Source organism: Gorilla gorilla, chromosome 16 (genome assembly GCF_029281585.2).
Source record: "Gorilla gorilla gorilla isolate KB3781 chromosome 16, NHGRI_mGorGor1-v2.1_pri, whole genome shotgun sequence".
NCBI classification, from domain to species: domain Eukaryota; kingdom Metazoa; phylum Chordata; class Mammalia; order Primates; family Hominidae; genus Gorilla; species Gorilla gorilla.
This window is the reverse complement of record NC_073240.2, coordinates 53,823,776-53,895,864: the sequence shown is the minus strand read 5'-3', so window position 1 is coordinate 53,895,864 and position 72,089 is coordinate 53,823,776. Positions and strand designations below refer to the sequence as shown.

The 72,089-nt window shown below is 39.0% G+C and overlaps 1 long non-coding RNA gene across 2 annotated transcripts; it reads right to left on the bottom strand.

The window, feature by feature from the left end:
* Positions 1 to 17,480: 17,480 nt before the first annotated feature.
* LOC129526971 (uncharacterized) lies at positions 17,481 to 38,170 on the bottom strand. 2 transcript variants are annotated; one of them, XR_008671802.2, is made up of 3 exons: positions 37,964 to 38,170; positions 20,296 to 20,409; positions 17,481 to 17,525 (listed from the first exon to the last, which is right to left on the bottom strand). It is a non-coding gene; the product is annotated as an uncharacterized lncRNA (long non-coding RNA). The 2 variants fall into 2 exon arrangements; XR_008671801.2 differs by lacking the exon at positions 17,481 to 17,525 and adding an exon at positions 19,443 to 19,620.
* Positions 38,171 to 72,089: the final 33,919 nt, after the last annotated feature.

Sequence of the window (72,089 nt, the reverse complement as noted above, 5' to 3'; positions counted from 1 at the left end):
GTTCATACAGAGAAATTCAGTCTGCCAAGAGGAGGTGACATCTAAGCCAGAATTTGAAGAATAAATGAGAATTCATCTAGGCAGAAAAGACAGAAGGCAATGGTGAGGAAAGCATTCCAAGAAGAATGAATGGCATGTGCAAGGCAGAGACGTGGGCCACTTCTTGGCCTATTCAAATCATCTCATCACACTGCTGGTGTAAAGAAGGGGATGTGCGAGCCTTAAAAATAGGAGTGGGCTCCCAAGTGTCAGGTACTGCACAGAAGCTGACATAAGACAAACAGACTATTCCCACAGTGATCTTAGTGAGAACGGTGTCAGTGGCTGAGGCTAGGTTGCAGTGGGGTTTAGTAAACAGGATGTTAAAAGAATGGGCTATGATAGGGAAAAGAGAGATTGTCTAAATACTTGAAAGCACTGTAGAATACAAGGAAGGTTATGTTCTGGTTTTGCTAGAATGGAGGAACTTGATCACATGTTAAGCTAAGGGAAGGAAGAGAGGAAGCTGAAAACACAATAGAAAAAGTAGATCGTTGATACAGCAAGGCTCCAGGTGACTCAGGAAGAACACAGCAGGGAGGGTAATGCCTCCTATGGGTCCAGAGAATGATACAGATGTAAATAAGTTTGTAGACAAGGAGACAAGAAATTAAGAAGTTCCTGATGAATAATCTCTAATTTCTCATAAGTAGAAACTAAGGATATTTATTTATAAGTAAACACCATTATGTTCTGTACATGCTTTAAGGTAGCTAAATGGGATGGTCCATCCACCAAGAGAAATTAGGATGGGCATCACAGAGAAGACAAAGCTGTTAAAGGAAATAGAAGCACTCACCAGAAAGGAAGGAAGATAAATGGAAAGGGATCTTGAGGCCCAAAGGATATTAGAAGTTATGAACTTGTACCGACACAAATATGCAGTTTGTGACTTTCTCCAACAGTATTCAACAGACTGACTGTGCCACTAGAAGTGTGTAGGAGATGCATGCCAAAAACATAAGCAGTAGAGAGATATGATGGTATTGGTGAGAGAGAAGTTATGACGAACAGTAGCAATTTTAGGCTGGTGCAGAAAGAAGTCAGAAAACTGAGTAATCGAGAAGCATGAGAGGCAGGCACTGTTGGGGTGACAGAGAAGGCAGTACACATGGGAGGCGCCATCCTAGAAAAGGGCTGCGGGGCTTGAGATTTCAGGTATGGAACAGTCCCATGATGGCAACATGTTGCTGTAGATAAGAATCGTTGATGTGGATTAGAGATGAAGGCCATTGACACTGGGATCAAGGAATTGGAAATAGGGTGCTAAATATATTGTCTACGTGATATAAGAAATCACTCAGGTGATGATAGAAGTTGGAGAGAAGAAAAGTCCCCATGTCACTCACATGGGACAGAGCAGAGGGGAAGGAGTTAATGGCAACAGGGCATGCAGAGGAATATAAAAAGCTTGGTGTGATCTTCAAAGCAGGGAGAATGTTTTGGGAATGAAGAGAAATGGTATCAAAGAAGCTGTAGAAAGTGAGAAAAGACACAGAGGGGGAGAAGTCTATACTTATTTATAGACTTTACTATTTAGATACTTTATTTTATTTATAAAATACTTTATTTATATACTTTATTTATCTACTTTACTATTTAGAGGGATGCAGATAAGTGACATCGATCATATCTTCTGACCTATGAAAGACAGGTGATGGTTAGGGCCAGAATGGGGAAGGAGTGCTGCAAGAAGAGGCTGAGGTGCCAGAAACACTGTGTAAAAAATAGACAGGAGGATCTCCATTTGGAAAATGGGTGGACACCCAGGAGAAATATAAAGGCAAAAAATTGAATGAAGATTGACAGAATCAGCACATCTATGGGGTCCAAGACCTTGGATTCAATTGAATTAACTGGACTTAATTTTCCATTGCCTGGGTAATGCTGTTAGGGTCTTGAAAAGGCCAAGGACCAGAGGAGTATGGGGCCCACTCCTGCAGCTACTCCCTACTTTAGCCCTGTGTGGAAACTGCGCAAGGGCTCATGGTAATATCTAGCCCAGTGGCCTGGGCATCTCAACTGCCACATCCAATTTTATTAAGGTTAGCTGTTGCTAGTAGGAATCATCCAAGTTCTTTTTCTTATTTAACTCTGGCATGTTGGTAAATTTTCTGCTGAGTTGTAGTGTCTTTCCCAGCTTTAGTGTAGACTCTATAAAACTGTGATTGGTTTTACTGACCAATTTAGTTAGGTTACATCCTGGCTAGTAGTTCCTCTGTTTTGTAACCCAGGAAGGAAATAAATTTTAGATGCCAATTTTCCCTCTTCCACTGTCTGCTCATGGTCAAGTGACCCAGATAAGTTGGGCCACTAATATTCACAGCTCATGTGTGATGGCATCTAGGTTTTTGGTTTACAATTAAACAGAGTTATTAGAACTGGCACTAAAAATATTTATCATCTTAAGTTCCTTGCCTGTACTGATGTAAGTTTTAACTATTCTTTCTACTTGTGAACTAAATGTTTTCTATGGGTTTCCCTTCATTGCTTTATGGTTAACCATCTCAATTACAATAAGACCAGATATTTATAGACTTCCTTGTTCTCTTCACTAATTTGATCTTTAATTCTTTAAACCTATCTGTCACAACTGTCACAGTAACCCAGAGAATATGTAAACTCACCCACTCTGTAAAATGCCTAGATGAAAATTTCCACCATAATTTTATTTATTCACATCTATTTTTCCTAGCACATAGTCTACCATTTATACATTTTGAAAAAATAAAAGAAAGCTTTGTCTTTCACACTTCCCACATATACAGCTTTAATGGGTTCTTCTGTCCGTTATTTGAAACTATAATCATTGCTGCCAAAAGAGGCAAGTCTATATACATAAAACTCGTACTTACTATGGTAGATGAAGAATTAAATCAAAGGGCCAGCTAGCGATCTAGTCCTGGATAGGAAGAGAGGAGAGAAGCAGGACATCATGAGGTCTCTCTACACTCCTAAGCTCTGCTCACTTTATGTTCACTTACAGTGCTAATACCTAGAAAGCCCCAGGGAAACCAGGAGGAATTGGTCACCCTACCACAAGAGACCCTCTCCACTGTTCTTAATCTCTGCCTCCTCTTGATTTTGTCTGGACAAGAAGCTACTAGGTGTGTTTACCCTCAACCTAATTTTCCAGCTTCCCAAATCTGAAATTTTAAGGAAAGAAATATATCTTAAACATATATAACACATCTCAGTTTCTTAGGAATTACTACTATGTTCTTCACAGAATAGAATCAGCTTCATTTAAAGAACGATTTCTCAACCCTGACACAAAATTTCTCATTTTGTGAGAAAACCCTGAACAAACCCTGAACAAAAATTTCTCATTTTTGTTGTGGGGAGGTGTCTTGTACACTGCAGAATGTTTATCACCATCACTGGCCTCAACCCAGTATCCTCTACAGGCGGAAGCCAGTAGCATCCCCCCTCCCCCATTGTAATAACCACAAATATCTCCAAATATTGCCAAATGTCCTCTGGGAGGCAAAATCATCCCAGTTGAAAGAATCGCTGATTTAAAGAACTATCCTCCCCACCGTACCTTCACCCCAAGAAGGACTGCTAGGAAAGAAGGAGAGAAAGAAAGAAAGAAAGAAAGAAAGAAAGAAAGAAAGAAAGAAAGAAAGAAAGAAAGAAAGAAAGAAAGAAAGAGAGAGAGAGAGAAAGAAAGAAGGAAAGGAAAGAAAAGAAAGAAAGAAAGAAAAGAAAAGAAAAGAAAAGAAAAGAAAAGAAAAGAAAGGAAGGAAGGAAGGAAGGAAGGAAGGAGGAAAGAAAGGAAGAAAGGAAGAAAGAAAGCAAGAAAGCAAGCAAGCAAGCAGGAAGGAAGGAAGGAAAGAAAGAAAGAGGAAGAAAGGAAGGAAGGAAGAGTGAAGGAGAGAAAGAAAGAGAGAAAGGTAGAAAGGGAGGAAGGGAGGGAAAGAAAGAAAGAAAGAGAAAGAAAGAAGGAAAGAAAGAAAGAAGAAGGAAGGAAGGAAGGGAGGGAGGGAGAGAAAAAGAAAAAGAAAGAAAGAAGAAAGAAAGAAAGAAAGAAAGAAAGAAAGAAAGAAAGAAAGAAAGAAAGAAAGAAAAAGAAAGAAAGGAGGGAGGGAGGGAGGGAGGGAAGGAAGGAAGAAGGGAAGGGAAGAAAGAAAGAGCAAGGAAATGGAGAGGACAAAAAGAAAGTGAGTAAGACAGGAAGGGAGAAAGAGAGGGTAAAAAAGAAAATATGGTAAAGATACTTATATTGTAAAAAAAAACATGAAAAAACAAAAGGGGAGATGGTTAGAAAGAAAATTAGATCTTGATTCCAAGAATAAAATGCATTAATCCACTTTCCTCTAGACCTAATCCTAATTTCAAAGATGAGAAATTTATGGCAAAATCTTTAATCCTGCTTCCTCTAAAAATAGACTTAAGTTGATTAATTTATGTAAATAGAGATTTTGACAGAGAAAATATGAATCAGACTCTGACAGGTGCATAGATCAAAAGTCAGCCAATCCCACTGAAAAATGTTTATTCTGAGCAGCTGACAGGCACACTGTTGGGAGAAGACTGGAGGCACAGAGGGCTTTGCTCATCTGAATCAACTGTTTACTATAAAGAAAATAAATTTATTTTCTCACAGCTCTGGGGGCTGGGAAGTCCAAGATCAAGGCACTGGCATCTGGTGAGGGTTTTCTTGCTGTATCCTCACAGGGCAGAAGAGCAGAAGAGAGCAAAGCCACTCCTGCAGGCTGTTTTTATAGCAGCGTTAATCCTTTCATGAGGGCAGAGGCCTCATGACCTAGGCATGTCCCATTCTGCCCCAGCCCCCAACACTGTTACATTCAGGATTATGTTTCCAACACATAAATTTAAGGGAACACATTCAGAACATTACACCTGGTAAAATGTTGAAATGGTATACTCTACCAGGCCCCTCTACGCATATCATTAAATGTTTTTTAAAACCTGTGCTCAAACTTTCTAAGGGCAAATAGTCTAAGTGATGATACAATAGATAAAATAGACCTGTCATTTGTGGCTCCCAATGATTCTGTTAACCTCATTTTGGTAGTTTTATGCATGATTCATTAAGCTTTTCCCAAGAAGAATCTGAAAACCTCCATTTCAAACATCCCTTGCACATGACTAGCTTCAACCAAGCAAATGCACCCTGTGAGTCTTTGGATTTAAAAAATTAAAATTGATAAGGCCACAGCCTTTTCTGGCAAGCACTGGTCATAAAAGTGTTGAGTTAATCTGCAGCAGCTGTAGCAGAGGTTCTGGTGTTCAGGTAGTAGTTTTATGAATGTAGAGTGACAGGTGGCAGCAGCTGTGGACTTTCCACTGGAACAGCCTCAGGGAGTAACTGAGCATTCTTCCTCGCTGCTCACTTCTGCTGTCTGGCATTCATGTTTGGTTCTCTCACCTGTCCCTAGAAATCTGTAAGTTCCTAATACCCTGTAATAAATCTCTTTCTGCTTAATCAAACTTGAATGGGCTCTGTGGACTGCAATTGAACCCTGGCTGATAGGAAGGGGTGAAAAAAAAGCCTCTTGCACAACAGCAAAGGAAGCTGCTCTAGCAGGGTTGAGCTGGACAAGAGATACAGAGAAAAAGAAAATGTATTGGTGATGGCCAACGGAGTCCCAAGCAGGTGGTTTATGAGTGAAAATAGAGAAAAACATTTCCAATGAAACGGATACAAGGGGAGCTGGCAGGATCTCATTCTTCCCTCGTCTCTTCCCAAAGCACTTATTTTGCCATTTTCATGTTCACTGGTTATTTGTGTCTGTCCCTCCCCTAGACTCTGAGCTCCTGAAGAGTAGAAACTAAGTTTTTCTTTTTGTCACCCATGTCAGTATCTGAATACAGGACTTTGGACTTAGTAGATGTTTAGCAGGTGCTCTAGCAATACTTACTGGGTGTGGTGTGATATGGTTGTTTGTTGCATGATGTTCCCAGCTCCTCCTGAAGAGGGATGGAAGTTTCCATCTATAAACAATGGAGTAGACAGAAAAAAGTTTCCCTTGATTCTTTTTACTTCAGAATATGGCCTCAGAAAGTCTGTGTATGGGGTGAGGCTGAGTGGATCCCGCCAGCCAGGAGTCTTATAGACAGCTAGCAGTGGCCCTGGTGGTTCTCCAATTTGTATTTATATCTCTACATGCCTCCTCCATCAAAATATGCCATATGCAACTAAAAGATATTGAATCAAATATTAATGCCCAAGGTGCCCACGCATTTTTGTAATGTCTTCAACCTTCTTTACAAAGGATTTTAATGCACTCTTGTAATTTTACTTCAGCACAATGCAGTCAGCAAATATCAATTTCTCTCTGGGACCATGAAGACTTGTTAACTGCAGTTCTGCTATTCATGCCCTAGTAAGGGAAAGAGCTGCTGTGTCAGACTCTTGGAAATTATCTCAACTCTGTAGACCTTAGCATGAGGAAACTATAGAGCATGAGAAGTAAGATCATTTACCAGGCTCCTGCTGGATTGTTTTTAAGAGGGGATTTCAAATCATTCTGTCTTAAGTTCCTATCCCTTTTTCTCTGCCTGTTAGATCCTTACCCATTCTGTGAAGCTAACTTAAATGCCACCTCCAAGAAGGCTTTCTCCACCCTACCAGAATGCCTCCAGGGTACTTTATTTCCCGTTCATGTATCAGCAACTGCCTTTTCTGGTAATTATTTGTTCAAATCTTATATAGTCTACCAGATAAGCAACTTGAGAGTTAGGACCAGGTATTTTCCGTATTTACACCTCAGGCCATTGCAAGCCATTAAATATTTGTTGACTAGATACATGGTGAAAATCATCACTTTTATTATCAGGGTTAGGATAGCAGGGTCCTGAAAGTTCAGGGAAAATTTAGTTGAAATACGTTTTTGTGGTCTAGCTTAGGCATGAACTACCTTTTAAAAGCCTATTTTCCTGGGAAAAAAATCTAATTTACAAGACACCTTGTGTATGAATTGGGTGAAGATAAAAGCACACTGAGTCAGAATTAGCTCAATATAGAGTCAATCCCTAAAATAAAAGTAAGGCCTTTTCTGCCTTTTTCAGTGACAAAATAATCATATTCCTTGTGCTTCATAAGCACTTCTTACATCCAGGCAGAGAGAAAACCTAGGAGGTTGGGTGGAGCTGTTTCTCTCTTCCTCTCACGGGAGTCCACTCTTCATTGCCTTTTAATTTTTACTTACAGAATCGTAATTAACTCTCAGCAAAATGAGTCACCAATATTTAGCAAGCAGTTTTATGGCACTGTCAAATTTGTTTTATGGCACTGTCAAATTTTGACTTTGTGTACCCTGAAGTGTTTGTCAAGCATGAACATTCAATAAATATGTAGGTACTCACTAAATGGTGCCTGATAGGCATTGCTCACTTTTGCCCAACGCAGACAACTGGCATGGCATTCCTTCAGGGTTATTAGCAAAGATTTCTATGGCAACTTAAGGTTGGGGCTTTTAGTTCCACATCTACAAAACTTAATATTTTCTCCTGGATTCTATCCCTACAATTCTTTTTGTTTTGTTTTGTTTTGTTTTTGAGGTAGGGTGCAGTGGTTTGGTTTTGTTTTGTTTTGTTTTTGTTTTTGAGGTATTTTTGTTTTGTTTTTGAGTGTTTTGTTTTGTTTTTGAGGTAGATCATGCAGTGGCACGATCACAGCTCACTGTAACCTCTACCTATCTAGGCTCAATGATCCTCCCTCCTCAGCCTCCAGAGTAGCTGGAACTACAGGAGCACACCACCACGTGTGGCTAATTTTTGTGTTTTTTGTAGTGATGGGGTTTTGCCATGCTTCTCAGGCTGGTCTCAAACTCCTGGGCTCAAGCAATTCGCTCACCTCAGCCTCCCAAAGTGCTGAAATTACAAGCATGAGCCACTGTGCCTGGCCCTATCTCTACAATTCTAGCAGATTATCTCCAGGAGAAAAGTGTTGCCTTAGATCAGCTTTCCTCAAAGTGTTTCAGTGATGTTAACAGTTAATATATAGACAATGAGCCAAATGAGTTTGAAAAATACAGTACTGAATTCAGCAAAATTAAGCAGATTAACTTACTTGGGGACATCACAGAGCCTTTAACACAATACTGTTCAGTGTGAACCTCACAAACATTTCTCAAGAAACTTTTGTTCTGAACGTATATTTTAGAAAATGCTGCCTTATAATATGGCTTGCCCTGGTCTTTCCTCCAACTGCCAAAGACTAGTGGAAAAAGCAAGGGTGAGTGATGCCAACGTCATTTTAATACTTTTTCTATAAATTATATCATAAAATGTGATGACTTTCTCATTACAAAAATTTGCAGAACACTCATCAATACTTTAAGAAGAATCAAACTCCTCGGCACCACAAATATTTTCTGACCACCATCAACTTTTCTTCATCATGCTTAACCTAACTTTCTCCCTAAATCTTTTCTTAAGAGTTTATTATTATTATTGTAACTGTCCTTTATGGAGTTTTTAATATGTTCTAGAGACTGGGCTAAATGCAGTTCTTAATCCTCAAACCCTATGAGGTGGAAACTTTTACTAAGAAAACTGAGACTCAGACAACTCACCCAAGTAAATGACAAGGCCAAGATTCCAGGCCAGGTCTCCAGAACTCTAGGGTCCATGCCATAGTCACTGGGATGCACAGCCTCATCACTATGACTCTGTAGATATATATGTGCTGTTCTCATGGGCTCCCATGCCCAGCTGCCCTTGTGTCCACGTAAACACATGCCAACCAAAGCCCTCCAGGAGGCTGGATGTCAGTTCCTTCTTTGAATATCTCCTTATAGCTAATCAAAGGGATAGGTGTTAGTTAACTAATTAATTTCCCACTTCGCTCTGAGTTGCTGTATTCTCATGGACTCCCTCTAGCACACTGGACTAAAAGAGAGGTGCCTTTCATGCTCTTGCCAAGAGAGGCAGAATAGAGTTTAGTCACCAAAGATTTAACTTCGCATCTACTGCATTCTCTCTCGTAGACAGAAAAAACATCACAGAGAAAAAGCAGTGCATTCCTGATGTCAGATTCCCCACGACATTTTCCCCATTTGGATTTCTCTCCCTCTCCGTCCCTACAGATAATCCTTGGTAACTAGGACAGGGTTCATGTTTAATAGTTGACCAAGTGCTGTGGCCTCAGCATTTTACCACCTGCTTTCACTAGCATCCTGATCGTCTTCTTCCCTGAACTTTTAAAATAACATTTGAACAAAAAGGACAATGTTTCTTTTTTCTTGCCAGACACGTGGGCATTTCCTCCTACTGCTTTGTTTGCATGTTATTCTTTAATCAACAGGTCATGCTACAATTGCATTATCCAATTTTACATGTGAAGAAATGAGGCACATGGGAACCCACAAGGATCGTAATAGTGATAACTTTTCAGGCTGTTCAAGCAGGAAAAGGAGGAAAGAAATATCCACAGTGATGTTAGGTCTGCCTTTTCTGTGTTCTCGTGTTAGATCCTCTTCCTCAGATCCTAGGAAGATCGTTGCAACTCCCTGCACCCAATTACAAAATTATAGTCAAGACTTAGACACAAACTCTTTGATGAAATATTCTCCAAAAACAAAGTAAATTTAACTTGCTGTCGAATAAGAGCTTTACTCCACGAGTTAATAGTACTAACTTTTAAAAGTGAGTTTGTTTACATGTCGTTGGGATTAAACCACTACCTTGACCTCTGTTTATTCATGTCTTCTGATTCCAGTATTACTCAGACATTGTGGCCCTTTATGTGCCAGAGAGTAATAACATTGGGCTTCAACTCACACATCCTCACGTCTCTATCTGGCCAATTCTCTTGGGGTCAAATATCTTGAGAGCTGAGTGTATGTGAGGCAGTGGGGAGACAAATACCTCTGAGAGATAAGACAAAGACCCTGCATGTGGAGGTTATTTGCTCTTTCCGAGAGGCGTTATTGTCAAGTGAAAACAGAATGCAATCCAGGGACAAAGCACACCTGGTTACTTGCAACCCAGCTCTACCACCTACCAGCTTCATGACCTCGGGCTAATTATTTAACCTTTCTGAGTCTCCGATTCCTCACCTGTGTAATTATAGTTCCTCTATATACCTTATTAAATAAAGGTTTTAAGAATAAAATTTAATAACACGTATGAAAATTTCTATCACACTGCCTGCCACGTAAGAGGTAGTTAATAAATATTACCTTCCTTCATGTCCCTCATCTTCTTGAGTGTAAAGTAACTAGGTAATAACAATATTTTGTCTCAAAAGAACTTGTGAGAAAATATTGTGAGAATACTTACAACATAGTAAATATTCAACAGTGATAAAAATAATAATAAGACCAGCAGCTACCATACCATCATTACCTACTGTGTTAGTCCGTTCTCACACTGCTGAAAAGAACTACCTGAGGCTGGGTAATTTACAAAGGAAAGAGGTTTAATTGACTCACAGTTCTGCATGGCTGGGGAGGCCTCAGGAAACTCACAACCATGGTGGAAGGCAAGGGGGAAGCAAAGCACCTTCTTCACAAGGCGGCAGGAGAAAGAGCAAAGGAAAGTGCCACACTTTTTAACCATCAGATCATATAGTGAGAACTCCCTCAATACCACGAGTACAGCATGGGGGAAATGACCCCCATGATCCAATCGCCTCCCATCAAGTGCCTCCCTTACCAAGTAGGGATTATAATTCGAGATGAGATTTGGGTGGGAACACAGAGCCAAACCATATCACTTACTATCATTTTTTAAATTGAAATGTTTTCAGGGCACACCAGCCTGATGGCCTGAGTGGATCATGCCTCATGTGTGTCCTCATATGCCTTTATTCCTGGTGGAGGGGATGGGCAGCAGGTGAAGGACACGTTTATTTTAATATCACTTAAGTCTCAGGAGACTTTCCTTCCTAGGGTCTCTTCTACTCCAACCTAGTTTTCAGTCAGGTTAACTAGAAAACCAGGATAAGGGATTTTAAAATCTGATATCTGAACACAAAAGCCTGGAGTGTTTTCTTTGCTTTCCTTCTAGAGTTCATTAAAAATGAGAATGTTTGATCCAGACATGGAGTCTGTGGCTCATGTCACCCACCCACATTTCCTTAGGATAGTTTGGCCTTCTGAGGTTTGCACAACCAAAGGCCCTGTGGTCACATGGCTTCTCTTCGGTCCCAAGTCACTGTGCTTGGTTTGAGTCATCTATTACAGACAAATAAGCTCATCTAGTCTCTGTCTCACTTCATGTTTACATGTAGTAATAGACAAAAATTCATGTACATTGTTAATTTTTAAATTAGTATAATCTTCCTGTGGTATTTCATTTGAAGCTAGCACAAAAATGCTTTCGTGTCGCCCAGTAGTACTATTTTTTATATACATTTAGGCTAAACTGTCACAAAAGAGTAAAATATTATTTGAAGGTAACTTCACTTGAAAAATGTACCATCTTATTCGTGAATTCTATCATCATTAGACCATTATTGTCCATGCTAATGTCATCCTGTGTCTTTCTATACCCTCTTTCTGAGACAGACTACATTCAGGACTCCTCTTCTGGAGCCGAGATGAAAACATAGCACTATTTTATCCAAGATTTTAAATGCCTGGAAGTATTGATCCAGCCTGCTAGCCTACTCAGAAGGATGCTGCACTTGCTGCCTTGTGCTTAGAGACAATCTAATAAAAGCTTGCTGAATAATAAACAATGGGAGCCCACCAATTCTAAAAATTTAGATTGACAGGAATAATCCCCTCCCTGGAAAAGACAGACCAGCGGGCGCTTCCCATAAACCCATTACTGCCCACTCACCCATAAGCCAATAGAAGATGTTGGGTTATTGGAACTCCTAGCTTTAAGAGAAATTGCTTTCCTAAATTTGACTTCCCACACTAAATATAAAATATGGACCATCTGTAATGAAGGGATTGCAGCCCAAACAGCCATCATCTCCTGAGGCAGAGGTTAGAAGGTTGATGCACATTGGTTCCAAAGGGATGGGGATGGGGATGACCTTTTACCTTGAAAATGGTCACTTGGAGCTGTAATGTGAGAGAGGGAGGTCAGGTATTAGCCAGTAAAGTGTCTCCAAAGCTTCTGCCTTGTTAGATTCTTACACGAGGTGGGGTGGGAGAAGCCACAAAAGCAATATGAGAAAACAGCATCAATTCTCATAAACATGAGAATGTAATACAGAGGAAATGGGAAACTGGATATACCTCAGACAAGGAATACATTTCAAAGCCTTTCAAAATAAACAAGTAACTGTAGGTAAAAAGACAAAGGATTTGGAAAGGAAACAATTTTATATTTACTTGTGACACACTTTTGACCATTTGATTGACGTGTCAGGGCTGTCACTTGTCTCCAACCTGCAGGCAAAGCATAATTTCTTCGAGGCTGATTCTTTTACAGAAAAACACTTTATAAAAACAATTTCTGGAGTTCAGCAAAATTCCCATTGTCCATGTCTGAGATTTGTTTAATTCTAACAAAAAAACTATGACAGCAATGGAAGAGTAGCTCCAAAATACTGAATGCTTTGTAAGCAGTAGCTTTTAGAACAAAAGGGAGGAGGCTGCAGATCAAAGATTTCCTTTGAGAACGGAGTGCCTCATTCAAGACAGGGTGACATTATACAGGAATCTGAACTGAATATGCAGGAGGGGGATACCACAGGCTGATGGGAAGTTCCAAGGTGGAGTGCATTAATGCATGATCAGATCAGGAGGATGGTTTTAATAAACACACAGGAACTTACACATCCGTCAGCCTCCTGGAGGCTAGCAGCAGAGTTCTGGAGTTCTCATTTCAAAATATAAGTGAGGAAAAATGGAGGCTGCCTGACTTTAGGTTTTGTCATAAATGACATTTTGGGAAGACAAGATTGACCTGATTAATCATGAATAAAAATTGAATGTGATACTTCTCTCTTTTATCTCAAAAAGAAGTCTTTCCCACTCAGCTCTCTTAGGCCGTCTCTCCTAGGCCACTCACAGGTTTTAGCAAAACGATTCTCAATGCACAGCATACATGGAAATTAAACTTCAAAGAAAGAAGAAACAATAGCTGTTCCAGTTAGTAGAACCTTCATCAGCTTCATATGAGAAAGAAAAATGACAGAGTAATATTGCCACTAGCAATTCCTAAGTCATGTGATTTTTTTTTTTTTTTGGAACAGATCAATGTTGGTTGCCAAGCAACACACACACAAAAAGAAAAAAGAAAAAGAGAAGGAAACATTGTTATGTTTTGATAAATTTCCTTTTTTAGAAAATTCACGGATTTCATACTGATATTATCATTATAATTCTTTTCAAGCTTTGTGTTACCTTAAAGGGGGATCAGCTTCATTAATTGAGAATGACTTTGGTGAACAATGGACATTGCGCAAAATATACTTGGCAAATAAATAGTGAACTTTAGAAACAAGAGCTGAAAATTCATAGTTGCCACCTTGGAGTGCTTTATTAATGATATATGTATGTTTATTAATGAGTTCATTGCCTTTGTGTCACACTTATGTCACCATCAAATATTAATGTTTTCTATATTATAATAATATCTATTGATATAACTGAAATTTGCTTTCCAGTAGATGTCACCATGAATAATACTTCTGAAATACTAAAATCAATAAGAAGAATATTAGGGGGGCATTATAGTATGTCAATGAAAATAATTCCTCTTAAACGCTGCATGTAACATAAACCAACTAAATATACCAAGTTACAATTTTAAATACATAAATATAGAAATTACAGATATAGATCTTATAATATGCAACATTACACTGCCTGAAATAATAGAATAAAGCTACCAAATGAATGAAAAGAGGCTCTGTGGATTCTCTAATTTAAAGTCAAGCTCCTTCTCATTGTTGGAATTAATAAGCATCCGTTTCTTTCAGCATGACAGAAGATCATGTAGACATGAGGTAGACTAAGTGGTTCAAATAAATCCTAAATTCATTTACCCTTGGATAAGATGGCCGCTGTTCCTCCCTCCACTCACTCCTCCCACAATTGCAAGCTCTTGTTCAGAAGCCATTTTTTTTTCACTCCATGTTGCGCAGGATTGGACAGTGTCTGTGCGAACAAGGGACCTTCCCAGTGAATACCAAGGCAGAAATGTTCACCCGGCTCCTGGGGCTCTGAGCAGAGGCAACTGTCAGGGCAGCTGGGAGTCTGGCTGTACTATCTGGAGATCAATAGAGCACTTCAGCCTAGCGCTTTACAGAGCTACTAATAAAGACAGAGGGACAGCAGCCTTCCATAACTAAGGGAGAAAAACCATGAGTATTCAAAAGACGCACAACCCACCTAGATGCTGGTTAAGTGTGAAATTATCTATTTCATTGTTTTTTAATTTCTCTCATAGGCAAGGCTCTCTGGCATAGGCAAAACAAAAGCATGTTCGCCTGATTACCTCTTGCTTTATGTAGCCTTGGACTGCCCTCAGAGGTCCTCACCCTACTACATTCTGCTGAAACTTGCTTGAATGTCATTGCTCACACTTGGACTAATCCAACGGCAATTCCCTCTGGACCTGTCTAGCTCATCTGACAAAGTCAAGGTGTATCACTAGCATAATGATTGAACATGTACTCCTCCTGAATCATGCAATAATTCTAGAATTGCTGCTGTCTTAATCCAGAGTATCTATCAATAGTAAGAATTTCAGATCCAATTGTTAGTCAACAGGAATGCAGACTGGACATCCTTCCGCTCCGACATCACAGGCCGTTGCCTGTTTCACTATGTGCAGGGGAGGGTTAACTGTAACAGCTAACAGTGCCAGGGGCTGTTCTAAGCACTCGACATGTATTAGTTTTCTAATTTTCATAATGACTCTACAAGATAGGCCCTGTCTTTGCATTTTACAGTAGAAGTGATTGCTCAGGGTTCCACAGCTTGTAAATCTGGGCCAGAAATGTGAACCCTGCGCATCTGGCTCCCAACCCCAGAATCTTACTCATTACCCAACAGCTGCTTCTCACAGACTGTCACACCATAAGGGGCTCCTTCTTGATATTTGTGGCTAGTTTCTAGCAGGATACCAACTGGGAAGCTGCCCTGATTTGGACCCTCCTGTAGTAACTTTTTTTTTTAAATTTTGTCAATCACCTAGTTCAGAGATTGCTGATTACCTCAATGTCTGTTGCTCTGAACATTCCAAGAACCACAAAAAAGAATTTGTTAAGCAGGTTGGAAACAATACCTAGGAGCACTGCACTGTCTCTTCAAAGATCCTCTCTCAGACCCAAGCCTCAGGCTCACCACCTTCTAGGCAAGCTCTACCCTGTTGGTTATCTTATCATAATCTTCAAGAAATCCTGCTAAGAAGTCTCAGGTGTCCATGGTGTCCCTGGTCACACTGGCCAGCCTGGCCTCATGTTCCATACTGGGCACCCTCTAGCCATTAGCAATCTGAAGGGAGCTAGGAATTATGCCCATGTTTTCTGTAAGAAATGTATGAATGTGGCTGTTAAACGATTATCTTCAGGGAAAGAGAAACAAATATATTTATCTAATAGAACTGGTTCTTAAATTTCAGTGACCATTGGAACCACCTGAGGCACTTATTAGAATCACAGATCCACCTCACTTCCATCCCCTCCTAGAAAATTCTGACTTGATAGGGCTCAGGGATTCACATTGTTAAAAGACAGTCCACTGATGTTACTTCCAGGACAGCTGCTCTGTCGTTTATCCTGATTTCCATTTCAGCACTTGCCCCTGACTAATGAGTCTGTGTCCCTGGGCTCAGAACAGACTAAAATACACACACACATGTATACACACACACACACACACGCACAAAATAAAAAAAACAACAAAATTTTGAAACTCTTAATTGTTCTTAACACATTATCTACTTCAAACCCCCAAGGCCAGAGAGGGTAAGTGATTCTCTCCAGTAGATCTTAAACCATATCTTTCATGTTTTACTTCTTTCCTCTAACACATACTACCTCCCTTCTCTAAGGTATTCTGAATAAGGAATAATAAAACACGTATTTTTGCATATATAAAGATAACATTTATTGAAAAGTTAGAAAATTCTGTAAAAGCCTGGCCACACTTTTACAGGATCAAAAGAATCACAGATTTTTAAAATATATATATAATCCAGAGGTAATAAAAGTATCTATTTGGTGTCTTAACATTAGCCATCCTGATTCCTATGCTAATTTTTTACCTTGTGTAGGAGGTCACTAAAAAAAAAAAAATCTGTATGTGCCTCAGTTTATCTTTCATCAATACAATACACAGGGGCATTGTAATCTAAAGATTATAATCAGCATTCAAAAAACTCAAAATAGAAACATATTTTCACCTTCAACAAATAATTATGTATGAAAATCAAAAGTTTTCAGGAAAGGTAATTGAAGTGATTCTTTTTTCTCATTACAAAAATATTAACCACAACTCCTTGAAGAAGCTTCCCTAAAGTATGTCAAGTATGATGTGTCTTATGGAAACGTTTCTTTAAAGCAGCCATTCCCAAGGTTGTATTTTATATTATGGCAAAGTGGAAAGCAAATGTATTCCTCTTGGCAATTTTAGCAAAAAAAAAAAAAAAACAAGTCACAGAGATTATCATTATGTAACATCTAATAGTTGGATAAAAACTAGAGAAATTCAGCCGTGTATCCAAATAGTTGGTATAAACTATACTAACATGTAATAGTTAAAAGGAATTTGCTAATTCATTTGTTTCATTTAGATTGAAGAAGCAATAACTAACATGCTTATCATGAACAAAGCACAATGCTAGAAAATTTGGTATTGGGCATATGCAGCAATTAAAGGCCAACCAAGTGTCAAACATTTCTAGGTTTGGTGCATAGATAGGGAAGGAAGAAAATGGGAGTAGAAAAATTTGTACCTAGAAACTATTATGGTACCAGAACTAGAAAGACATAATTAATGCTTAAGAATTACAATGATGAGAACTATATCAAATGACTGAAGGAGAGACCAATGCATTACTAAATAAAGAATTTTCTAGTTTGTTTTTATTTTGTTGTTGTTGTTGTTGTTGTTGTTGTTGTTTTCTGAGATGGAGTTTAGCTCTTGTCACCCATGCTGGAGGGGAATGGCGTGATCTCGGCTCACTGCAACTTTCGCCTCCTGGGTTCAAGTGATTCTCCTGCCTCAGCCTCTTGAGTAGCTGGGATTACAGGTGCCCATCACCACGCCCAGCTAATTTTTGTATTTTTAGTACAGACGGGGTTTCACCATGTTGGTCAGGCTAGTCTCAAATTCCTGACCTCAGGTGATCCACCCACCTCAGCCTCCCAAGGTGCTGAGATTACATGCATGAGCCACCACGCCCGGCCCAATTTTCCAGTTACCATTGCTTTGCAGACAAAATGCAGACAGGCCCATCCAGGAGATTAGAATCTCTCAATAGGGCTCAAAGCCTTCTTTAGCTCATTGCTTACCAATCTCCTGCATAGCCTCCTTGTCCTAATTCTTCCATCACCTTCCCCCTTCATCATCCTCCTCATTCATCCATTTATCATTCAGTCCCTGTAAGAGATCTTAGTGTTTGGAAGAAACCAGCTTTGTAAAGGAAGAGTAGAAATCCCCTGTGTAGGGCAATGCTGTCAGTTAAAAACAAAATAGATTTCGTTATTTAAAAGACAATCAACGTTTTAAAGTTGTTTCAATAAAGTTATAAATTATGACAATTATAATCACTGGGATTTTTATTTTGCTGTGTCTCTTGACCTCAAAAAAAAGTTTTAAGGAAGATAAGATTTATTTGGTCAAAACATTTGACATTTACTTCATTACTCAGTGCACTAAATTCTCTCTAAATAAATTCCATACTGATCTGACTTTCCCCATGAAAATCTGCACAGTGAACTCCTAGTTTATTATGCCTACTTGAAAAGGGTAATTTAATAAGGCATCAGTACAAATACTTAATTGTGAATGGCTATCGACAATGCCTTTAAACAGTTGCATATTTGCCAGATTTAGCTAATGGAAGTAGAATTGCCACTTAATGTCTCAGCTTGCACTAGTGGAAAATAAATTGTATCTGACATTCCTTTGGCTTTTAAAGGACATACTTAGATAATATTTACAGTCAAATTGATCTATTGTTGCATTTATGTTTTCTTGGGTTTAAAAAAGGGATCAAATGGGTTCTAAAGGATAATATTTCTTTGCATCTGCTCAGTTTGGAATGCTTTTCCACAGACATGCCTCATTTAGTGGGTGTCTAACCAAGGTCTAAATATCTGAATGGGAAGTAGACATTTCAACCAGGCATACAGTTGTTTTAGCTCCATCTCAATGACTCGGGTGTGTGGAAGATCAGCTGGTCAGTGAGCAGTGAGCAGGGCTGTTCACTTTTCATGGAGGTCATATAGACAGAACTTGCTTTATTAAGCCACCTGCTACATGCTGTGACCAGGAAGAAGAAAGAGGTCATAGAAGAGAACCAATGTTTCAACATCCAATACTTGCCAGGCACTCTTCCAAGTATACTATGTTACCTCATTTACTCCTGAAAACAAAACAATGAGTTATAGTATTATTATCTTAGTATTTTTCTTTAGGCTTCTATTTCTGTGAAACTCAAAAGCAGGCAAGTCATATCATTATTGATGGTGTTAAAAACCCGGAGCATGTTTACCTTAGAAGGTGGTAACTGGAAGCTAGCACAGGGGACTGCTTGGGTACACTGGTCAGAGTGCTGGCTACGTTGATGTGTTTATGGATACATGTGTTGCATTAGTCTGCTCAGGCTGCCATCACAAAATATCATAGACTGGGTGGCTTAAACAACAATATTTATTTTCTCATAGTTCTAGAGGCTTCAGATTCCAAGATCCATGAGTAAGTATGGTTAGCTTCTAGTGAGAGCTCTCTTTCTGGCTTGCAGTTGGCTGCCTTCTATGTTCTCATGAGAGATAAAGAGAGAAAGACAGAGAGAGAGAGAGAGAGAGAGATTCTCTTCTTATAAGGCCACCAGTCCTATTGGATTAGGACCCCACTCTTACAATCTCATATAAATTTAAGTATCTCCTAAAAGCCCCGTCTCCAAACATGGTCACATTGGGAGTTAGAGCTTCAACATACACATTTTGTGGGAAGACAATTTGGTCCATAACGTCTGTCTAACTCAAACTGCTATCAAGATAGAAAACATGATCGTCATCCTAGAAAGTTGCCTTTTCTCACCCACAGAGATGGTCACTATTCTAATTTTTTGCACCATAGGTTGGTTTTAACTGTTCTAGAACTCCACATGAATGGAATCATGCAGTAGGTACTCTTTTATATAAGGCTTCTTTTACTCAATATGTTTTCAAGACTCATCTGTGTTGCACATACCAGTAGTTTGTTCCTTTTTTATTCGTGAGGAGTATCCCCTTGTATGCATATACCACATTTTGTTGATCTGTTCTCTTATTAATGGACATATGGGTCATTTCCAGCGTGGGGTTATTGTGAATATGGTTTCCATAAACATTCTTGTATGAGTCTTTTAGTAGACATGTTTTTATTTCTCCTGGATAAATACATAAAAGTGGAATTGCTGGGCCTTAAAGCAGGTATAGGGTATTATTATCTTGATTTCAGCATGATATGTGATGGTTTTTCATATATCCTTGTGATAAAGAAAAAGAAGTTCGAGATTATGAGAGCAGAGTTAGGAGAAATTATATCTGAACAAATGTATTTTCTCAAAGTATTAATCAGAATCAAAATCAGCCAGAAAAGAGATCTTTAATGATATGCTCTGGGACCTAGGCCTACCCGCTTGTAATCAATATTTTTATAGTAACTTAGATAAAGACTCACATTAGACATGCTCAACAAATCTTTAACAGACTTAAAGGACTTGTTGATTCTATCAGTGCCATAACCATAGTGTTCCCTGATCATGCCATGGACCCTCACCCACTATCTTTTGCACAGTCCTTCTCCTCCCTGAAAAAGGCCCTTCCTGAGAGCTGAGGTAACTATAAGTGCAATGTGGGCCATCACTCTGGCATGGCAAATTTTCAAAAATACCTGATGCATATTTAGAATTGTAAGAAATACATCAAAGTTGCTAATAGTCTCTCTGGTTTCTACATCAAGCCACATCTAGAATGTTGTGTTCAATTTGGGACACCTCACCCTGCAAGAAACATTAGCAAGTTACGGTGCATCTGGAGGAGAAAGAACATCCAGAATAAAAAGGCTTCCTCAACAAGGATAAATTAAAAGACCCTCCCTCCAACCCCAGCACCACCCCATGGAGCCCAAGTTTTGCTCCACCAGACCCAGTTTGCTCTACCTGAGGAGAAACCTTTGCAGACCTCTGGAATTTTTAAGTCCTACCCATGCCTCCCCTCGCCAGTCTTGTTTCCATTATCCTTGGCATGCACAACTAAGACATATGGTACAAATCCTAAGGAAGAGTAGGGAGAAATAGGAAGGACATTCAATGATTGTAGGAATTTACTATACTCACAAAAAAAATGTAATTAATTGAATGTAAAGTTTTGTTTACTTGACTTTGGAAAAAATAATTGTAATTAAATGTTCCCTATATTATAATTCTGTAAGAGCTAAATGAGTTAATGCTTATGAAAGCAATTTTAAAACAGACATAAGGGATTGTTGACTCTATCAGTGCCATAACCATAGTGTTCCCTGATCATGCCATGGGCTCTCACCCACTGTCCCATGCACAGTTTTTCCCCTCCCTGAAAAATGCCCTGCCTGAGAGCTGAAGTAACTATAAGTGCAATGTGGGCCATCATTCTAACATAGCAAATTTTCAAAAATACCTAATGCATATTTAGAATTGTAGGAAATACATCAAAGTTGCTAATAGTCTGTCTGGTTTCTACATCAAGCCACATTTAATTCTATGATGAGACATCAAAATGCAAGGAAAAAAATCAGAAAAGGCATTTTAAGAATGTCTTTGGAGAGAATATCCACAATGGAGAGATGAATCTGAAATTTTCTTAATAAATTTACTTCACCAGCCCTAACTCATGGAGTCCAATATTAGTCCTTACAAACCATTCACTATTGTGTTCACAGGCCAAGAGCTAAGTGAGAAGAGTTAAGCTGGTCTTGCTTTGGACCCTCATAGGCTCAAATTTTGGTTTTGGTTTAACACTGAGGATTTGAATTGAAATTGTTCTTATTTCAGCCTTGTATTTGGGATTACATTTCCCCTAGATGCCCAACCAGTCTTCACCAAGGCTTAAAAGAAGGAAAGGAAGCTAGCAGATCTTTCTCTACACTATCACAGACAGGAACATCCTTCACTCCTCTCACCCCCATATAACTAGAATAATAATGAGGAAGACATGAGATATAAAGGCCAAAGGCTATTCTTTTCAGGTCATTGCAAGAATATGTAAAATGTGTACCTAGGAGTAGATGTGTTACATGGTTTCACATCTTATATCCTCAATTAAACAGCAAAAATTTACATTTAAAAAAGAACTGATCAACCTAGAGTTAAAAGGCCATCTCAACAAAAGGCTTTGATATGGCATTTCAAATATAACTATATTCTAGAGAATGCCTCTGAATTGGTTAGCTCAACTATTCCAATTTACTCATTATGTAGTAATGAACCAGTGCCTTACATTCACCACCATATCTGCCCACAATTTTCAGAATACTCAGGGGAGCCATACAGCTCATCTAATTCTGATGAGGCATCTCACCTAAAACATGTCCCTGGACACCAAGGGATATCAAAGAGGACTCAACAAAGTTAATTACTATTCCTAACAAATCAGCTCATAGTACCCATCTAACCTGGTGGAAGATCTAAAACTTTAGGATCTCATATGCAGTTTTATTGATTTGTGCACCAAAATTGACAGAATAGCACAAGGCCTATATTAATTAACTTATTCACTCATTCTACAAATACTTTTTGTTAAAGAGATGAAGTCTCATATGTTTCCCAGGCTGAATACAGTGGCTATTCACAGGTGCAACCTCAAACTCCTGGGCTCAAGCAATCCTCCTGCCTCAGTCTCCCAAGTGACTAGAACTACAGGCACTATACAAATACTTTTTGAGTACTGACAATGTGCCAATACATGTTGTGCTAGACCCTGACTGTACATTTTCTAGTCAATTAGGACAAATCTTTGAGTAGCTAATTGGATACCCTTTACTGTTAATCCAATTTTATTTTAGGAACAAGTTGGAGGATTCTTTTGTTTGCAAGATAATGCACTTAAATACTTCAGAAAAGGAGAGATTAAATGTATATGGGTCTGAAACTGACAAGTTGTTGAGAACTGAGGTGGCTCTGCAGACCAGCAATTCTTGCCATTTTTCATTGGCAATATGATCCTCTGATTCTTCATAAATATGATGCATTCCCCTGTCTTTGTTGGTCAGGTTCCTTTCCTTACTCATAGTTCTTGCTCCCTCACAATTTTGGTGTCTGACCATTTTGCCACAATCATGATGTCAACTTTGTTATGGTTAGGAGCTACATTTCTCAGAACATCCTTCCCTGTATGGGTCTAAGTTACAGTTGATGAAAAGATGAACTTGCATGGCCAGGTTGCCTATCTACATTGTGGCTTTATAAATTACAACAACAATAATAATAGTAATAATGACCAAGCCACTTTAAGAATCCAGATTGTAGTGAAAAAATAAGCTTTTACTCTAAGATCAAAAACGAAACAAGGATGCTCACTCTTGCCACTTTTATTCAACTTAGTACTGGAAGCTCAAGCCAGAGCAATTAGACAAGAGAAAAAAAAATGACATCCAAATAGCAAAAGAAGAAATTAAATTGTCTTTGTTTGCGGAAGACATGATCTTATATATAGAAAACTCTAACGACTCCACCAGAAAAGTGTTAGAACTAATGCATTTGGTAAGGTTGTAGAATACAAAATCAACATACAAAAATCAGCTGTATTTTAATACATTAAGAATGAACTATCCAAAAAAGAAATCAAGAAAATCATTTTATTTACAATAGCTACCACAAAATACTTAGAAATAAATTTACGCAAGGAGGTGAAAGATCTCTACACTGAAAACTATAAAACATTGATAAACAAAATTAAAGAAGACATAATAAATAGAGAGACATCCCATGTTCATGGATTGGAAGAATTAATATTGTTAAAATGCACATACTACCCAAAGCTATCTTTAATAATGCAATTCCTATCAAAGTTCCAAAGTTCCTATGACATATTACACAGAAATAGAAAAAACAAAAATTTGTATGGAAGCACAAAAGACCCAGATACACAAAGCAATCTTGAGGAAAAAAACAAAGCTGGAGGCATCACACTACCTGATTTAAAAACCTACTACAAAGCTATAGCAATCAAAACAGCATGGTACTGGCATGAAGACAGACACATAGATGAATAGAAAACAATACAGAGCTCAGAAATAAATCTACATATTTATGATCAATTGATTTCCAACAAAGGTAGCAAAAACACACAATGGGGAATGGACAATCTCTTCAATAAACGCCACTAAAAAAACTGGATTTCCGCATGCAAAAAAATAAAATTAGACCCTCATCTCACATCATATACAAAAATCAACTCAAAAAGAATTAAATACTTAAACATAATACCAGAAACCAGAAGAAAACATAGAGGAAAGTCTCCATGACATTTATCTGGGAGATAATTTTTTGGATGTGAACCCGAACTCACAGGCAACAAAAGCAAAAATACACTAATGGGATTACATCAAACTAAATAGCTTCTGCATCGCAAAGGAAACAGTCAACAGTGAGCAGACAACCTACATAATGGAGAATGTATTTTTGCAAACCATACATCTAATAAGGGGTTAATATACAAAATGTATAAGGAACTCAAACAAATCAATAGTAAGAAAACCATTCAATTAAAAGTGGGCAAAGGACCTGAATAGACATTTCTGAAAAGAAGACATACAAATGGCCAATGGGACCAGTCATGCATTGTTTAATAATGGGGATACATTCTAAGAAATGTACTGTTAGGTGATTTAGTCATTGTGTAAACATTATAGAGTGTTTACACAAATCTAGATGGTATAGCCTATCACACACCTAGGCAATATGGTATACACTATTGCTCCTAGTTTATAAACCTGTACAGCATGTTACTATACTGAATACTTTAGAGAATGTAACACAGTGGTATTTGTATATCTAAACATATCTAAATATAGAAAAAGTGCATTAAGAAAACAGTACAAAATATGTTTTAATGATATACCTGTATAGAACACTTACCATGAATAAGTTGCTCTAGGTGGGTCAGTGAGTGAGTGGTAAATGAATGTGAAGGTCTAGGACATTACTGTATACTACTATAGACTTTATAAACACTGTGCACTTAGGCTACACTAAATTTATTTATTTATTTTATTTTATTTTTTGAGACACAGTCTCACTTTGTCGCCCAGGCTGAAATGCAGTAGTGCGATTTCAGCTCATTGCAACCTTCACCTCCAGGGTTCAAATGATTCTTGTGCCTCAGGCTCCCAAGTAACTGGGTTCACAGGTGTGTCACCAGGTTCAGCTATTTTTTCTTTCTTTTGTTTTTTTTGTATTTTTTTAGTAGAGACAGAGTTTCACCATGTTGGCCAGGCTGGTCTCGATCTCCTGGCCTCAAGTGATTTGACTACCTCAGCCTCCCAAAGTAATGCCTGCTGGGATCACAGGCATGAGCCACTGCGCCCAAATTGATTTTTTAAACATTTTTCTTTCTTCAAAAATAAGTTAACTTTAGCTTACCATAGCTTTTTTATAAAATTTAATTTTTTAACTTTGACTCTTTTGTAATAACAGTTTAAAACATGAACACATTGTACAGGTGTAAAAATATTTTCTTTCTTTACATCTTCATTCTATAAGCATTTTTAATTTTCTTACTTTTTAAACTTTTTTGCTAAAACCTAAGACAAAAACACCCACATTAGCCTAGACCTACATAGGGTTAGGCTCATCAATATCATCATCTTCCACCTCCACATCTTGTCCCAGTGGAAGGTCTTCAGGGACAATAACATGTACGTAGCTGTCACTAATGATAACAATGCCTTCTTATGGACTACCTCTTGAAGGACCTGCCTGAGACTGTTTTAATAGCTAACTTTTTTTTCTATAAGTAGAAGGAATACACTCTAAAATAACAATAAAAGTATAGTAAATACATAAACATAGTTTTTATTATCATTATCAGTAATATCAACTAATTGATCAACAATTATCAAATAATAGTTTTAATAATAGATAATAGTTTTTGTTATCATTATCAAATATTGTGTGCTATCTATAATTATATGTGCTATGCTTTTATATGACTGACAGTGCAGTGGGTTGTTTACAACAGCATCACCCCAAACACACGAGTAATATGTTGCACTATTATGTCACTAGGAATTTTTTAGTTCCATTATAATCTTATGGAACCACTATTGTATATGCAGTCCTTTGTTGACAGAAATATCATTATGTGGTGCATGACTTTATATGGAAAAATAGTTCAACATATGTAATCATTAGAGAAATGTAAATCAAAACTACAATGAGATGTAACCTCACACTTGTCCAGATGGCCATTATCACAAAGTCAAGAGGCCAGGTACAGAGACTCACACCTGTAATCCTAGCACTTTGGGAGGCCAAGGTGGGATGATTGCTTGAGCCCAGGAATTTGAGACTGACTGGGCAACATAGCGAAACCTCATTTCTAAAAAAACTCAAAATAATTAACCAAGTGTGGTGGCATGTGCCTGTAGTCCCAGCTACTTGAGATGCTGAGGCAGGAAGATCACTTGAGCCCAGGTGTTCAAAGCTGCAGTGAGCTGTGATAGTGCCACTGCACTCCAGCCCAGGTGACAGTGAGACCCTGCCTCAAAAAAAATTTTTTTGTAAGTCAAAAGATATCAAATGTTGGTAAGAATGTGGAGAAAAGGGAATCCTTGCACACTATTGGTAGGAATATAAATTAGTATATCTATTATGAAAAACAGTGTAGCACTTCTAAAAAAAAATTAAAAATAGAACTACCATGCGATCAAGCAACCCCATATTTGGGTAGATAGCCAAAGGAATTGAAATCTGTATGTCAAAGAGATAGCTGCACTTCCATGTTTGTTGCAGCACTATTCACAATAGCCAAGACATGAAATCAACCTAAGTGTCCATTATCACATGAATGGATAAAGAAAATGTGGCACGTATGCACAGTGGAAAACTATTTAGCCTCAAAAAAGAAGGAAATCCTGTCATTTGAGGCAATATAGATGAACCTAGAGGACATTATGTTACATGAAATAAGCCAAGCGCAGAAAGACAAATACCACAAGATCTCACTCATATGTAGAGTGTAAAAAAGTTGAACTCATAGAAACAGAGAGTAAAATGATGATTTCCAGAGACTGGAGGGTGGAGAGATTGAGAAGATGTTGGTCAAACAAACAGAAAAATTTCAGTTAGAAGGAATAAGTTCAAGAGATCTATTGTACATCATAATGGCTACAGTTAATAACAACATAGTGTATATTTGAAAATTACCAAGAGAGTAGATTTTAAGTATTCTTACCGCAATAAATAAGTATGTGAAGTAATGCATGTATTAAATAGCCTGATTTGGCCATTCCACACTATCTACATATATAAAAACAACATGTTGTACACCATAAATATATACGATTTTTACTTGTCAAATAAATATAAAAAGTATTTTTAAAAAATCAGCAATCTAGACTATGCAATAGAGAAATAAGGCACAAGGAGAGAAAATCAGCTAAACACAGACCCAGACAGCAAAGTAAAATGCCATCCAAGAGTAAGTTAGGTGTGTCTTGAGATGGGAAATTCAAAGTCACTTGAAAAAGAGAGACAACCCAAACTTTTCATGTTTTCTCTTCCTCAAGTCTAATGCCAAGGCTTATGAAAAAAGAATTAAGACAACTTGAGTTCTCAAAATCAAGAGAAGGGAATAAAGGGCATTCCTGGCCACTGGGAACAAACTGGATGGCCTTTCTTCAGAAATGGAGGAAAACTACCTAAAACAATATTGTTTTTTACTGTGAAAAAATGATTAGCAGTGAATTTATACAAAAGAGTTTGTATTTTTAGAACTCTTGTTTTTGCAATGATTCTGTGTCTCTTTTTCAACTTAAAATTAATATTTTGTAGAAAATGATGCAGATGAATGGATCATGTACTTTGGCCCTGCTTCTTCTCATCTGGACCTTAAGGGCATCAGTGTATCTTAGCTCAAGAATTCAGATGCCACAGTTCACCTAGTGGCAGGTAACCATAGCAGAATGTTTAATTCACTCCTATGGAGTGAGATTCCACCTTTGAAAACAACAAATTTTACAAAAATGAAGTACTATAGCCAAAGCATACAACAGCCTAGCAGACTTGACTTTGGCTAAATTTATTATTTTTCAAAATTATGTGCAATTAACAATTGAAGGTGAAAATTAGATTGTTTACATATCTCAAAAAAAGCTTCTTAAAACATTTTTTATCTTCATATTATATTATGCTTCTAGATTTGCAGACAGGATAAATTTTATCCTTAGTATGCTAAAGGGCATTTTTAAAATTCAATAATATTCCAGAAGAATCAAAAGTTCCAAGTGTTTACATAACTGAGTTGAACAACTGTTATTAAATCAGTGGCAAAGGTTATCTTTTCCGATAGTAAGTAGTCTGGATAAGTAGTAAAACTATTTCAAATTCCCATGGAGTCTCCACCAATAGCTAAACTTCCATTCCTGTAACTACGAAATGCCCGAGGGGATGATAACAATTTTCTCTTTCTCCTCCTGTTTTTTAAAAAACTAATAATAAAAAAAATCACAACAAGAAGTAATGAAAATCTACAGAATGAGGTCCCATGTACACACTCTAAGAAGGCAGGGTTTATGAGGATTTTCTTATTCCAATTGGGGATTGTTTAAAGTGGTGGATTCTATTGTAACCCATATTGGAGAGAGACAGGTTTAGAGTAACGAAATTTCATCCTAATTCAGAAAATCAGAACGTGAAACAAGCAGATCAGCAAAACCTGATGTTGGCTAAGGAAGAATAAAAGAAACAAATGAAGATAAATTCATGTTTTAGGCCAAGTTTGTGCTGTCAAAATAAATAGGTGAGAACAATTCTGGGGTACCAATATTGTGAGTAATGAACACAATCATGATAATTTAAATCAATCTTTTTTGCCTCTCAGGTTCAAGTGATTCTCATGCCTCAGCGTCCTGAGTAGCTGGAATTACAGGTGCCCACCACTATGCCCAGGTAATTTTTGTATTTTTAGTAAAGACAAGGTTTCACCACGCTGGCCAGGCTGGTCTCAAACTCCTGACCTCAAATTATCCACCCCCCTTGGCCTCCCAAAGTGCTGGGATTACATAAATCAATCATTTTTTAACGTGAATTTCTTTTAATCAGCCAACTGGACTAACTCTTCTATCACAAATTCACATAGTAACCTAGCCATGAGGGTCACTTGGGATCATCTACTTCATTCTTTTCATTTTGCAAAGATGAAACTATGATCCGAGAAAGAGAAGTAGTATCCCCAAGTTTTCCCAGCTACTGATGAGCAGACTGGGCCTAGAACTAGTCTTCTAGGCTAATGCTGTTTATACTATACTCCAGATCCTCTTTCCCAAAGAAAAACAGCTACCAACAGTTACTGAAGACTTACTATGTGCCAACAACTACTTCAAGGGCTTTCCGAGGATTTACTCTTTTAATACTCACAATAATGAGTTAGTTCTGTTACTATTCCCATTTTACAAATGGAGAAACTGAGATTTATATTAAGTAATTTATCCAATGATACACATCTACACTGGCAGAGCTAAAATAAATATTTTTTGCATATTCTAAATATGAATTGTGAACCCTAAATATGAGTTATATATACCTGGACAATTCTGACAAGATTGGTAGACATTTCGGCTATTTCCAGTTTGAAATTCTTATCAGTAATGCTGCAATGAACATTCTTGTGCAAGCTTTTGTGTGGACATATGTTTTCATTTCTCTAGGATATACACCTAGAAACAGTACTGAGTCATGTAATAGTTTTATATTTAACTTTTTAAGAAAATGTCTAACTTACCACAAATGCATACTGTAACCACAATGGATGCATAATTTTACATTCCCACCAACAATGTATGAGGGTTTTTATTTCTCATCCTCACCAACATTTGTTATTTTCTTCTTATTTTTATAGCCATTCTATTGAGTGTGAATCATTTCCCTAATGATTAATAATGCTGAGCATCTTTTCATGTGCCTCCTAGACATTCATACATGTTCTTTGATGAAATGTCTGTTCATATCTTTTGTCCATTTTTGTTTGGGCTGTTTGTCTTATTTTTGAGCACTATGATTTTTTTATAAATTCTGGATACAAATCCTTTATGTGTTTTGCAGATATGTGTTTTGCAAATATTTTCTCCTGATTTATTTCTTGTCTTTTCATATTGTTAATAGCATTTTTTAAAGAAGAAAATTTTTAATTTAATGAGGTCAAGTTTATCAATTTTTTATGAACAGTGCTTTTGGCGTCATATCTAAGAAATCTTTGCCTATCTGAAGGACACAAAGATATTTTTTCTATGTTTTCTTCCAAAGATTGTACTGTTTTAGCTCTTACTTTAAGTTCGTGATGCATTTTGAGTTCATTTTTGTATATGGCATGTATGAGGTGAGGGTCTAAGTTCACTTTCACACATATGGATATCCCATTGTCCCATCACCATTTGTTGAGGAGACTTTTTCCCAGTGAATTGCATTGATACCTTTGTAAAACAAACAAACAAAAAAGTCTAAATTCTAAATATAGGATTTATTTCTGGATTCACAATATGTTCCATTGGTCTACATCTATCCTTATCCAGTATCATACTGTCTTAATAACTGCAGCATTAGGGCGAGTTTTGAAATTGGGAAGTGAAAATCCAACAAGTTATCCTTTTTTTCAAATTTGTTTTAGCTATTCTAGGTGGTTTACATTTCCACATAAATCTTAGAATCTGCTCATCAATAGGCATAGAGTTAAAACAGATTGCTTTTAAAGCACTCAAGTCACCAAAAGTCTTGGTATAGCCTTCTTCCATGACAATAAGGCCTTACCTGATCTGTAGTCACTTCACTAAAAAGGCCATAAAAAGTAGTCTTAAAACAAGGAACTTCAAGTTTAAGGTGATTTTTGCTCCTGTCTAATCCAACAATCAGGAAAGTTTTCTCAAACAAAAATTAACATACACACTCTCACATACACAAAAATGTAAATCACTGATACAGCACCCACTGCAGTAGAATATGTGCAAAGTGTATGTGTTGAAGCACAAGTATCAACACAGAGTAAGGACTCTGTAAGTAAAAGGCATTGTTGCTACCTTTTTAGTAGATGTATCTACTCCCCTCATACCTGCCCTCCTCAATTTTTAATTTTGTACCTACTCTTAGAGCTGCACTATCCAGTAGGGTAGCCACTAGCCACAAATAGGTATTTGAATTCATATTAACTAGTTAAATACAATTAAAAAGTCAGACCATAAGTCACACTGGCCACATTTTAGGTGCTCAACAGTTCCATATAGATGGCAGCCACACTCAGACAGTGTAGACAATATTTATTTTGGAAAGTTCTATTTGATGGTGCTGGTTTACAGAATTATTTCTGATATGTTCACTAACTTTTATGAACATAAATAAAAGCTATGTGAATGGCAGTAGAAGTTAGAGGTTTCATGGATTAAAATACGCTCATGTATTATCTCCAGCCTAGGTGACAGAGCACGGCTCCATTAGAAAATGAAAAAGGAAGAAGGAAGAAGGAAGAAGAGGAAGAAGAAGAAGAGGAAGAAGAAGAAGAAGATGATGATGATGATGATGATGATGATCACATCTTCTCAGTTATTGATATTTTTCTTTTTTTTTAATTTAGCTCAAGTGTTTGTTCAAGGGCTTGTATCAAAAAGGTTGCATGGTGGTCTATGCAAATTCTAGCCAGGAATTTAATATCCTGCCAAACTAAGCTTCATAAGCAAAGGATAAATAAAATTTTTTCCAGACAAGTAAGTGCTAAGAGAATTTGTTACCACTAGACCAGTGTTACAAGAGATCTTCAAGGGAATTCTATACATGGAAACTAAAGAGTGATTCCTGCTACCACATAAACACATTTTTTTTTGAGATGGAGTCTTGCTCTGTCATCCAGCCTGGAGTCCACAGACCCTATAAAGCAACTACACAATTGAGAATAAAAAACTAACAACATCACAATAGGATCAAAACCTCATATATCAATATTAAACTTGAGTGTAAAGAGTCTAAACACCCCATTTAAAAGGCACAGAGTGCCAAGTTTGATAAAAAAAAAAAAGACTCAACAGTCTGTTGTCTTCAAGAGATCCATTTCACATGTTATGACAGCCATAGGCTCAAAGTAAAAAGATAGAGAAAGATCTATCCCACAAATGGAAAACCAAAAAGAGCAGGGGTTGCTATTCTTATATCAGATACTATAAACTTTAAACCAACCACAGTAAAAAAGAATAAAGAAAGGCATATATAATGATAAAGAGTTCAATTCAACAAGAAGACTTAACTACCCTAATTATATGTGCACTCAACATTGGAGCACCCAGATTCATAAAACAAGTGCTTCTGGACCTTTAGAAAGACTGAAACAGCCACACACTAATAGTGGGTGACTTCAACACCTCACTGACAGTGCTAGACAAATCATTAAGGCAGAAAACTAACAAAGAACATTCTGGACATAAATTGGACACTTGACCAATTGGACCTAATAGACATCTATAGATTACTCCACTCAGCAATCACAGATTATACATTCTTCTCAACTGTATATAGAACATACTCCAAGATTGACTAAATGCTCAGCAATAAGGAAAGGCTTAACACATTCAAAAAAATTACAATAATATCAAGTATACTTTTGGACCACAGGAGAATAAAAATAGAAATCAATACCAAGAGGTTCTCTCAAAACCACACAGTTATACAGAAATTAAACAACTTGCTCCTGAATGACTTCTTGGTAAACAATAAAATTAAGGCAGAAATCAAAATTTTATTTGAAATAAATGATAACAGAGATATAACTCACCAAAATCTCTAGGATGCAGCAAAAGCAGTGTTAGAAGGAATGCTTATAGTACTAAATGTCTACATCAAAAAGGTGAGGTCAGGCGTGTTCGCTCACATTTGTAATCCCAGCATTTTGGGAGGCCGAGGCAGGCAGATCACTTGAGATCAGGAGTTCAAGACCAGACTGGCCAACATGGTGAAACCCCTCTCTACTAAAAATACAAAAAAGTTAGCCAGATATGGTGGCACACACCTGTAATTTTAGCTACTCAGGAGGCTGAGATGGGAGGATTGCTTGAACCCAGGAGGTGGAGGTTGCAGTGAGCTGAGATTGCACCACTGTACTCCAGTGTAGGTGACAGAGCAAGGCTCCATTAGAAAAAGAAGAAGGAAGAAGAAGAAGAAGGAGAAGAAGGAGACGAAGGAGAAGAGAAGAAGAAGAAGGAGGAGGAGGAGGAGGAGAACAACAACAACAACAACAAAGAAGTTAGAAAGATTTCAAATTAACAATCTAACATCACACCTAGACAAAGTAGAAAATCAAGAGCAAACTTACCCAAAAAGCTAGCAGAAGAAAAGAAATAACTAAAATCAGAGCAGGATGGAACAAAATTGAAACCAAAAAAATCTATATAAGGGATCAATAAAACCAAAAGCTGGTTCTCTGACAGGACAAACAAGATTGATAGACCACTAGCTATTTTAACAAAGAAAAAAAGAAAAAAGGCCTGAATAAGCACAATCAGACATGACCAAGGTGACATCACAACCAATCCCACAGAAATACAAAACACCCTCAGAGACTATTATGAAAGCTTCTGCGCACACAAACTATAAAATCTAGAATAAATGAATACATTCCTGAAAACACACAACCTCTTAAGATGGAATCACGAAGAAACTGAAACCCTGAACAGACCAATAACACGTTCTGAAATTAAATCAGTAATATAAACCTACCAACCAAAAAAAAAAAAAAAGTCTCAGACCCGATGGAGTCACAGCCAAATTCTACCAGGCATACAAATAACTGGTACCAATTCGACTGAAACTATTCCAAAAAATTGAGGAGGAGGGACTCCTCCATAACTCATTCTACAAAACCAACATCACCGTGGTAACAAAACTTGGCCAAGACACAACAAAATAAGAAAACACCAGGCCAATATACCTGATGAACATAGACACAAAAAAAAACCTCAACAAAATACTTGTAAATCAGCAGCACATCAAAAACTAATTCACCATGATCAAGTAGGTTTTATTCCTGGGATGCAAGTGTGGCTCAACAATTGCAAATTAATAAATGTGACTCACCACAAATACAGAATTAAAAACAAAAACTATATGATCATCTCGATAGACATGGAAAAACTGTTCAATAAAATTCAACATCCTTTAATGATAAAAACTCTCAAAAAACTAAGCATCGAAAGGAGTACCTCAAAATAAGAGCCATGTGTAACAAACCCACAGCCAACTCATATGGAATGGACAAAAGATGGAATCCTTCCCCTGAGAAATGGAACAAGACAAGCATGCCCACACTCACTGCTCCTACTCAACACAGGGTGGCAAGTCCTGGCCACAGCAAGCAGACAGAAGAAGGAAATAAAAGGCATACAAATAGGAAAAGAAGAAGATGAATTGTGCCTCTTCACCGATTATAAGATTCTATACCCAGAAAAGCTAAAGACTCTGCCAAAAGGCTCCCAGAGCTGATAAATGGCTTTAGTAAAGTTTCAGGATGCAAAACCCATGTACAAAAATCAGTAGTATTTCCATATACAAATAACATTCAAGCGAGAACCAAATCAAGAAGACAGTTCCATTTACAATAGCCATATGAAAAAATAAAATACCTAGGAATATATCAAACCAGGTAGGTAAAAGATCTCTACAAGGATAACTACAAAATACTGCTGAAAGAAACCATAGAGAACACAATCAAATGGAAAAATATCTCATGCTCATGGATTGGAAGAATCAACCTTGTTAAAATGGTCATACTGCCCAAAGCAACATACAGATTCAATGCTCTTCCTATCAAACTACAAATACTATTTACTACATAACTAGAAAAAAACTGTTCTAAAATTCATATGAAACCAAAATGAGCCCAAATAGCCAAAGCAATCCTAAGCCAAAATAACAAAGCTAGAGGCATCATATTACCTGACTTCAAATTATACTGTAAGGCTACAGTAACAAAACAGCATGGTACTGGTATGAAACAGACACATAGAGTAATGGAACAGAATAGAGAAGCCAGAAAGAAAGCTACAGACCTTCAGCCATCTGATCTTCAACAAAATTGACAAAAATAAGCAATGGAGAAAGGACTCAATAAATGGTGCTGGAATAACTGGCTATCCATATGCAGATGAATGAAACTGGATCCCTACCTTTCTCCATATAAAAAAAAAACTCAAGATGAATTAAAAACTTAAATGTAAGACCTCAAACTATAAGAATCCTAGAAGAAAACACAGGAAATACCCTTCTCAGTGTTAGTCTTGGTGAAGATTTATGGCTAAGTCCTCAAAAGCAATTGCAATAAAACCAAAAATTGACAAGTGGGACCTAATTAAACTAAAGAGCTTCTGCACAGCAAAAGAAACTATCAACAGATTAAACAGACAACCTACAGAATGGGAGAAAATATTTACAAACAATGCATCTGACAAAATCTAATATCTACACTCTATAAGGAACTCAAACAAATTAACAAGCAAAAACCAAATAACCCCATTAAAAAGTGGGCAAAGGACATGAACAGACACTTCTCAAAAGAAGACACACATTGCAGCCAACAAGCATATGAAAAAGTGCACATCATTAGTAATTACCAGAGAAATGTAAGTCAAAACCACAATGAGATACTATCTCACACCAGTGAGAATGGCTATTATTTCAAAGTGAAGGAAAAAAAAGATGCTGTCAAGGCTGTAGAGAAAAGGGAACACTTATACACTGTTGGTGGGAATGTAAACTAGTTCAGCCACTGTGGAAAGCAGTTTGGAGATTTCTCAAAAAAATAAAAAAATAAAAATAAAACTACCATTTGACCTAGCAATCCCATTAATGGGTATGTACCAGAAGGAAAATAAATTATTTACTGGAAAGACACATGCATCCCTATGTTCATTGCAGCACTAAGCACAATAGCAAAGACATGGAATCAACCTAGGTGCCCATCAATGGTGGACTGGATAAGGAAAATGTGGTACATATACACCACGGAATACTATACAGCCATAAAAAAGAATAAAATTATTACCTTTGGCCAGGTGCAGTGGCTCATGCCTGCAATCCCAGCACATTGGGATGCCGAGGTGGGCAGATCTCTTGAGGCCAGGAGTTTGAGACCAGCCTGGCCAACATGGTGAATCCCCATCTCTACTTAAAATACACACATTAGCCAGGTGTGGTGGCTCATGCCTGTAATCCCAGCTACTCAAGAGGCTGAGGCAGGAGAATCTCTTGAACCCAGGAGGCAGAGGTTGCAGTGAGCCAACATCGCACCATTGCACTCGAGCCTGGGCAACAGAGTGAGACTCTGTCAAAAAAAAAATTACATCTATACGACCTTTGCGGCAACATGGATGCAGCTAGAGGCCATTATCCCAAGCAAATTCATGCAGGAAAAGAAAACCAAATACCTCATGTTCTCACAAGTGAGAGCTAAACACTGGGTACACATGAACATAAGGATGTGAACAATAGACACTGAGGGTTACTGGGACCGGGTGGAAAGAGTGGGCACAAGGGCTGAAAAACTACCTTTTGGGTACTATGCTCACCACCTGGGTGATGGAATTATTCACACCCCACACCTCAGCATCATGTGATATACCCATGTAACAAGCTTGCACGTGTACGCCTTAATCTAAAATAAAAGTTAAATTATTTTTAAAAAGAAAAGAAAATACCATTGTTAAATTTCACTGATAATACAAAATAGAGATTTTCTGAAGTTTCTCTCTTTTTATTTCTTATTGCTCTGCTTATTGAGGACATAATCACCCTGCTCCCAGTTATTTTTTGGTTCAGAACATGCACTTTGGAGTTAGAAATTGGCTCAGATTTCCATCCTGCTACTTACTTGAATAAGCTCTTTAATCTCAGAGGGCTTCTGTTTACTTACATGTGATGTGTGCATAATTCTCAGATTTTAGGGTTGTTATAAGAATGATTATTATGTCAAGTGCTTAGCACACAGTTTGTGCTCAGTAAGTGCTAGCTAGCTATTATATTACTAGATCATGTTTATAATAATTTACTCAATTTGTCCATTCTTAAGACATAAGAATATATACTTGTCTAGACTTACGAGTTGAAAAAGGAGCCTGGCAGGGACATTGCTGGATTCTATTTGCATGTCTCAGGCCCAGATGAGGGGATGAGGGAAATTTTTTAAATCCTGAAATTTTACTGTGTTAAGATCAGCAGGCTAATTTTCAGTGAAAAGAAGAAAGAAAGCTATACTTCATCACTAGGTCAAAAAGTCTTCTTTGCTTGTGGAGGCAGCTTGAAGGTCATTGAGTCCCTACCTCCCCACCCTCATTATCTGCCCTCGTTAGAGCCCTCAAGAAGTACCACTGCTTGCTCCCCACCACAGCAGGGCCAACTACAACTGGATGTACATATGACAGTCCACAGTATCTCCACTCTGTGTGAACGTGGGACATCATACCTTTCCCCCATGATGTTCTTGAGATCAAGACCCCAAACCACTGCCTAAGCCCACCTTCCCTTGCAGCCTCTGCCACCCTGAGATGCATGTTCCAGTGGTGAGCTAGAGAAGGTCCCTTCCAATTGTTTCCCCAGACAACTGCAGATTAATCATCCTTCCCAACAATCCAGTAATGCCGACGTGAAGAAACTCCTTCAAGTTTCTGGTCTTTCCTTTCCTTTCAATTCTGCTATTAACACCCTGCTCCCCTCTTTCCTGACCTTTTTTAGAATTCTTAGGCCATGACCATGGGAATTTGGGATGCGAAGAGTTAAATAACAGACTCATATTTCCATCTTAAACAGCTTGCTTTTTAGTCATAATTTTACAAGAGTGGTATCTGGAAAAAAAAGAGATAAATAATGGCATTGATATTGATCTTGTTTATGGGAACTTCAGCCCAAAAAGTTAATTGTGGCTACATCATTATGTAGCATTACCTTTGCTTCAATCAAAAATAATAATAATAATAACGTCCAAATTCTGCTTGGGGGAAGTTGTTTCCCTAAAACAAGTTATCCACTTACAGAGTCATGGTTGGTTAAAAGCCAATACAGGGTAAGCTAACTACAATTTTTATCCTTTTTTCAGCATGTATGTGGATGTCTAAAAGCAAGCCGTTGAGATGAACTGGTCAGCACCAGGGGGAACAGAATCAGCTTTCTTCACAGCCAAAGTAGGCTGTCCGGCAATATGTTCTAGTAAACGTTTGGTTTGAACTGATCTGCTGTGTCATAAAGCAAGAGGTTTCCAGCTGATATGTTTACTGATCTGGTGAATTATGCTCATATAAACAAGAGAAACACCATGGAGAGATACTGCTGTGGCTACCTCCTTACATACACAACCTGCCTGCGACTACTGAGCATGCCCTGCCCAGATCTCCTCTGTCTTTTATCAGAGAATGAAAGAGGTAGGCATGAGAAGGAAAGAGAAGAGCCTGAAAAAGTGAGCCTGAAAAAGAAAAGGGCCTGGCAGAGAGGGGGCAGAGACAGAGGACCAGGGTGGGGGCTAAATGTGAAGGCAGCAGCTGCAGAGAGAACCCTTGGAGAACCCTTCTTATTCCTGATCCATCCTTCCAGAGCTTCCTCTACAGGGCAAACTCACTTATTTCCATGGAAGCCCAAAGAGTCTTGATTCCTTTTAAAGCAAGTCAAAGTAGGCTAGTTGCTGCTTCTAAGTGGCTGAATTCTGACCATTCTGTCAGTGAGACAGGCAACCCCAGCTCCATCAACCATGTATCTGCCTTCTGAAAGTATTTCAGTAGAGGCCACAAAGTCAACACTGAGTGCAGGATGACCCAGGGCAAGAACAGGGCAGGGGCACAGGCAGCTCCATATTGATCTGGGCTCAGCCTCAGCCTAAATTGAGTTTTCTCTTGTGACATCACAAAACAAGGTAGCAAAACCCAGTGATAAAATACTTTGCCAAAGCTCTGGTGTGGTCCTTCAGGCATCCGCTCAGGTCCTAGAGATACATACAGAAAGGAGCATGGGATTGAGAGTCAGAGCTCCACAGGCCAAGGCCACTCTCCGTTTCCTTTGAGATACACATGGTATCCAGAGAGCTTCTCAAGTCATAAATAAGTGACAAAGCTCAGGATTCATGCCCCATTGCTCTGTTTCAAAATTCCAATTGAAGATGTTTAGACATTTAGAGCCATAATACTCTAGTACAGTGTAACATAACTGAGTGAAAACCCTGGTTTTGGTGGGACTAGTTGAAACAGAATCTGGTTAAACTGAGCAAATGTATTCAAATCCAAATATTACGAAGCATGACACTCAAGAGAAAATATTTTCCATGAACAGTGGCGTTTCATCATAAGTGGACTTAACTCAAATTATCCTACATGAGCTAGAGAGAGAAAAAATCATATAAATGGTGCCATGCTGCTCACACACATGTCCTATTTGGGAATTACATGGGAGATGAAAACACAGTGTTTCCTCAGTTGGTTAGTCCCAGTCATCCTCTCCTGGCAGGACAAGCTTGCCCCATTTTTTTTTCTTTTTTTTTTTTTTTTTTTTTTTTGAGACAGAATCTGGCTCTGTCACCCAGGCTGGAGTGCAGTGGTGTGATCTCTGCTCACTGCAACCTCTGTCTCCCAGGTTCAAGCAATTCTCATGACTCAGCCTCCCAAGAGGCTGGGATTACAGGTGTGCTCCACCACTCCCGGCTAATTTTTAAATTTTTTAAGTAGAGAGGGGGTTTTGTCATGTTGGCCAGGTGGGTCTCGAACTTCTGGCTTCAAATGATCCACCTGCCTTGGCCTCCCAAAGTGCTGGGATTACAGGCATGAACCAACATGCCTGTCCAATGTTGCTACTTCTGTGGATGATTTCAGAGCCATTCAGTGATAATTTCAATCAATCACTATTGCTACCCCGTATGCAGACCACACCTAAACTCATGCAATAGGGTTTGGATGAATAGAGATGGTTCAGCACAGTTTATTGCAAGGCCTCTCAAACTTTTATGAGACTGTCAGGCACTCGGAGATCTTGTTAAAATGCAGATTCTGCCTCAGTAGGTCTGGGGAAGGGCCCCAAATCCTGCATTTCTAACAAACTCCCAGGTGGAATTGATGCTACTGGACCACAAACCACACTTTGAGTACAATAACTTATGATATGGATTTAGATATATAACATTCAACATACAGCAAATATATTTACTGAGCATCTGCTATGTGCCAAACACTGTGGTATTCACTGATGACAGAAACATGAGACACTGATCCTTATTCTCTATGTATTCACAGACTGGTTTGATATGAGTAACAAACCAAGTACTGCATGAAATAGAAGTCTTCCCCAAAAAAAAGGCATACTTTAAAATAACCAATACCCCTAATATGAGTATAGTGCTTTATCACTTGCAAAGTAATTTTTTTTAAATTTTGTCCCATTTAATGCCTCTCAGGATCTCACCTTCCCCTCAGCTGCAAAATGTTACAATTTAGTTTTTACACTGGCCTCACTACATACATACTCCCAGTAATGAGAATGAGTTCCTTACCACCCCATTTCGTGGGTCATTGAATACTAAAACTGAATTAAATAAAACCTACTCAGTGATGTATCTACTGCATGTGCACAAGTGTGTGATCTAGCAAAGAAAGCAAATTTTGATTTTTCATAACCTATGCAGAGTAGTAGAAAATCCAGGAGGACATCTCTCTTTTTCTAGTATGGAGTCTTCTGCTGACTAGCTGTGTAACCACATGCAAGTTAGTTAACCTCCAAGGACCTCAATTTCCTCATCTTTAAGGAAGGAGCTGGACCAGGTGACCTCTAGGCCTTTTCCAGCTCTATACTCCTATAATTCTATGACCCACCCACCTTGAATTTGCTATAATCTGTGTTTTAGATCCCAAAGACAGATCTTTTCAACAGCATCAGCACAACCACACCTCCCCCTGAGCCTCAGCTACACTGGTTCACACAGCAAAGCTTTGAAATTCCCAAATATTGTAAGCTTACGCTTGCCAGTGCCACGCGGAGCTGCTACTTCACAATTCAAGTAGTCAGCTATTGACTTGTGGCAATCTATATCTGCATTAAAATGGGGAGTTTTGGATTAATGTGGAGCTGAAAGCCCGACTGAGGCTCTTTGCTGCCAGCCTGTCTCTGTAATTGCAGCATGGATTTCACCAACCACAAAGGGCAAAATGAATGTGATCATCCCCAGTAGTCGATAGTCCATCGATTTTTTTCTTTTGACTCTATGATTTGCACAAATATTGAAGCTCATTTTTTAAGCAAGGAGGCTTATTAATCTACATTCTTCAAAACTAGTGGCCCTTCAATGAGGTGAATTCTGAAGGTTACTGAATATGCAAGACATGAGTAGATTAGTCACATTAATTTTTTAAATTGTTTTCCACATACACATGCGCAAACACACCCATGTCCTCACTCTTATTTAAAACTGACATTCCACGTAGATGTTAGAACTTTGTGCTTGTTATCATGCCATTATGTGTCTGGTTGTTTAGGAATGATTAGGAAGGAAATGTTGGCAAAGCTCATTCTGGTCTGTGGTCGCTGTTTTCTTGGTTAGGTTTTGTTTTTCACTCACCCCTGAGGTTGTAAACAGAATGTGTACAACAACACCTGTGGTTCCTAAGATGGACCACTGATCCAGGGCCATTTCTTCCCTGAATGGAGGCTACTAATCTGCAGGAACAAATACATATTAAGGTAGAGAAATAAAGGCAGCTCCTGCAGAGTTCAATTGTGGTTGCCCCAAACTATACTAGTTCTTTTAATTTCTTGTAATGTATTTTCCATTTTATGTTGTTTCTGGTTGTTATTCCTCTGAACATTCCTTTAGTCTATTACAGCCTTAATTTTGCTGCAAATTCAGACTCTGAGTGGTTTGAAACCACATGTCTCAGATTCGGTTTTGTGTGATTTGCTGTAAAATGTAGTAGGCTTCTCTTTTCCAATAGCTCTACCTTTTGAAAATAATCAATAGGGTGATAAAATTGGTCATCAAATCCCATTAGCTTTTTTCCTCAGGAAAATTTCCCAAAGCTGGACCCTATTCTAAACTCCAACTTCAAATGTGCTGTTTTGGTTGCAAGGAATTAAATTTCACTTGGTTTGCTTCAGGTAAAGAAGATCTGGGGGATAAGGAGATGTGTAGGTACATAAAGATGATGAGAATCTTGACCAAGTAGATGGCGGCCACACAGCAAGGCTCAAAATGATCAGAACTTGCTTGGGGAAGTTGAAGTTTATTCAGTATCCAATACAACTCTAGTGACCAAGGTATCTTGCCAGCAGGCGTTTATCAATCACAGCATACATTCTCCCATAGAGTGAGTCTGCTTAGCTCTGTATCTTTGGCTTTCCTTCTAACTTCTGACTATTTAACCCTTTCTCTACTTCTCATTTTCAAATAAACCAAGTCACCAGATCCAATTGTTCAACCATCACCACTGGCCATCACTTTTGTGCCAAACCATCCCATTGTCCACTAGTAAGTCTATAGATGAGCTATTCTTAGGTTAAGCACTCATTCTTGATTCAATAAATAACAGCCCACATCAACACAATGATTTATGTGGAAGAAGGACCTTTAAAACTTATGTTTCAAGGGTAGCAGGAACTCTTTAAAAGGGAAATATAGGCAAGGCAGCATATTGAGGTTTGGGCTATCCATCTGGCCTGTGGCCTCAGCTGAGTTCAAGCCCACCTACTTACAGCTTTACAATATCTTCCTTACTGGGACCTCAATGCCTAAAGCGTGTCCCATTTAACCCATTCTCAATAGTGATAATGACCTTGGGAAAGTCTCTAACATCACTGAGCTTTAGTTTTCTCATCTATCTCACCTAGGAAATGGGTGTAATCATTGAGAAGATTTGAAGAGAGACTGCATGTGAAGTACTTGGTCATTTTATCACCGTTTTATGAATATTCTATCCTGGTTCTAAAGATTATATTTGTTTATAAGGATACCTTTCCCATAAGAATGTGGGCTCCTTGAGATCAGGGACTAAGTCTTATTTACCTCTTCAATGCCTCATCCCTGGACCATGATGAATGAAGGCATCGTTTACACTTCAGAGAAGTCCATACCAAGCCTAAGATGAAAAGATAAAACTCGTGCTTCCTTCGTTAATCAACTTTTCTTAATTTTGCTTATAACAATATGAAGTCTCACCTCTCCATGTAAGTCAGTCCAGAACTAAGAAGATTGGTTATGCATTCCTTTTTGCTAGGGAAGTGGAATGGGACCCTTTATAAAGAGAATACCCAGCTACAGGAAGTGTTACATGGCCTCTGACATCACCAAATGCCAAACCCAAAGGGGCACTAGAGGTAATGTCCTCCAACACTTTATTTTTAAAATGAAGAGCCCAGGGCCCAGAGAGTTAACATGACTCATGATTTTACAGTGTTATGATCCTTGAACATGAATCATGTGTGTGGATTCCCAGGGATGTACTTTACCAATGACTGGGCATTCCTCTGCCTCCATGATGGTGTGACCCAACATAGAGTGACCACTTAGCCAGCAAGTTTTAAATTGACCTGAGGAACAATCCCTGGGCAGACATAATCCCACCTCTACTCTACTTACAGCCAGGGAAGTAAAGATACCACACTTTTTCCCCTCCAGAAAAATGGGTCTGGAGTCAAGGCAGGCTTCCTCCTTCTACCACTGACCTAGGAGCAAGAAAACCTACTTGAGTTATGGCTCTATTGTCTTATTTGGTCCCTAGTTTCTACACCTGGGAAATTAGACAGTTAAGTTTTGGCCACTGGTTTTCAAACTGGATTTTCCAGAGCCCTTGAGTTTCATGGAAGTGCCTTGGGTCCCACTTGGGGTGAGAGAAACAAGGCCCAGTCAGGGTCCCAGCGTTTCCCATCTATTTTTAACATTTTGTTCATTTTTCAAATTTGGGCATTTAAAATTTTCCAACTCATTTTTTAATCAAATATCATAATATCCCCACTGCTTTGGAAATGTTTTAATTATTTAACTCTTCTTTATGGCTCAAATCTAATTTATCAGCAGAAATGTAGCAAAAGGAATGGTTCCAGTGCTTCCAACCACTAGATTGCATAATGATGCTGTGTCCAGGAAAGATTTTAAACCTGCAACACAAAGTCATAAGAATTCTATGAGGTGCACAAAACTGATCCCTAAACCTGAATAAATCCTGAATATGGATAATAATGCTTTAAAGTCTACGTAAAATACTGTAATATTATCTACATGATACAAAAACATATCAATATGTAAAACCCCAATGAATTGAAATTTTAATGCTTTGTTCACACAGTCATTTTAACCAATTTGTTACTTTGTTCAATGTGTTTTCAAGTAATCTATTTTTTTTACCAAATTGTCTGCTTCGGGAGAGCCATGGAGTCTTCGGCTTCCTGCCCTGGAGAAAAGCTCACGTGGAGAGTTGAGCCAGGACTCAAGGCTTCCTTCTCCCTTACAATTCTCACTCCATCACTAAGAAGCCATCAAGATAGCCAGGTTTAGCCTGTGTGTTACCTTAGTTTGTACATGCATGCATGCGTGTATTCAGGGACTTGAATGGGTCAGATGTCTAGGTACAGAGTTGAAGAAGGCAAGGTCTTTGCTCTACAAACACACAGGCACACAAATAATTAAAATATCCTGTGATAAGTGCTAGTAGAAATATATTCTACCAGGGCCTATAGGTGAAGGAAATAGTATGACATAAAGAGAGTCTAAAAAGCCCAGAGGAGCAATTGTCTAAGACTTGCAGGCTGCATAAGAATTCACAGAGTGATGGGCAGTGCCCCAGCAGGATCAGGTGAGGAGGGACATTATGTCTGCAGAAGAAAGGAAAAAAGGAGAGCTAGAAGGAATGTCAGGCAGACAGACAACCTGTTCAGAGGCATGAAAGGGCATGGTATTTCCAGGGAACTTGAAATAATTCAGAATGACAGGAGCATGGCTCCCATGGAGAGAGGAGGAATGAGAAGGATCCAGTAATAAGGTGAAAATGTGGTCAGCAGTCAGGTAAATGCAAAAGGTTCCTGACAAAGCCATGAAAGAGACTTTGCAAGAAGGCTAAATGGAGAGAAGGGAAGAGGTGGTCTGGAGAATTCTATTCCACAGAAGATGCAGGGCATACTAGAGAAATCCTTTAAAGATGGATGATTCTATATATCAAAATAAAAGATGTCACTGCAAAGTGTACAAGAATAAAAACCTAAACACAGTAGGTCACTCTGGAATCAGAGTTACGAATGACAGAAAGAAGAGCTGGGACTGAAGGAAAGGGCAGGAAATGTCAAGTCTGCGAATAGAGATCGTGAACTCCCTCCAGAAGACAGGGCCCAGAGTAGGTAACAAAATAACTCAAACTCTAAAATAAACTGACTATGCTCAGGGTGCTTTGCCAGCTGCTATCTTAGACATAATCAAGTGCTCCTCGACCTGCCCCAGGAAACATGATGATCCCAGAAAGAACAAGACAGTCAAACGCTGACTGTGGCTGGCTAAGGAAGGGGACTGAATCAGAAGCAAAGGCTAGAGTCCTTCTTTAGTGTTCCAGGAAAGAAAAAATAATCACAGATACTAAAGAGGGTCTCCACTTTTTAATGTTTCCCATTTAATCCTTTCTTAGCCAGCAAAATGTCAAGAAACTTTCATTGCAAGGGAGGACAATGTCAAAGGAAAGCAAAAACATAACCAAAAAGGGACAATCTTCTACATACCTTGTGAGGGGAAGGGGTCACCTACTGGCATAAATTCCAAAGCCAGAGAGGTCCCATTTCCTGGCTTTCCTGTGCGGCTGCCTCTCCCACAATATGTAAACACACACACACACACACACACACACACACACACACTCACACACACACACTCACACATACTGTTACTGATGCCTGAAATTCCCATAATTGACATTTCATTCCTTTTGCCTGAACTTAATGGGATCTATTTCAACAGTTAAAATGTAAACATCCTGAAGGAGAGAGGGGCACATAATAAATCTGATCTATCATTATATACATTATAAATGTATATCTAATTGTTTCTTAGGAAAAGCAGAGATGCATAGAAAGGAGGCTACTGGACAGATATGATCTCCCTATACTAATGGGATAAACACTTCTGTTCCAAGGAGGAAGAACTTCTCCGAGGGTGGCTGGTGGCTGAAGATGCAATGCAATGCCTTTGTGGTTTGCCTTGGGATGCCCTTGTTCCTGTCTCTATGACAAGAATGATTGAGTGTCCTGATAGAAGTCAAATCTCCATGTAGTGAACCCCAGCATATACAAGACATTGGGTCAGGAAATGCTGATGACATCAAGAAAGCAGGACCTATGCTCTTCAAGAGCTTGGTATCTTGTTGTGAAGAGAAGACATTAATATCTCAAGGAAAATCCACTGGGCCAGGCAGTTAATGAAAATTGAGGGACGGAGACTTAAGCTGCAAGGTCAAGGAAGGAAGTATTCACTTCCATTGAGGATATGCCCCACTTCTCAAAGCTGTGCCAGCCTCAGCTTTAGGATTTGTAGCCTTCATTCAGGACCAGGGACTGAGTTTACCTAGAAAACAACCAGCAATATAGTTTCAAAAAAAATCTAAATGACTGTTTCCCTGGTCAGTTAACCTCATGAGAAAAAGTATGTGATAGATATACTCTGGAGAATTAAGCCAAGGATTGGAGATAGATGACAGCTAAACCAACAGACACATAGATAAATGTGGGGACAGGGTGGTGATAGACAGAAAGAGAGAGGGGCTATGGAAGGAAACACTGGCAAATACTTCCTTATCTTCTCTAACTGATAAAATAAGGCAGAACACATTTTCAAGTGTTCTTTCATTTCTGATTCTGACAATTATGGAATCACTAGCACAGTTTGGGAGCTTTTCAATGAAAGCCTATTGAAGCATTTGTATCACTTATGGAGTTTTACAATGGTTTACTTTGATTTGTACTTGCTCTTTAATTTTGAGGACTGGGTTAATGATCTGTCTTGATGCTGTAAATACACATTTACTCTAGAACAGAGGTCTATATATTTCAGAGGAGGTTTCCCCACATCATTAATAGTTGTGTTGAAATCTTGCCACAGACAAGGCTGTGGGGACATGGTGTTGATTAGAGAAAGCTCTGGGCCAGGGATCAGAAGATCTTGTTAATGGTGTCTAATTCTTGCTCGCCTCTACCTCAACCATCTCAAAGATTTCTCTAAGTTCTGGTCTATGGCTCAATGGCTAATTTCTGATAATAATATAAATAGCAACTGTTTACTGAGCACTTACAATATGCTGAGTAGATGAGTTAAGCACTTAACACACATTATCTCATTTAAGTCTCATAATGACCTCATAAGTTCGGATTAGGAATCCAGCGCTCAGGAAGTGATGCCCAAGATCCCAAAGCCAGTAAGGGGCAAAACCAGAATTCAGACTGCAGCCGTTGTACATGACACTGCCTGCATAGACAGCAGATCAAATAACAGGGGCTGAATTGAAGCAAAGTGAGAAGCTACAGACAGAAAAGGCCTGCAGCTCTGCCCTACTCCACAGTCTCAAATTTGTTTTTGTTTAAGTTTAAAAACATTTTAAAAACTACTTTAAAGTTCATATGGAACCAAAAAAGAGCCCGCATCGCCAAGTCAATCCTAAGCCAAAAGAACAAACCTGGAGGCATCACACTACCTGACTTCAAACTGTACTACAAGGCCACAGTAACCAAAACAGCATGGTACTGGTACCAAAACAGAGATATACATCAATGGAACAGAACAGAGCCCTCCGAAGTAGTGCCACATATCTACAACTATCTGATCTTTGACAAACCTGAGAAAAACAAGCAATGGGGAAAGGAGTCCCTATTTAATAAATGGTGCTGGGAAAACTGGCTAGCCATATGCAGAAAGCTGAAACTGGATCACTTCCTTACACCTTATACAAAAATTAATTCAAGATGGATTAAAGATTTAAACTTTAGACCTAAAACCATAAAAACCCTAGAAGAAAACCTAGGCAATACCATTCAGGACATAGGCATGGGCAAGGACTTCATGTCTAAAACACCAAAAGCAATGGCAACACAAGACAAAATTGACAAATGGGATCTAATTAAACTAAAGAGCTTCTGCACAGCAAAAGAAACTACCATCAGAGTGAACAGGCAACCTACAAAATGGGAGAAAATTTTTGCAACCTACTCATCTGACAAAGGGCTAATATCCAGAATCTACAATGAACTCAAACAAATTTACAAGAAAAAAACAAACAACCCCATCAAAAAGTGGGCAAAGGACATGAACAGACACTTCTCAAAAGAAGACATTTATGCAGCCAAAAAACACATGAAAAAATGCTCATCATCACTGGCCATCAGAGAAATGCAAATCAAAACCACAATGAGATACCATCTCACACCAGTTAGAATGGCAATCATTAAAAAGTCAGGAAACAACAGGTGCTGGAGAGGATGTGGAGAAATAGGAACACTTTTACACTGTTGGTGGGACTGTAAACTAGTTCAACCATTGTGGAAGTCAGTGTGGCGATTCCTCAGGGATCTAGAACCGCAAATACCATTTGACCCAGCCATCCCATTACTGGGCATATACCCAAAGGACTATAAATCATGCTGCTATAAAGACACATGCACACGTATGTTTATTGCAGCACTATTCACAATAGCAAAGACTTGGAACCAACCCAAATGTCCAACAATGATACACTGAATTAAGAAAATGTGGCACATATACACCATGGAATACTATGCAGCCATAAAAAATGATGAGTTCATGTCCTTTGTAGGGACGTGGATGAAATTGGAAATCATCATTCTCAGTAAACTATTGCAAGAACAAAAAACCAAACACCACATATTCTCACTCATAGGTTGGAATTGAACAATGAGATCACATGGACACAGGAAGGGGAATATCACACTCTGGGGACTGCTGTGGGGTTGGGGGAGGGGGGAGGGATAGCATTAGGAGATATACCTAATGCTGGATGACAAGTTAGTGGGTGCAGTGCACCAGTGTGGCACATGTATACATATGTAACTAACCTGCACAATGTGCACATGTACCCTAAAACTTAAAGTATAATAATAAAAGAAAAAAAATTAAAAAAATAAAAAATGAATACATTTAATTAAATTATTATTTTTTAAGAGACAGGGTCTCATTATGTTGCCCAGGCTGAACTCCTACTCCTGAGCTCAAGTGATCCTCCCCACTTAGCGTCCCAAAGTATTAGGATTAGAGGCGTGAGCCACTGCACCCAGGTTTGAACCTCTTTTATAAGGTCACTAATCCCATTCATGAGAGCTCTGACCTCGTGCACAGTCTCAAACTTGACCTGCCCTAATGCTAACAAATATATGCAAATTAGAACGTCCTACAGACTTCTGTATAAGAATCATCAAAAGAAAATAAATGCTATTTTTTTAAAAGAAAGAAAATAGATATACAGTACAGAAACTCAAGTTACCACCCTTGCAAGAGTCTTCTGTGATGTTAATAAAATAGTGATGCAGAGAAGCTTAAGTAAGTAAATAGACGAGTGAATTAACAAATGAAACTGGTGATGTGATGGGGAAGAAGGAAAGAAATGTCACAAGTAGCAATAATATTACCAAAAATTAAATGGTTGGGTTGGACAGCACAACAGTTGGTTCTCATTAATGGCCTCAACACTGTCTAGCCTTTGTGGCTCACGGTCACCTGGTTCCAACCCACCTTTCTGGTTTTCTCTATCTCTGAAGCACTGGATAAGCTTTTTTTTCACTCTACTCCAATAAATTCACTATCCTTATCCTTTGTATTCTTTGCATTTTTGTTTTATTCATATATTTCCCCTAAAGAGCCTGTCTTTCCTCTTTTCACCCACAGTCAAAAAACCCTACCTCCCTCCAAAGTCTGGCTGAAATCCTGTTCCTTCCCTGTCACACCAAGAATAGGGCAGTGGGGCTTCCAAGAGGCCTGCCAGTGGTTAGAGCAGTCAATGGAGATGTTGACAGGCATGAATTGCTCTCACTTTCACATGAGTGGTTTCTGTTAATTTTTGATGTTGGAGCAAATGAGGGCTATCCATGCAGACTCAGTGTGTCTCACCAACTCATCTGGATTTAAAAGGCTTTCACATGTCCCTAATGAAATGTTGGTGTCTTGGTATCAGGCTGAGCATGAGCCAAGAGAGAGGGTGAACACACCATCAATGATAAAAACAGATTTTCCCTGCTGCCAAGATGAGATCACTTAACCTTCTGCATCTTATACATTTTCCTCCAAAGATACCTTACATTTTCTCCATGCTGTTTCTGCCTCTTCTTGTGTTGGCTCCTCTGTGTGCAATGGCTTTGCCTTCTCTCCCAACTACTTTCTCTTCCTCTCTCTGGCTAAAGCCCTCTCATTCTTCAAGACACACTACTCAGGGATCACCCCTCCAGGAAGCCATCCATGACTCTCTCAGGGTCAAGTGAAACTTCTGCATGCTCCCACAATATATTATGTGCATCTCTATAACTGCCCTCACTATATGAATTTTTATTTATTTGTTTAGATATCTGCCTTCACCAATAACAGTTAGATGCAGCCATGCAAAGCTGCATCTCTTTCATTGTTATGTCTTTGCAGCCAGGAGAGGCCCTGGCACATAGTAGGATTTAATGATTTTGCTGAATAATTGAATGAAGGAAGGAAGGAAGGAATGGGCAAACAAATTATAGAGCTACCTGTCAGGCCAGAATATGTGGCCACTTTCTTCTAGGATGGAGCTGTCGAGACTAATGCTCTGAAGACAAGCCCTTATCGTGTATAAACAAGAAGTCTGGCATAAAGCCTCTTTAACAATCCGAGGAGGATGGAGCTGCAGAGGCAGCTGCCAGGAGACCTGAACACAGGAGCTGTCCAGGGTACTGAGCTAGCTAGGCTGTTTCCATGCCTAACCCAAAACGGCTCTCTGCTCTGGCCATGTCTTGTCTGCCACCTCAGCCTGACTCACACCTTGGAATCTGGCAAATAATCCCCACCCCTGCACCAGCTGTCTCTTCTCACTTGAGTCCTTCTTGCCACTGGCCATTCTCCAGATCAGTTACTGCCCTGACTCAACTGCTTGTGTTTACTTGCTCTAGGCTGGCTCCCTGCCTCAGGCTTTCCCTGATCTGATCACTAGCACCTGCTGAATCCTCTGCTATTCCATAATCCAAAAGCCAGTCCCCTAGCAAGTTTCTAATCATGCCTCTGAACTGCCTGTGCTGAACAGGAGGGCCACAGCCTCAGGCTGGACAAGATAAAGCTTGGGAGGGAGGAACTATCATACAGCTCAGAAATAGCAATCTTGTTGCAAAGGGAAGCCTCATGCTGCCCAAGGCAGAATGTGACATAGGTGGCTTCTGTAATACGCCATCTGCTATTTTCCATACCATCAATAGTAACACAGGGGGCAGATAATGGAAGGGAGCTCAGCACTCCTGGACCAGGAGGGCAAAGGTAAAAGGAATCCAGATATTGTCATCCAGGTAGGACTTCTTGTCTCACATTCGCTGTGTGAGTCCAGGATGCATCTTGTGTATAGGACAAGGTTTAAATTGCATCTGCTGTCACAGCTATATATAGATAATTAATTAAAATAAAAAATGGATAAAATTAGAAGTTTGATAGAACTATTTTATTTCTTATCTCTTATTTGAACTGCCTACCACTTGAGCCAAAACACATTCAGTAGATTAAGGATCTTGAAAATTTTAATTCACAATAATTTAAATGTTCTAGGCTTTGTCTTAAGGACCATCTTAAACATTACTCACATGTTTCTCACTAGTCATAGTTTATTGCCTGATGTAACATAGCTTTCTATATATAATTTTTAAATAGTGCACCATGCTCCATCCTAGTGAAGTTTTCCAAGTACCTTCCTTATTTACCATACTGCTTCTGCTGGGAATTCTCACTGACACAGAGTTCCCAAGCCTGTCTTCCCCACTCCCTCCCCATATCATAACCTCGTGCCAAATGGTTTGGTTATAGAACAGTAAAGACAACACCTCTCCTCTCTCCCCAACTGCTCCACAAATGCTGGACCGATGAATCCCCAGGAACTGAAACACCCTTCAAAAGCATATTGCAAGACTACTTGTATTTCTTAGCCTCCTTGCTCTCACCCAGCCCTTAGGTCTAGATCCAGCCATAACAAAAGTCCCCCACAGACAACCCTTCCCAGTTCAACAGTCCTCACTAACCATTGTAAGCACCCTTTGAACCAGGGCATTAGGCTTTCTCAGAAAAGTCCTTCTGCCATCCTAGAAGCCCTTTTCGTTAGGCTATCCTTCCCTTTTTCTATTTCATTGAGTGTATATATGTGCGATTGTATGTGCACATATGTATAAGTCAGCTAGGAACAACTACTGGTTTGCAGGTCAGAGAAGATAAGAGAATCCTATATCCTTAGCCTAAGGTCTTAATGGCCAGGTAATTGTGTACTCAGGGGCCAGCAAAATTTGCAGGTTTCTCTCCCTCTCCACTTAGCTTTGGAAGTGTAACAACCACTGAGTTCAAAGGACACCCTGGCCTCGGAGGACTTAAGGGGTGCCATTAGGAAGCTGATGACCTCAGCTGCTGTCAGAGCTGAAAATTGGCTGACTTGTGCCTCTTGGCCAGCCCCCTCACATCTGTGAAAGAAACCAGTCATGCTTGAATCACTCCTCTTTTGTTTTCTTGTATTTTAATCTTTCCTCCAAGCCTAGAGGTGTTGATTAGGGTGGCAGAAAAAGGGAAGGAAAACATGATCTGTATCCCCTTGCTCACATCTCCACATCTCACTCTCATATTCTGCTATCAAACAAGCCAGCCAAGGCTTGCAGCTGGAATCAGGTACTTTCTATGTCTGGAGCCTATCACCCTCAAAATCTCAGTTCACCTGTATAAAGGTGTTGCTACTGAAAGCTAAGAATACTTCTAATCCAAAATTTAGAGCAGGGACAGTTCATTTTAAAGAGAACTGCTTTACTTCACTGGATAATTCTGAGCATCCTCTCTTTCGTTACTACTCCTTCTGCAACCGTGCCCCTGGTTCTCCCATGTAAACCACCCAGTGCTTCCTTCCCCTGAATGGCCCAGCCCTCTGCTGAGCATTTCCTTACTACATCCACTATTCCTGCAGTGTCTAAACCCTCCTTTTCCCACCTCATAAGCAGCCTCAGAAAACTTACTTCTGCCATAAGCCTTTTCAGGTGAATCTGAAAAGAGGCTGTATTCCCACAATCCTGGTAGAGAAAGAGGTCAGGACTCCAAAGCAGTGCCAGGACTTGGCTCTGACATTAACTATGTGTGCCTCCTCCACAAGCACCTTAATGCCACCACCCACAAAATTACAGAAAGTCCTAAAGGCCTTTCCAACCCTGAAGCCCCAGGCCCCATAACACCACTCTAAATATGCGTTTCACCTTCACTATTCTACATATTTAAAAAACCTCCACCTCTAGTGCTCACACCAAGCATACGTACCCTTTGCTTTATTTGTTCTTTAATTTGTATGGACTTTTAAAACTCTATAGTTACATATTTTAATAAATAATGTAAGTCATAAGAATATGGCTAAATCAGGTTTTTGCATTTACATCTATATGATATTCAGATGAATTCTGAATGTTTAGCCAAATAGTCTGTGTTTATAATGTGGAGCATGTTGATCTACAGAAATATGTGCATATTTTACCACCAATAAGCAAAACATGACTCCTTCGGAGGTTTTGCCATCAAGGAGACACATTCTGATTGAGCTTTGAACATCTGCCCACGCCAGTATTTCCTGCTGCTTAAATAACTTTGAATGGCAAATATTCTTGATGATGATGAATTATCCCTTTACCTCCAGAGAGGGCTCGGTTTTGAAAATCCATCAAGATCCTACCAAAATGCAGAGCTTAACGTTTTTGTCATCTTTGTTTTCTAGGCCACCACACTGAAATTTTCCAAGCTTTAATCTGTGATGTTAGCACATCCTAAAAATTGTCAATTTTTTCCATAAATGCAAAGCTTGTTTTTGCTAGTGAAAATTAAACAAGATAGTAGGTAGCTAAGGCAGGAAAGCAAACTGAATAACAAGTACAAAATGTTTAAAGGTGATATCTCTTTTAGATATCTAAAATTATATTTCTAGTTTTTCTTTATGTTATCCTTTCTTACTGACAGAGATACTAAGCAAATGATATTAATCAGAGCTATGTGCTAAATTAGCTACGAAGTTTGCTTTTAGAATTTGGAATTCATAACTCAGTTATAAAATCACTGTTGGCTTTTTCCACTACTCTGCCTTCTATCCCTGTAGGATAGGAAAAACCCAGGCAAGCATCCTGAAATTGCCAGGGGGTAGGTAGCAGAATGTGCTTCTGACCACTAAAATACTCTCATTGTTCACACACTAGCCACACCACTGAGCGTGTGACCTCTTTCCAACACTGACTAGTGAACATGAGCAGCCCTGCTGACTTTGATTGGTGGTTCACTGGGTCTCTGACCTTGAATGACATTGCCGGCAGATTTTGACTGACAGGCTGCAGCACTGCCGACCACCTCTAGTACACACGCCCACTCTTCAGAAAGTAGCCCTTATCTTTTCAAAAACACTCTTATGTTTTCAAAACATGGGCTAACATGCACCAAAATGTGACTGCGGTCATCAAACACAGCCTGGGGAAAAAAAAATGCATGATCTTTAACTTACAACCCTCAGATCCCACTGTAATTGACATATGCAGTGATACAGCTGGTCAGGCTTTGGCTGCATCTTTGTGAGGCCAAACATCAAAATTAAATTAGGGAAATTTAGACAGTCACACAGATATGTTGTCTATAGGGCACCAAATATTCAGATACTTGGAGCTTCTGAATGGTTCTTGACATGCAGACACAAAACACTTGGATGACTGGTAAAAGGTTTTATTTTTCTCTAGATGCTTAGGAATACTGACAGGAAGCCTCAGTCCCTGCTCAAGACCCTGATTCTACATATGCCTGGGTAAGACAGAGGCTCATGGTGCCTTCGCACTCTTCTGGTGAAAAAACTATGCTGACTTTAACCTAGCACTCTATGTAGCCTCCAAATTTTCCCTTAATAAATAAGAATTTACTTTCAAATTAAAATGTCATACATTTTAATTTGTTTAAGAAACTGCTGCCTTCTTTTTAAAATAAAATCAAAATGCTCCAAAGTTAGCAACAAATGTAAAGCTCCCATACTCCTGTTACAGGAATATGGTACATTATACACCTGTGCTCAACTTTGGTTCCTCCAGAAATTCCACCAAAAGGAGAGTAAAAGAATTACAAACTTTCAAGTGTAAAGAAAACGGGAAGAAGACAATGGCAAGTGGGAGACAGCAAAAATTTTTGGAAGTTGGAAAGTTGGAGAAATTAACAGAGATAATTTGATGGCTAAATACCAAGAGAGAAGAATAAGAACTAAGCCAGTTCCACCAAGAGCATCTTGGAAAGGCCCGGGAATTAGAAACTCCTAGTGTCATGGAAGAAAGCAGAGTAAGAACTGAAAACAGGACAAGTGGATGAATGACAGTATAAGAGGTATTCATGCTCCCTCCGAAGCAGACAAGCAACCAGCCCTCTTTTATTCCCCCAAGGGGTTTATTCTATGGAAAAATAGACCAAAGAAAATCTAAACTTTTAACGCAGAAGTGAGCAAGAGTGCTGTAGTGAAAGCAGAGGAGAACAAGAAAAATTCTACACCCTGAACAGCAAACCCCAGCCTCCTTCTGCCAGTCAGCTCAGATACTGCTGGCAGCCAGGCATGGAGCTCCCTGTCGCAGGTCAGGTTCCCTGGGAGATAAGCGTAAAGTGAAGATTTGTGTGCAGAACGTGTATTCGAAGTGCTGTCTAGATCAACACCTGTGGAGGAGGGAAGGGAGCATGGCTGGGCAGAAAAGAAGGTGCTGCAGTGACAACAAAGGACTCAATGAATCTCAAAGGGAGCTCCGGATCTAGGATGGTCCTTCAGAGTTGCCCATATTGAAGCACGATGCCAGACCTTTGTATTCCCACACCAACCAGTCACTAAATGTAAGCTGCTGTCTTCAGCTAGAGGCAAACACCCTAGCAATGGGAGAAATGATTGATTTAGTCCTCAAGGAGTGAGAAGGAGATCTGGAGATGCAATTTGGGGATAAGCAGGATACTACTGCTGTCCTTGTCAAATTCCACTTGTCAATAATCAGAATAAAAAATATAATCTAACAGGGAAGACAGGATGATAACTAAATAACTTTAATAAAGTAAGTTACATGCTCACCAAAGTTATGGGACCAAGGTTTAGCTCTGTGATTGGGGAAAAGAAAATGCAGAGGTCCTGGAGTATTTTTCCTGTTGAAGATATATGAACTGGATGTGGAAGGATGCATTAAAGTGTATCCACTGGAGTAGACAGGGAAACCTGCACCAGATGGAAGGAAGAGTAAGTGAAGGAATGGATGTACAAAAAAATCGACTAAGTTCAGTGGGGTTAAGTACTGAAGAAGGAAGGGGTGAGGAGATAAGTCTCTAAGGAAGCCTTCAGTGGGATGAATTTCTCTGTGCAATAGGGAACTACTGAAAGTTTTTAAGAAGAGAAAGAAACTAACAAATGCCATGTGTCCAGATTTTACTGTCAGTGATTATAGAAATGATTGGAACCGGGAATGACTCCAAGTGAAACGTGAGTAGGAAGAAACTTTATGAAGTTCATGGGGGGCAGTATAAAAGGGTTTGGCATGCTGGAGATTCAGATAGGCCTGGGTTTTAATCCTCACACTGCTACTTACCAGCTAGGAAACCTTGCACAGATCACTTAACCACTCCAAACCTGCTTTTCATCTGCAAAATACGGGATACTAATACCTGTTTTAAGGGATTTTGGGAGAGAATAAATGAGATAATATATATAAAGTGCTTAGTACAGAACCTAGCACAGAGCAAGTGTTTATTAAATGAAATCTGATGGGTAGCAGCAACAATAGTTAGGTTCTGTGGGCTGGGATTACTCTGCAGGCAGGAGAAATGAAAAGGAAGGCAAGGAGGACGGGCATGCTGCAAGAGAGACTTGTAAAGAAGAATCGAGAGAAGTTGGTTTTTAACTATGAAAAGGAAAAGAAATAGGTGCAGATTCAATGACATCTTCACAGTTTTACATGGAACAATGAAAACACCGCTGCTAGAATTATGCACATTTAAGGGTTGGAAGTTTGGTACAATTTTGAGACATTTGATTTTAATATGGTCCAGATATTTAGTCAAACATTATTCTGGGTGTGCGTGGGGTGGGGGTAAGTGTGTGTGTTTTAGGTGATCAGCATTTGAATTGGTGGACTGAGTAAAGCAGATTCCGCTCCCGACTGTGGGTGAGCCTCATCCAATCAGTTGAATGCCTGAATAGAACAAAAAGGATGACCCTTCCACAAGCAGAATGAAACTCCTCCTGCCTGACTTCCTCGAGCTGGGACCTCAAAACATCCTGCCTTGGGACTCAAGTTGAAACTAGCTCTTTCAGAGTCTTGAGCCTTCCAGCCTTCAGTCTGGGACCACCCCATTGGCTACCCAAGTTCCAAGTGAGGAGAGAATTTCAGGGAGGGGCAGGTAAGCAATGTGCTAAGTGTCCATATAGCTAAATGAAAATGAAGGTCAATAAAAATCTTAGAATTGGGTGACCTTGATATAAAAAGTTGTAATAGATTAAAGAAACTGGATTGCTCCATAGGTGCTTTTATAAAATCTCTCACTCTAATACTGCAAATGTCATCAAATATTTTTAGACAATATCTTAGGGGAAGTTTGAAAGCAGAACAAATCACATAAAATTATCCTTGAAAACACAGGTGTAGGCAAATACTTGGAGAATATCATGGCTGGGGCCAATCCACCGCACAGTCCATTTCTCAGAACCAGGGATTTAGTCCTGGCAGGAATGGTCTTGGTTGTCTTTTTGTTTCCTGTGACTGCTGTAATGAATCACCATAAATTTAATGCACTAGAATTTATTCTCTCACAGTTCTGGATGCCATAAGCACTGGGCTGAAACCGAGGTATCAGCAGCCCTGCGCTTCCTCCAGAGGCTCTTGGGGAGAATCTGTTTTCCTGCCTTTTCCAGCATCTAGAGCTACCTACCTTGGCTCCTAGCCCCTTCCTCTGTCTTTAAAGCCAGTGGCCTAGCATCTTCTTTCTCTGATTCTTCTTCCCTCTGCTTCCTTTATGTGGCTTTCTTGGTGTGTGTGTGCATGTGTGTGTGTGTGTGTGTGTGTGTGTAATCTCCCTCTTATGAGAATGCATGTGACTGCATCTAGAGCCCTCCTGGATAATCTCCCCATCTTAAGATCCTTAGGTTATCACATCTGCAAAGTCGTTTTCTGCCATGTAAGTTAACATTCACAGGCTCCAGGGATCAGGATGGGTATATCTTGTGGGAGACCGTTATCCAGCCTACCACAGTTAGTAACCTAAAGACTGTGTTGAAATATCCAACCTAACAACCCAGCAGCCCAGGTCCTAAACTCAAGCATCCAAACTCAAGGATTTGAAAGAGAAACACCCTAAAATGCAAGCCAAAACATAACCAGAAAAAAAAAGTGTAGGCACTTTAAAGAGAGAACAGGAGATAAGATCTCTTTAAGAAAGATAACCCACAGTTGTGGAAGGCCTGTCACTTAGCAAGAGCTGTGAGCCAATCAGATGCTCTGTCAGAAGGCAAAGCAGGAGAAAGCCTAATTGGATTGGCTGTCTTAATGGGCTAGAAGTCAAGTCAGAATGAAAACTATACTCAATTCAGCCAGCTGAAATTGGTTGTAAAAAGAATGCAATAAAATAGGTCAATTTTCTGAGACTGGTAAGAGGGTCCATACCCAAATGGACTGAATGCTTCTGTCTTTATGTGACTATTTGTCACCTTGTGACTATAGTCTTTAAACCATGCAGCATGGGTGAATCTATCTTATTTTTTTTATTATACTTTAAGATTTAGGGTACATGTGCACAACATGCAGGTTTGTTACGAATGTATACATGTGCATGTTGGTGTGCTGCACCCATTAACTCATGATTAACATTAGGTATATCTCCTAATGCTATCCCTCCCCCCTCCCCCTACCCCACAACAGGCCCTGGTGTGTGATGTTCCCCTTCCTGTGTCCATGTGTTCTCATTGTTCAATTCCCACCTATGAGTGAGAACATGCGGTGTTTGGGTTTTTGTCCTTCCGACAGTTTGCTGAGAATGATGGTTTCCAGCTTCATCCATGTCCCTACAAAGGACATGAACTCATCATTTTCATGGCTGCATAGTATTCCATGGTGTATATGTGCCACATTTTCTTAATCCAGTTTATCGTTGTTGCACATTTGGGTTGGTTCCAAGTCTTTGCTATTGTGAATAGTGCTGCAATAAACATATGTGTGCATGTGTCTTTATAGCAGCATGATTTATAATCCTTTGGGTATATGCCCAGTAATGGGATGGCTGGGTCAAATGGTATTTCTAGTTCTAGATCCCTGAGGAATCACCACACTGACTTCCACAATGGTTGAACTAGTTTACAGTCCCACCAACAGTGTAAAAGTGTTCCTATTTCTCCACATCCTCTCCAGCACCTGTTGTTTCCTGACTTTTTAGTGATCGCCATTCTAACTGGTGTGAGATGGTATCTCATTGTGGTTTTCATTGGCATTTCTCTGACAGCCAGTGATGATGAGCATTTCTTCATGTGTCTTTTGGCTGCATAAATGTCTTCTTTTGAGAAGTGTCTGTTCATATCCTTTGCCCATTTGTTGATGGGGTTGTTTGTTTTTTTTCTTGTAAATTTGTTTGAGTTCATTGTAGATTCTGGATATTGGCCCTTTGTAAGATGGGTACATTGCAAAAATTTTCTCCCATTCTGTAGGCTGCCTGTTCACTCTGATGGTAGTTTCTTTTGCTGTGCAGAAGCTCTTTAGTTTGATTAGATCCCATTTGTCTATTTTGGCTTTTGTTGCCATTGCTTTTGGTGTTTTAGACATGAAGTCCTTGCCTATGCCTATGTCCTGAATGGTATTGCCTAGGTTTTCTTCTAGGGTTTCTATGGTTTTAGGTCTAACATTTAAGTCTTTAATCCATCTTGAATTAATTTTTATATAAGGTGTAAGGAAGGGATCCAGTTTCAGTTTTCTACATATGGCTAGCCAGTTTTCCCAGCACCATTTATTAAATAGGGAATCTATCTTATTTTTAAAGGGTTAAAATCCAGTGACTGAATTAATTCATTTTGGGCATCCTTCCTACCTACTGCCAGTTAGCAGAATTTATTATAAGTTTGACCAATTGTGCCAGTTCTCTCCCTGCTGAATGACACAGCTCATCAGTTCATCCTCTTTAATATGTTGATACTGAAGTGGAGACTTCTGAAAATGGCTTCCTTCTGAGGGTCCTTCTATTGGTCCTGACCTGCCATTGCTAGTTTACTCTTTCGGAAAATATTTACAGAGTTCCTGCCATGAAGGCACTTTACATAAGTTCCAGCTTCTAAGACTCTCACAATGGAATGGACAGAATCAAGAAGATACAGTCTCATACTGCCCAGATTCTGAATTCCCATCACGTTCTGGAGCTGTATCAAGCCTACTGTCCGTGTGTGCTATAGTGAGTTGAATAGTGTTTCCCCAAAATTCATATCCATCCAGAACTTTACAATGTGACCTTATTTGGAAATAGGATCATTGCAGGTGTAATTATTTAAAGATCTCAAGATGAAATCATCTTAGATTTAGGGTTATCCCTATATCCAATGACCTACTGAAAATACTATCCCCCTTGCTAATATATTAATATTAATATATCTCATAATAAATTAAGAGCATATCCATTTATCCATGCCTTATAGTAAACATATTTCCAGGACATTTTTCTGTTTTCCATTAGGTTTTTGGAAGTTGACAGTTTGTTTGTTTTGGTGACATTGACCTTATTCCTAGAAGCCTTTACTTTGTTGTCTTTCATTTTCTTCCCCAGCTGACATGTTAGTGGCATTCCCACATGGGTATCTGCTTAGAAGGCCAGGATTCTTCTTACTTTCTTTGCCAATAGGTCTTTAGGTCTATTAAAGCTAAAGACTGTGTTTATAGAAAACTACCATTGGGACTGAATTGACTAAACAGCTGATATGGCATTTCCTTACTCTCACACCTGATTGTATGTTTGAGTAAAGAGACCAAGCTGAACAACTGTTGCGATATCAGTTGAACTCGATGTCTTCAGTTCCATACAAAACATAGCCTTGGCCGGGCGTGCTGGCTCACGCCTGTAATCCCAGCACTTTGGGAGGCCGAGGCAGGTGGATCACGAGGTCAGGAGATCGAGACCATCCTGGCTAACACGGTGAAACCCTGTCTCTACTAAAAATACAAAAAATTAGCCGGGTGTGGTGGCGGGCACATGTAGTCCCAGCTACTCGGGAGGCTGAGGCAGGAGAATGGTGTGAACCCAGGAGGCAGAGCTTGCAGCGAGCTGAGATTGCGCCACTGCACTCCAGCCTGAGCGACAGAGCAAGACTCTGTCTCAAAAAAAAAAAAAAAAACAAAAAAACATAGCCTTGTGTTTGCCTATGCCACCAACTTGGACATCCCACACATGTACCCTGGAACTTAAAATAAAAGTTGACCCAAAAAAAAAGCCTTACCAACTAGCCAAATAGTAATGGTAAAAAATAAAATAAAATAGAACCTGTTATGTCTTATAGGCTAATACACCCACTAACTTAGGGTGGTTAGCTGATTTGTCCTCAATCCGTCAGATCACAAGAGCATCTAGATATGTAACAGAAAGGTAGATAGAGCAGGCAAGAAAATGCCCACACTGGGAAACAAACAAAGGCTGAGAAAAGAGATCCCTTAGCTGCACCTAGAGACAGAAGTGAGATATGGTTTTCAGCATTACTAGGCCCAAAATTCTACAGTCCAAGGAAAGGGACGAAGAACTCTATTCTGCAAAACTGCACACAAAAATTGACCCAGATATGAGAATACCACCAACATGTCATTTAGGGAAGATAACTAAAGAGAAAGAGCAAAGGCTTGTAGGAATAAGGTCAATTTTATCTAAACAGGAAAGTGCTCACAAGAGTATGGTAAGAGCAGCTGCAGTTCAGACAGGAAATCAACAACATGCACAGCTGAGGAAGGAGGAGTCAAGACAAATTAATTCCAACAGAGTGTAAAATTCTCTGGGCTCCAAGAAGACAAATAGAATCAGGGAAGAGGATGGGAGCACAGACTAGATGTCAAGGATCGTGCTAGGAACATTAGTTATATTGTTAATTTATCAGTCCATTTTACAGTTGAGGCTCAGGGAGCTTAAATGACTTGCCCACATAAACATAGCTGATAAGCAAACTGAAACCCAAGTCTGTCACATTCAGAGCCTCTGCTCTCTCTACTGCATCAATGTTTCTCAAAGTGTAAACTGAGGCCACCTGCATCCAAGTCACCTGAGACGCTTGTTAAAAACTCAGGCCCAGTACTTCCAAATGGGATTCTCTTTAGGTGGTTCTACGTACCCACAGGGCCTCCTCTCTGAGACAGGCCTGTCCTCTGGGAAAAGCAGAGAGGCTCCTGCCTCCTATAATGGCCCTAGTCCCAGGAATCACCCAGTATATTCAGAGTCAGATCTTAGAAGTAAGGACCAAGTCCAGCCATCAGAACTGAAGGGACCAAAATGTAGAAATGAGTTGAGAGTCCAGAAGCCTCACCCATTAGCAGGTTCAGGTTTCACCCTAGAGCCTCCACATCCAATACAAGAAGTAACTAACCAACTGGCCGAGGCCAAGTGGTGAGAACTGTGGCAGCAACCAGGAGGCCAAATATTGAGGGTCAGTTTGTTCTCTCTTCCTCTGTGTGATCTCTATGTTTTTTAACTATCCCCTCCTCCAATTTTCAGCTTCCTTGTCTATAGTCATAACAATAGCTGACATGTACTGAAAACCTCTAGTATGCAAGGCCCTATTGTAGGACTTCTACATGTATTTATTTATGTGATTCTACAACCACTTGAAGAAAAATGTACACTTTATATACCCATTTTACAGATAAGAAAACTAAAGCACAAAACATTAAACAACTTGCCCAGGGTCACCCAGCTGGCAAGTATGTCACCCACTCATACTTATCTGGAAAGTATGTCTTCAGAGCCATACACTCACTCATGACACTGTACTTCCTCTCTGACTATAGCTATGGTGCCACCTTTCACAAGCCTAACACTTGTTAGGAAGCTATAGGTGCCATGTGGGGACTCAAATTAGGACTCAAAAACTGCCCTGAGTACGTATGTCTGACCAGCTATGATAAGGGAGACAAAAAGATCTCAGTGAATTTGATCTAGTCACATCAGATTCTGCTGTGGCCGGGGGTATAAACATGTTCCCAAACCGTCAGCCAAATAGGCAGAGGAGCCAAACTCCAGCAGATGCATGCAATCTTGTTTTATTTACCATGAGTCCAGAAAGCATCGCAACTTCTCCTAAAACTTGTTTTGGGGAAAAAAAAAAAAAACTTGCCTTGGAAGCAGAGAGATAAAATCAATAGGAAGGTGGAATCTTTGAAGAGTTCCTGGGTACAAAAAAAAGACAGCAGCAGCAGGACATTCTGGAGGATTGTCTTCAGTGGCTGAAGTGCCTACAACTGACCAACAAGGTAAATCAAATCTGCTGCCAATACATTCTTTTGCTGTCCAGATAAAACGGCAGACTAAGCTGGTGAACTTTCACCCTTCACCCGCGCTCTTCAAGCCAAAGTACAGATTAAAAAAAATCAATAACCCCAATCGATGGGAAAATATTTTTAGTCTCTAACTGAACGATATGTTTTGACAAGGCCAAAGAGGAGCACAAAAGAATGGCGAAAGATAAAAGACAGAAAATTAGGAATTTGCTTTATTGGGTGAGGTGGAATCACCAATCACTTTCTTTTTTCCTCACTGACATTCGTCTAAATTATCTCACAGCAAGGAAATAAAGTGTAAGGAGATGAATTTATAAAATGGCATGATTCACTGCCAAGCACCTTAAAACCTATTATTGCTACCATTTTCTGTTGCCATTTCCAAGAAAGCAATCCAGAGAAATGTCCATGTTCAGAACACAGTCAGAGAAAAGAGCATTTCCCCAAAGTGAATAGAGTGAACAATGGAACAACAGAGCCTCCCACCCCCACCCCAATCTGCAGATCACATCCAATACTAAACACATCAGAAAGTGTTTAAAATCCCCAATTTGACTTCATTTTTCTCAAAATAACCGTTGTTTTTCATAACTCAATACCCTTGAGTTCCCTTCATAACAGAGCAAATTAAACTCATAATATCACCTTGTCTTCTGGCCCTTTAAGCAGTAATTTATTTTTGTACATAGGTGCAAGCCTGCTGTATTTCCAAAAATTATTTCACATTATTCCTACATTAAATAAAAGTGATAAAGAAACATGCGACCTTGAATAAAATTAACAAAAATTACCTGTCAATTTGTTTGCTTTTTTTTGTAGAAGAAAATCGTGAACAGAGAGAATAGTCTTACCAATCGATTAATATTTTCAATTCTTTATAGTAACGACAATTGGTAAACAGATTTATGGGATTCAAAAATCTATATAAATCCAATAGACCGATAGTTGTATCGTAGCGACCTATTTTACTTATTAATTCATATCCTTCTCTTTTTTTCTCCCTTAATATCAATGCCTCATCTGTTATTTGATAAGCCTTTGGAGTAAATTTAATGACTATCATTTTACTACAACTCTTTATTTTTTCCTCTAGCAGAAGCTTAAATATACATTTCTTATATAAATACATACCTAGGCTGATGGTTACATCTGTGTGATGGCAGCCAATTCTACCCACAAAAATCAGTCAGTTCCATAAAAGAGATTGACAAACCAGTGGTTTGACATCATATATGTGGCAGTCAAAGCATCCATTCAATGGCTATTTGATTGGCCATTTTTTAATACTGTAAGTAAGTTGCTTCATTGTTAAGATCAACATAGATTTTCCAATGGCAATCATTCTGGCAGGGTGAAAAAAAATGGGATAGTCTAGTCCCCTGAGACTTCCATAAGAACCAGCTTTATACACTTGTGTTCTATTTACCCAAGTGTAGAAACCTTCACAGACTATTGGTACCCTCACTTCACAGACTCTCCAGGATACTTGGACCTACTTACATTTTTGTTAACAGGAAAAATGTATTTCGCTATCGGTTAGTAAAAATCGTATAACACTTGCTTCTCTTTCCTGAGCATTTACTATATGACAAGCTCTCTATGCTTAGCATTCTTACACATCTGAGCTAATTTACCTCCAGAACTAACCTGCAACATAGGTAGTATCAGCTCCAAATTACAGAAGAGAAAGAAGTCTTGGTGACATAAAGTAATTGCCCAAGGTCACAACAGTAAAGTGGTAGAGACAGGGGTGTAATCCCATTTATTTCTGATTCTGATGTCTACACCTCTACTTCATTTGTCTTATGGTACCACCACCTAGACAGAATAGAGCTGATAAGATTCACCACCTGTAGTAATTGGAATGACCAGAAAATTACATTTGATTGACTCCTTAGTTCACAAACCATCGTGCCATATTCAAATGAGCATGAAAGTCACTTTTAATTTGTTAAGTCATTAGTTATGATACATTTATTAAGCATCCCTAATTCTGGAATATTTATGTGAATACAGCTCATTAATAAATTCCCAGTAGGTCCCCTTGTTAAGAAATACTTGCACTTGCTTAGTGAAAGATCAATGCATGATAAACACATTATAAGTGCATTATAAGTGCATCCTGTATGTACTTCATGAGCAGGTGGAAGGCCAAAACCAAAAGTGTTACATATGTTACCCATGAAGACTCATTTCCTCAGAATTTTCCAAAGTAATTTTTCAATATTGAACTGCCATATTTCACACATTTCCCCAAAATGGCTGTCAATAAAATGTCATGCTTCAGGTTGCCCATTTATTCACATCTCTCTTCAAGTTGCCTAAAGGACTTTGGATATATGCTCCTTCTTTTTAACATTCCCTGGAAGTCCTTACCATGGTAGTTGATTGTTGAAGCACTAGTCATTGAAATGAGTAGGTAATTATGATATTCAAAGCTTTCAACATGCTCAGGGAAGTGTGATGACTACTTGAATTAGCTAGCGAAAACATGTGAAGTCATTGCCAAAAGATGTTTCACAAAAATCCATTATTTGCAGCTGGGAAGTTACCAACTGTTTGAAAAACCAGAATGACTCTCTATAATTCCAACTACATAGTATTTGACTCCATTATTTGCGAGTAAAACTGGGTGTATATGTGAATCCCAGAATGTTTTCACAGTGGAGAGATATGGTAGACTCAGTGATTCCCTGACCATCACAATGTTCAAAACATTCTGTTTCTAACAGGGGCTGAGTTTTTCTTAGCAAAAAATGGATTTAGCTAGCCAAATCTAGATTTGCCTCTCCAGTTGAATCCTAAGTTCTTGAGAGGTAGAGACTGTTACAGGAAGTTCATGCTCCAAATCTAGCTTTAGTCCATTTTCCTTAAACCTTCCAATGCTTCTCCTAAGACTGGAATAAAATCTAGATCTCTTTCCATGGCCTGACAGCCTTGGTAGCTGTGTGGTCACTGCCTGGAATACACAACTCACAGACTTCTGTGTGGCCAGCAACTATTTTATTCATCATTCAGGTCTCAGCTCATACGTCGTCCCTTCAGAGAGACACCTCTGCTCCACCACTCCCCACTCATTCTTTATTATTTTGTTTTCTATCCTCCGCAGCACCTGTCATTATCAGAAGCTGTCCTACTAGACTACAGGTTCCAGGTCCACCATCATATCTCCCCTGTCTGATGAAGGGGAGGAGCCTGACAAATGGGAGGTGTTCAATATTTGTCAAACACATGACTCTCCAGGGCAATGATGGACAACTTGGATTGAATCAGATTTCTTATTAAGTCAGTTTGCTTTGGGGGAAGTACCAGTTTTATTCCTCATGCAATAGCAAGTTGATTCTTCAAAAATTTGACTACCAAATTTTTTGTTCCAGGCCTTTTTAAACCACAGGTATATGGACATGGTCTTAGGATAGATTCTCCCCTGACCTGGGTGAGGCTGCTTCATACCTTCTCTGCGCCTTTGCGTATGTCCCGTCTGCCTGGAATGCTTTCCCCCTCTCCACCTGCTAACTACTCATCTTTCAAACTTGTCTAGAGCATCCACTTCTTGTGGAATGCACTTGTGAATGGGGTCCTGTATTCACTTCCATAATTTATCTCCTACAAGTTATCTCTCATAGCTTATTCTCTAGCAACACTGATATTTTAACCAACCTCTGTCACATGTTCATGTTCTATATATGCATTTCTCTCCACCAGAAATTGACTGCTCTAATGTATCTTTCTTTTTTGGTTTTATTTTATTTTATTTTATTGTTTTAAGTTCTGGGATACATTTTCAGGATGTGCAGGTCTGTTACATAGGAAAACGTGTGCCATGGTGGTTTGCTGCACCTATCAACCCATCACCTAGATATTAAGCCCAGCATGCATTAGCTATTTATCTTGATGCTCTCCCTCCTCCAGCCTCCCCCAACAGGCCCTAGTGTGTGTTGTTCCTCTTCCTGTGTCCATGTGTTCTCATTGTTCAGCTCTCACTTATAAGAGAGAACATGCGGTGTTTGGTTTTCTGTTCCTGCATTAGTTTGCTGAGGATAATGACTTCCAGCTCCATCCATGTCCCTGCAAAGGACATGATCTCCTTCCTTTTTATGGCTGCATAGTATTCTGTGGTGTATATGTACCACATTATCTTTATCCATTCTATCATTGATGAGCATTTGAGTTGATTCCATGTCTTTGCTATTGTGAATAGTGTTGCAATGAACATACACATGCATGTATCTTTATGATAGAATGATATATATTCCTTTGAGTATATACCAAGTAATGGGATTGCTGGGTCAAATGGTATTTCTGGTTCTAGTTCTTTGAGGAATTACCACACTGTCTTCTACAATGGTTGAACTAATTTACATTCCCACCAACAGTGTAAAAGTGTTCCTTTTTCTCCGGAACCTCTCCAGCATCTGTTGTTTCTTGACTTTTTAATAATTGCCATTCTGACTGGTGTGAGATGGTATCTCATTGTGGTTTCAATTTCCGTTTCTCTAATGATCAGTGATGTTGAGCTTTGTTTCATATGTTTATTGGCCATGTGTATGTCTTCTTTTAAAAGTTTCTGTCCATGGCCTTTGCCCACTTTTTAATGGGGTTGTTTTCTTTTTCTTGTAAATTTAACTTCTTTGTTGATTCTGGATATTAGACCTTTGTCAGATGCATAGATTGCAAAAATTTTCTCTCATTCTGTAGGTTTCTATTCTCTCTGATGATAGTTACTTTTACTGTGCAGAAGCTCTTTAGTTTCATTAGATCTTTTTTTTTTTTAATTAGATCTCAATTTTTGCTTTTGTTGCAATTGCTTTTGGTGTTTTCATCATGAAATCTTTGCCTATGCCTATGTCCTGAATGATATTGCCTAGATTTTCTTCTAGAGTTTTTATAGTTTAGGGTTTAACATTTAAGTTTTTAACCCATCTTGAGTTAATTTTTGTATATGGTGTAAGCAAGGGGTCCAGTTTCAATTTTCTGCATACGGCTAGCCAGTTCTCCTGGCACCATTTATTAAACAGGAAATACTTTCCCCATTGCATGTTTGTGCAGGGTTTGTTGAAGATCAGATGGTTGTAGGTAGGCAGTCTTATTTCTGAGTTCTCCATTCTGTTCCATTGGTCTATGTGTCTGTTCTTGTACTGGTACCATGCTGTTTTTGTTACTGTACCCTTGTAGTATAGTTTGAAGTTGGGTAGCATGATGCCTCCAGCTTTGTTCTTTTTGCTTAGGATTATCTTGGCTAGTCAGGCTCTTTTTTGCTTCCATATGAATTTTAAAATGTTTTTTCTAACTCTGTGAAGAATGTCGCTAGTAGTTTAATGAAAATAGTATTGAATCTATAAATTACGTTGGGCAATATGGCCATTTTCATGATATTTGACTCTTCCTATCCATGAGCATAGAATGCTTTTCTACCTGTTTGTGTCATCTCTGATTTCCTGGAGCAGTGGTTTGTAGTTCTCCTTGAAGAGGTCCTTCACATCCCTTGTTAGCTTATTCCTAGGTATGCTATTCTCTTTGTAGCAATTGTGAATGGGAGTTCATTCATTATTTGGCTCTCTGCTTGTCTATTGTTGGTGTTTAGCAATGCTTGTAAGTTTTGCACAATTGATTTTGTATCCTGAGATTTTGCTGAAGTTGTTTATCAGCTTAAAAACCTTTTGGGCTGAGACAATGGGGTTTTCTAGATATAGGATCATGTCATCTGCAAATAGAGACAGTTTGTCTTCCTCTCTTCCTATTTGACTTATTTCTTTCCCTTGCCTGATTGCCCTGGCCAGAACTTCCAATACTATGTTGAATATGAGTGGTGAGAGAGGGCATCCTTGTCTTGTGCCAGTTTTCAAGGGGAATGCTTCCAGCTTTTGCCCATTCAGTATGATATTGGCTGTGGGTTTGTCATAAATAGCTCTTATTATTTTGAGGTATGTTCTATCAATACCTAATTTATTGAGAGTTTTTAACATGAAGGGATGTTGAATTGTATTGAAGACCTTTTCTGCATCTATTGAGGTAATTATGTGTTTTTTGTCTTTAGCTCTGTTTATGTGATGAATTATGTTTATTGATTTGCATATGTTAAACCAGCTTTGCAACCTGGGGATGAAGCCAACTTGATTGTGGTGGATAAGCTTTTTGATGTGCTGCTGGATTCAGTTTGCCAGTATTTTATTGAGGACTTTTGCATTGATGTTCATTGGGGATATTGGCTTGAAGTTTTCTTTTTTTGTTGCATCTTTGCCAGATTTTGGTATAAGGATGATGCAGGCCTCATAGAATGAGTTAGGGAGGAGTCCCTCCTTTTCAATTGTTTGGAATATTTTCAGAAGAAATGATACCAGCTCCTCTTTGAACCTCTGGTAGAATTCAGCTGTAAATCTGTCTGGTCCTGGGCTTTAGTTGGTAGGTAGGCTATTTATTACTGCCTCAATTTCAGAAGTTGTAGTTGGTCTATTCAAGGATTCAACTTCTTCTGCGTTCAGTCTTAGGAGGGTGTATGTGTCCGGGAATTTATCCATTTCTTGTAGATTTTCTATTTTATTTGCATAGAGGTGTTTATAGTAGTTTCTGATGGCTGTTTATATTTCTATGAGGTCTGTGATAATCTCTCCTTTATCAATTTTTATTGTGTTTATTTAATTCTTCCCTCTTTTCTTATTTATTAGTATAGCTAGCAGTCTATCTATTTCATTATTTTTTTCAAAAAACAGCTCCTGGATTCATTGATTGTTTTTTAAGGGTTGATGGTTATTTCTTGACTTCTGCTGGCTTTGAGGTTTGTTTGCTCTTGGTTCTCTAGTGCTTTTAGCTGTGATGTTAAGGTGTCATTTGGAGATCTTTGTAACTTTTTAATGTGGGTATTTAGTTCTACAAATTTCCCGCTTAACACTGCTTTAGCTGCATCCCAAAGATTGTGATATGTTGTCTTTTTGTTCTCATTAGTTTCAAAGAACTTCTTGATTTTTGCCTTAATTTTATTATTTACCCAGAAGTCAATTCAGGAGCAGGTTGTTCAATTTCCATGTAGTTGTGTGGTTTTGAGTGAGTTTCTCAATCTTGAGTTCTAACTTGATTGTGCTGTGATCTGAGAGACTGTTCATTATGATTTCAGGTCTTTTGCATTTGTTGAGGAGTATTTTACTTCCAATTATATTATCAATTTTAGAGTAAGTGTCATGTGGCCCTGAGAAGAATGTATATTCTGTTGTTTTGGGGTGGAGAGCTCTGTAGATATCTAGCAGGTCCACTTGACCCAGAGCTGTGTTCAAGTCCTGAATATCCTTGTTAATTTTCGGTCTCGATGATCTCAATGATTGACAGTGGGGTGTTAAAGTCTCCCATTTTTATTGTGTGGGAGTCTAAGTCTCTTTGTAGGTCTATAAGATCTTGTTTTATGAATCTGGGTGTTCTTGTATTGGGTACATATATATTTAGGATAGTTAGCTCTTCTTGTTGAATTGAACCCTTTACCACTACATAATGTCTTTCTTTGTCTTTTTGTGACATTTATTGATTTAAAGTCTATTTTCTCAGAGACTAGGATTGCAATCCCTGCTTTTTTCTGCTTTCCATTTGCTCAGTAAATTTTCCCTCATTCGTTTATTTTGAGCCTATGTGTATTCTTGCACGTGAGATGGGTCTCTTGATTACAACACCAACGGGTATTGACTCTTTATCCAGCTTGCCATCCTGTGTCTTTTAATTGGGGCATTTAGCCCATTTACGTTTAAGGTTAATATTGTTATGTGTGGATTTGATCCTGTCATTATGATGCTAGCTGGTTATTTTACAGACTTGTTGATGTAGTTGCTTCATAGTGTCATTGGTCTTTGTACTTCAGCGTGTTTTTGTAGTGGCTAGTAACGAGTTTTTGTTTCCATATTTAGTGCTTCCTTCAGGAGCTCTTGCAAGACAGGCCTGGTGGTGATGAATTCCCTCAGCATTTCCTTGTCTGAAAAGGATTTTATTTCTCCTTCACTTATGAAGCTTGGTTTGGCTGGATATGAAATTCTGGATTGGAAATTCTCTTTTTTTTTAGAATGTTGAATATGGCCCCCAATCTCTTCTGGATTGTAGTGTTTCTGCTGAGGGGTTCACTGTTAGTCTGATGGGCTTCCCTTTGTAGGTGACCTGGACTTTCTCTGTCTGCCCTTAACGTGTTTTCCTTCATTTCAACCTTAGAGAATCTGATGATTATGTGTCTTGGGATTGATCTCATGAAGTATATTACTTGGGTTCTCTGTATTTCCTGAATTTGAATGTTGGCCTGATTTGCTAGGTTGGGGAAGTTCTCCTGGATGATTTCCTGAAGTATGTTTTCCAAATTAGTTCAGTTCCCCCCATCTTTCAGTTACCCCAATCAGTTATATGTTCAGTCTTTTTACATAGTGCCATACTTCTCAGAAGTTTTGATCATTTCTTTTCCTTCTTTTTTCTCTAATCTTGTCTGCCTATCTTATTTCAGCAAGACAGTCTTCAAGCTCTGAGATTCTTTCCTCTGCTTGGTCTGTCCAGTTTCCCTGATCCATTCTGTAGGATGTGCTCTCTCCCCACACCGACCCTCATGCTTCTTTGTACCTTTCATTATAACACTGGCAATCTATTTGGCATTTTGTTTGTATGTATCCACATCAATCCCATTACTAGATTACAAGCTCTTGGAGAGTAGGGCCTATGTCCCATTCACCTATGTGTCCTTTGCAGTATCCAGTAATATGCCTGGTGTGTAGTGGGTGCTCAGTATATGGTTGGTAATGTGACCATTCATGGACATGAACCCATAATAACATCTCACTTGCTTGGGGGCAGATCCAAGCCTGTGAAGAAGTGAGGGAAACAACTCTCCCTTACCATTCAAAAAAAAAAAATCCTATAAATTTTATCTCAGCTATTTCTTCTTTTTTCACTCAAAGAAGCAGGTGCTTCCTGCCATGCTATTCAATGCTGCCTTTTATGAGGCATAAAGGGAGCATTTTGAGCGACTGGGATTCTATTTTACTCCACCACAGAAGCCCAGGTAGCTA